General features: G+C 44.4%; 4 protein-coding genes across 7 annotated transcripts in view; 2 read left to right on the forward strand and 2 right to left on the reverse strand.

Moving 5' to 3' along the window:
* Positions 1 to 6503: 6503 nt before the first annotated feature.
* Positions 6504 to 21083, forward strand: fhl2a (four and a half LIM domains 2a). Of its 2 annotated transcripts, XM_063214230.1 has the most exons (7): positions 6504 to 6870; positions 7410 to 7596; positions 12868 to 13102; positions 13938 to 14112; positions 16511 to 16680; positions 19070 to 19256; positions 20196 to 21083. In XM_063214230.1, exons 3-7 carry the CDS (start codon positions 12947 to 12949, stop codon positions 20345 to 20347), a joined length of 840 nt encoding a protein of 279 aa, XP_063070300.1. In that variant the 5' UTR covers positions 6504 to 6870; positions 7410 to 7596; positions 12868 to 12946; the 3' UTR covers positions 20348 to 21083. The 2 variants fall into 2 exon arrangements, with proteins under 2 accessions (XP_063070300.1, XP_063070301.1); XM_063214231.1 differs by lacking the exons at positions 6504 to 6870; positions 7410 to 7596 and adding an exon at positions 11854 to 12176.
* A 3486-nt stretch (positions 21084 to 24569) lies between these two features.
* c13h2orf49 (chromosome 13 C2orf49 homolog) lies at positions 24570 to 27092 on the reverse strand. Its single transcript, XM_063214232.1, has 4 exons — positions 26913 to 27092; positions 26061 to 26215; positions 25348 to 25663; positions 24570 to 24869 (listed from the first exon to the last, which is right to left on the reverse strand). The coding sequence occupies exons 1-4, from the start codon at positions 27069 to 27071 to the stop codon at positions 24813 to 24815; spliced, it is 687 nt and encodes a 228-aa protein (XP_063070302.1). The 5' UTR covers positions 27072 to 27092; the 3' UTR covers positions 24570 to 24812.
* Positions 27093 to 27168: 76 nt separating this feature from the next.
* Positions 27169 to 37573, forward strand: mmadhcb (metabolism of cobalamin associated Db). Of its 2 annotated transcripts, none has more exons than XM_063214227.1 (8): positions 27169 to 27239; positions 28764 to 28802; positions 29041 to 29191; positions 31323 to 31546; positions 32126 to 32228; positions 33110 to 33240; positions 34869 to 34955; positions 36448 to 37573. In XM_063214227.1, the coding sequence occupies exons 1-8, from the start codon at positions 27228 to 27230 to the stop codon at positions 36646 to 36648; spliced, it is 948 nt and encodes a 315-aa protein (XP_063070297.1). In that variant the 5' UTR covers positions 27169 to 27227; the 3' UTR covers positions 36649 to 37573. The 2 variants fall into 2 exon arrangements, with proteins under 2 accessions (XP_063070297.1, XP_063070298.1); XM_063214228.1 differs by lacking the exon at positions 27169 to 27239 and adding an exon at positions 27792 to 27904.
* A 15956-nt stretch (positions 37574 to 53529) lies between these two features.
* Positions 53530 to 71555, reverse strand: part of lypd6 (LY6/PLAUR domain containing 6) — a 37919-nt gene continuing 19893 nt past the window's right edge. Inside the window, exons 2-6 of one of the 2 annotated variants that reach the window (XM_063214701.1) lie at positions 64290 to 64461; positions 58986 to 59084; positions 57437 to 57567; positions 54516 to 54713; positions 53530 to 54128 (exon numbers count right to left, since the gene is read on the reverse strand). In XM_063214701.1, the coding sequence (XP_063070771.1) occupies positions 54534 to 54713; positions 57437 to 57567; positions 58986 to 59084; positions 64290 to 64407 (528 nt within the window). In that variant the 5' untranslated portion in view covers positions 64408 to 64461 and the 3' untranslated portion in view covers positions 53530 to 54128; positions 54516 to 54533. Of the gene's footprint in view, positions 54714 to 57436; positions 57568 to 58985; positions 59085 to 64289; positions 64462 to 71555 lie in introns of both variants that reach the window. The other variant, XM_063214700.1, reaches the window with a different exon arrangement.

Consider the following 71555-nt stretch of genomic DNA (forward strand, 5'->3'; position numbering starts at 1 on the left):
ACACATTTTAATGCCCCAATATTAAGTAAAATAGCAATTATTTGACAACATCTATTTCTGTTGTCACTCATTCAGGACGTTGAGTACTGTAGTATGATGGTAACAATATGATAGCAATGAAAAGTAGCTGTTTATATAGGCTTTTTTGCCAAGGCATCATTCAGTGTAATAGTTGTGGTCATTCAGTGAAATGCACATTTTTATGTTAAAATAAAGTGAAATTCTTACGAAACTTATTTGTTTAGCACAACAAATGCGGGGGCATACAACAAATGAATAATTGTGCATTTTAAACTGATTTTCTCTTCAGTGGAAAAACTTCTTAAAGCCAAATGGGTGAAATGCACTCGGTGAAAGACTACAAACACTGCAAAAACTATTTGCAAATGCCTTTTACTAGAAATTTTAGGTTTGATGAAGACCTTAAATATAGGCCTTTACTATGGTATGTAGCTTATTTCAGTTTTTTAACGTCATCTATATGTTTTTTGCATTATCAACTGTTTAACACCGTATTACACTGAATGACATTTTATGGGTGAAAATGGGGTAAAATGCATGTTCCTTACTATTTTCTGAACAGAAAATAATAAACTTAATCACTCTACACTCCAATGTACCCAAAAAAGTTGAAGAACGGTGTCAGGGAACAGTTTTATTTTTTGGAGTCCTGAAAACCCTGTTTCGTCTTTGACCCTGTCCAACCTGGGACTGTCGGAATGTAGAGTATAGACTAGAGTAACTTTTATTAATCCAGAAGGATATTAATGTGTCCAGCAGCATACATCAAGTGCGCATATACACCAAATATAACATACATTGCTCGACATTAGACAGCCGTATACGTTCACCGATTAGGCAAATCTCTCTTTCTCTCCCACTCTCTCTCTTTCTCACACTGACACACACACACACACACACACACACAGAGACACACATACACAAACACACGTTGACCAGAAACACTTTCTCTTTGGCCCGGCTCCTTTTTGTTGTCACCTGTGCCCTGATTTTGTGTAACTAATGAATGTGATGTGAAACACCTCCAATTCAATGCATTTCAAGCAGGACAAGTACGTAACATCGGCTGCCATAGGCATAAACTGACATCCCACTGTTTTATGGAATCCAGTAGTCGATTTTCCTGCTTCCCTTCAAAACAGAACTTGTTTAACGTAATTGTGTAAAAGGCTGATGTTATATAAAATATGACACATCTGACAACATGCCGTTTGGTTATTGGCCCAGAGCCCACAGAGGATATTCACTTTCAGCCTATTTGTAATAAGGCATCGGACACCCTGGGTATATTTTATTGGCAGCAGCCAAGGCTCAATTGGTTAGAGCGCTGCCTTTACATCAAAGGGTTACAGGTTTAAATCCCACCCATAACCAGCACCTACGTCCATTGGCTGAAGTGCCCTTAAGCAAGGCACCTTATCCCTCACAGCTCCAGGGTCTGCAACCAATAACCGGTACCTGAATACCTATAAGTCATACTTGAGCATCAAGTAGTTTAGGTGGGAGGGGCGAACTCTGTTGATATTTGGAGCAATTGGGTCAGATTGTCCCCAATCTCTTACATTTGGTCGTAATGCACTTGCATAATGCACCACTGCCAAACTACAACTGACTTGACTACATAGAAGAGGAATTGGATTGAATTTGGAATTGAGGGATTGAATTTGGAGAGCAGAGGTGGATGGGAGTGGAGAAAACCCTACTGTAGCCACCATGTCGCTATACCGCTCTGCTGGGTGAAATTGGGGGAAATTTCATTAGTAGATAAACCAAATTTGCATTTGCAGATAAGCTCACCTTTGATACCAAACTTCATGGAAATTGAGCAGCTTGGCCTCAGGTGTCCCTTGCATCGCTGAATTCCTGTGAGTGTGTGTGTGTGTGTGTGTGTGAGAGAGAGAGAGAGAGAGAAAGAGAGAGAGAGAGAGAACACACAAACGAACAAACACATTCTCTGCTGAATCAAACAGCTTCACGCTGAGGTAACAAAGGAGGTGATAGTGGCTAAATGGCTGTGATTTGTGATAGCAGCATGAAAGCATCTGCATTATTGGGTTAGAGAGCCTCTTTCTAGCACATAGGCTACTGAGAAAACAGAAGGTGTAGCAAGTGATTGGATGAGGAATAAGCAGAACCATGAGCGAGTTTCAAGGCAAAAAAACAAACAGCAAATTAAAAAAAACACACACACACACACACACACACACACACACACACACACACACACACACACACACACACACACACACACACACACACACACACACACACACACACACACACACACACACACACACAAAAGAGTGAGAATCATCTGACTTCAATTTCAAGTGCAGTGCACTGCACTGCTGTTGGAGTGGCCTGGGCTATACAAGTCAACTCAGTTAATGCAGAGCAATGCGTCTCTCCTCTGATGACCTTCCCACTGCTAAACAGATTACTCAGCGCCGTGTCCCTGTATGTCCCCGTGTGTCCCCCATTGTGTGTGTGTGTGTGTGTGTGTGTGCGCGTGTTTTTGTGCGTGTGCGTGTGCATGCTTGTGTCATGCCACAGGCAGTGCGTGCGTGCGTGCGTGCGTGCGTGCGTGCGTGCGTGCGTATTCTTGTGTCATGCCACAGGCCATGTATGTGTGTGTGTGTGTGTGTCTGTGTCTGTATGCTTGTGTCGTACCACAGGCAGTGTGTGTGTATGTGTTTGTGTGTGTGTGTTTGTGTGTGTGTGCGTGCATGCATGCATGAGTGAGTGTATATGCATGCACACACGCACGTGTGTAATACAATCAGGTCAATGAGTGAAGGGTCTTTCCCTAGAAAAAGACCTTCAGAGCCAGCCGCTAATGACTCAAGAAACAGTATGATCCTTATTTCCATGTAGGCGGGTTTTGCTTTTTCCAAGAAATGTATCGCAGCAGCAGGGCCAAGCATGAAAACAAAATATGCCCCAAGATGCGATTGGAATATAACATTTTATGTAATGTGATTTTAGAAACTGGGGAAGACTCCTTTAATTGAATTAGTGAGTCCGTTTTACAATGAAAAGTTGGTCAGGAACTTATGGTGAGGAATTGGAAGAATTAAACGTGATGCAGCTACTGTATCGGAGTGCAAAGTGTGTTCTGGTAGGTGCTATGTTCCTTATGGAAGATCCTAAAGTGGGGTGTGTGTCTCGTGTGTGTGTGTGTGTGTGTGTGTGTGTGCGTGCGTGCGTGCGTGCGTGCGTGCGTGCGTGCGTGCGTGCGTGCGTGCGTGCGTGTGTGTGTGTCAGCTGAATTAATAAATTATTAGTGGTGAAAAGGGTATATTTCACAGTATTGCTTAAAAGAAAAAAAATGATTAGCCTACAAGTGGACGGGGTGAAGTCAGTTGAAATTTGGAAGGCACATTTTTTTTTTTACCTTATCGCTTACATTTCGTCATGACAGTGAAAAATGATTACTGGTCGAAGTGGAAGAATGAAATGCAGTGCCGCCTCCCACACCTCCTTGACTGACTGACTGACTTCACCTTTACAAACACTTTTTTTCACACACACACACACACACACACACACACACACACACACACACACACACACACACACACACACACACACACACACACACACACACACTCAACTCCACTGTCTTTTAAAAATAGCTCTACAATCATGTCCCTTTTTCTTTCATGAGTAAGAAATCATGAGTAGCACTTTACATACCAAAATAATACCCATAATCACCAGTGAGTAAAATAAATGCCATAAAAGTAATGCACAAAAGAAACATCGATATGAATTGCTTGGCATGCATACTGCTAGTACAGTATGTGCACTGGACACGATTTTTCCTACCTACGCGGAACTGACATGCAACCCTCACACAAAGCCTATTATCATCAAGGCTTCAGTGGTTATGTAACTCTATCAATCCTTCCATCCATCCATCCGCACAATTGCGCCTCACACCCCCTGACAGAGCCCCCTCCTCTCACTATATGTGCGAGGGGGGCAGGAGTCAGCACGTACCCAGGGCTCCCGTGTCAGCACTACGTCCCGTGTTACGCTGGAAACTGGCCAAGGAGCCCAGTCTGGGAGCCATGATGAGTGCAAAGGGCAGGGGAGTGGAGAGGAGAGGAGTGTAGTGGGGGGCAGAGGAAGAGAGGAGAGGAGAGGAGAGGCGTATAGTGGGGGCGAAGGAGTGTGTGTGTGTGAGAGAGAGAGAGAGAGAGAGAGAGAGAGAGAGAGAGAGAGAGAGAGAGAGAGAGAGAGAGAGAGAGAGTTTGTGTGTGCGTGCGTCTGTGTGTGTGTGTGTGTGTGTGTGTGTGTGTGTGTGTGTGTGTGTGTGTGTGTGTGTGTGTGTGTGTGTGTGTGTGTGTGTGTGTGTGTGTGTGTGTGTGTGCGTGGTTGTATGTTTGCGGAGGTAGGCCATGTGGAGTGGAGGGATCAGAAGGCATGGGGCAGGGTGAATGGAAGGGTCTGGGCGATGATTTGGTAGCAGTGGTGGTGGTGGTGTGTGTGTGTGTGTGTGTGTATGTGTGTGTGTGTGTGCATTTATATGTGTGTGTGTGTGTGTGTGTGTGGGAGAGAGAGAGAGAGGGGGGATTGGTTGGGTTGGGGCCCGAGTGGTTGGGCTGGGGAGGTGTGTGCAGAGAAGCCAAGGGCTTCCAGGAACCACTGCAGAGGCATCGTCACCATGCCTGTGTGGCTTCACTCACGCCATTCCACCGGGAACAGGCGGAGAGATAGGCTACACTACACAGACCACAGAGACTGGTGCCGGGCCAGGACAACGACGACCACCAAGACCAGGGCTGGATTAAAACGATATGGGGCCCCTACGCTATACTGCCCTACAATATCAGAACGCAGTATCTTGAAAATGGTCGAAAATGGGTTTAGACCGGAAATTGGCTTTAAAATACCTTCTTCTTCTTGTGTTAAAATTTTTCGGCCCAACTTGGTCCCGTTTCGGAAAAAAACGCAAAAAACTGATTATACTGCGCTTTGTGGTTTTAGTAGGTTACGTGGTAGGCTACTAGCCAAGAACGCAGTATAATGCGATACTGCACTTTTATACTGCACTTCTCCATTGACACCGTGGTTTTGGTGTAGACAGTAATACCACAACAGAGCGCAGTATAATGATTTTTCAGCTAAAAAGTAATGAGAATGTTGTTTTTTTTGCTTTTTTCTTGTGTGCATAAATTTTCACCCTAAAAAAGTATTATATGGAAGTGTCATCACCACTTTACCTCCAACACAGTCGCGTGGACAGAAAGGAAACTTTAAAGCCTTTTTTCTCAGTTTGGCATTTTGAATTATACTGCGTTCTGAAATTGTAGGGCAGTATAGGTGGCTGTAGCCCCCCCGCAGAAGACAAATTCCACAATGAAATTAGGTAGACAGCGTCATCATGCCAAGCTAGGAATGAGTGTGAACAATATTGAAAACACAAACTCAACAGCATCCTATCACAATTTTACAGATTATCGATTTGTTCTCTACCACTTTGTCCAATCGGGGGGCCCCCCCTGGCAGGTGGGAGCCCCTAGGCTGCAGCCATATCTAGCCTGTGTGTTAATCTGGCCCTGACCAAGACATCGCCGAAAGGTCACACTCTTTTGACATTTCACCTGAGCTATACGTAGTTTCCATTCCAGGCTCCATTTGAAACAGTCTCAAGAGACAAGACGCCACTATGCTTGCAACAGGTTGAGTGGTCTCGAGAGACAACAACAATGACAGTCAATGGCGATATCTAAAAAGGTATTCATCTCTCTTTCTTCTTTGACCTGCCGCTGTGCCAAAATACACACATGTGCGTGCACGCGCACACGCACACGCGCGCACACACACATGCACGCACACAGTTGCAACCACACACACACACACACACACACACACACACACACACACACACACACACACACACACACACACACACACACACACACACACACACACACACACACACACACACACACACTCCACTCCACTGTATTTTAAAAATAGCTTCACAATCATGTCCCATAAGATGTTATGCAACCTCACTGATGCTGCTGTTTTTTTTTTTCTTTCTTTCTTTTTTTGGCATGCAAAAAAGAGGAGGGGGGAATGGAACGTGATGGGGACCTGCTCACTCCAATCTTCGGGAACAGCTACTAAATCACCGTAGTGGTATATATATTTGTATTATTCGGGCAGCCTCCAAAATTGTATTTAGAGATAAATGATGCTGGAATGCTCTTTGCTTCGAGTGGGTCTATGAATCCGAGTGGGTCTATGAATCTGGATTCCGACCAATCCCGGATGTTTGTTTTGTCCTCCCTGTGAGTTTATGAGCCGTGAGAGTTAGGAGAGGAGTGTGTGTATGTGTGTGTGTGTGTGTGTGAGAGAGAGAGAGAGAGAGAGAGAGAGAGAGAGAGAGAGAGAGAGAGAGAGAGGCCACGCAGAGAGAAAGTGAAGATGAGAGCATAGCAGAGATGAATAGAGGATGAGAGTCTTTGAAAGAGAGAGAGATGAGAGGATGAGAGGACTGCAGGACGAGAAAAAGAGAAGAGCAGGAGGAGAGGAGATGAAGTGGAGTTTGATAGCGGAATGATGGTGAAGAGTCTGGCACTTCCAAAATATTTCCCAGAATTTCGTATTGGACACGCACGCCCCTGAGTGCCATGTGCGTCGTCAATTCGCCTTTGTTGCCCCATGGACTCCGTTTAGAGATGTGTAACTGTGTGCCCTCGCTCTCATGGACTCCGTTTAGAGATGTGTAACTGTGTGCCCTCTCTCTCATGGACTCCGTTTAGAGATGTGTAACTGTGTGCCCTCTCTCTGTGTACCTTACCCCGACAGCAGGGACACGCGGGACTGACTGGGGTGAGTTATAAGGACATGGTGCGATGCATGCGTACATGTGCCTGAGTGGATGCTCATGGAATTTCACCAGGTTCGTTTGTGACTCTCTTGTTGTTTGTCCTCTTAGATCTCCTACACAATGAGATCCCTTAAAAGGACAGCAGAGGGAGGGAGAGAGAGAGAGAGAGAGAGAGAGAGAGAGAGAGAGAGAGAGAGAGAGAGAGAGAGAGAGAGAGAGAGAGAGAGAGAGAGAGAGAGAGCATGTGCATGTGCGTCTGCGTGTGTGTGTGCGTGTGCGTGTGCGTGTGAGTGGTGGGGGGGGTTAAGTGTGTTTGTGTGTGTGCACATGCATATTCGTCCCTGTGTGTGGTGCCTGTGCATGTCTGTGTGTGTGTGTGTGTGTGTGTGTGTGTGTGTGTGTGTGTGTGTGTGTGTGTGTGTGTGTGTGTGTGTGTGTGTGTGTGTGTGTGTGTGTGTGTGTGTGTGTGTGTGTGTGTGTGTGTGCAGTCCTTTTATCTCTTGCGTCTGACAGTGGTGGCGCTGTGTGCTTGTATTTATAGCGCATCTAGATAAAGAGTGCTTGTCCTAAGCCCCACCACCTCTCAATTAGCGGCGTTCCATAGGTGGAGAAGGCCAATAAGAGTGGACGGCATCCCTGGGTCCTCCGCAGTCCAGTGCTCACTGCAGGGAAGGACAGAGACAGACACCCTCCCCCCCACAACCACCACTGCCACCAACAGCGCTGAGGTAAGCCTTCTAAAAGACTTCTATGGACACCGTTGTGCTTTGATGCAACTTTTTAATCTTGGCATCATTGAATGAATGAAAAGTTATTGGAAACATTCGTTTTCCTTTTCGCATGGTAGTAGGGAGTTTTGGTGGAATTGTGTTTTTATGTTGGAATTGTACATGCAAATATGGCATGCCAAAGTATTTGCACAGCAATTGATGTGAAACAGTGTGGTCACCTGCAACCAGAGATTTCAGTCTGTTGGATGATTGAGCAGTACAGAAAATTTGGTATGAGGAGAATCTCTGGTCATCGCTTTACTCTGTTTTAACATTCTCCAGCACTCACTCACCATGCAGTAAGAATGAAAATCTCTTCGTCTCTCTTGTGGTGGTGTTGGTGTGAATATATGGGGCATCCCATTTACGTTTCATTGCTCCTCGTTTATCAGCCTCTGCAATGGCTCTTCCGCAAGCATTATGGCAAACTCTCTGCGCGTGCCTCTGTAAACTGTGCAAAGTGATTACGGTCCTTTAGCGTATTAGACTGAGCATATTCCAGTGTTGAATCGCCTCACCACTCTCTCCATCTCTCTCTATCTCTATCTCTCTCTCTCTCTCTCTCTCTCTCTCTCTCTCTCTCCCCTCCTCTCAGCTTGTGCCTTGAGAAGGATCTCTGTGTATCTGGAAGAAATCTAATAAGGAATGGGCTAAACTGAGCAAACTGAATAAATATAATTACAGCCTGAAAGTACTTCGTAATTCTAAGAAAGTGTTTCTATGTCAACTCTTTTTTTTTGAAAGATGATACTCACTGAGGTATCTGTGTGGCGGTATTGGAGTCACAGGTGTGGCTTGATTCTGTATCATGCGCAGTGTCTGATATGCTATAGCGGGCGTAAAAATGAGTCGCGTGCACCTGTCCAGCTGTGCGTGTGTGTTGTGTATGTGTGTGTGTGTGTGTGTGTGTGTGTGTGTGTGTGTGGTCCCGTTCCCCAGGGATGGTCAGGAGGCTTTGAAGAGTGTGAAATGTAGCACAGGACACAGGCATTTCACTGTAAGAAGAGACCTATGGTGTGGCCTGGACGTGCTGTGCTTGTGTATGTATACAGTATGTGTGTGCTATACATACAGTACACGAGGCAACGGGAAGAAGCTCCACTTAGTTCCTCTAAAAGCATTCCTGCTCACAGTCAGACGGGACCTCCGTTGCTCCTCCGTCCGTGGCGCTCTCTCTCTCTCTCTCTCTCTCTCTCTCTCTCTCTCTCTCTCTCTCTCTCTCTCTCTCTCTCTCTCTCTCTCTCTCTCCACATGCAGCCAGGCGGCAGCTCATTATGACCTAAATGGAAATTAGAGAGTGACGGATGACGGGGTGCAGGACTTACACGCGGTACCCTTGAGGAACCAGCAGAGCTGTATTACGTGCCTGGCTAAAGAGGGGTGGGTGGGGGGTCTTCCTCGAGGTCCTCTCCGGTTCTAATAGAGACCTTGAGTGGATCAGATAGGTCCCACATGGGGACAGGGAGGGATGGACACCCAGGGCAATAAAAATAGGCCTTAAACTACACTGTCTCTGGGCGCTCTCTCAATTCACTAATTGCGCGTAGCCTCCTGGACTTGACTTGCTTGCTGACGTGAATGGAGAGGCAGCCACCTGGCTGAAGTGTTTTAAGCTCCATAATAAAAACAAAACAAGATGCATAACTAAAGATATGCTAAGTATTAGCTGCTGGTTTGCGTTTAATATGAAAAGTAGATGCTAAACCTTTCGAAAATTTGTTCTAAGAGCTTTCCATTACTATCTTGTGGGAAAATCAGAGGAGTTAACATGGTTAGGCCTAAAACTGTGTCTAATTTGTGAGCTTGTTATTAGACACGTGAAGAAAACATGAGCCCGACATCAGGGCATTAGCGGATGAGCTTAGGTTCCAGTCTCAATTCATACTAATCAAATGTTTCGCCAATGAACTGCAGTTGCCGTTTTACAGCCATCTGATTACAACGTCCTGATAAGTTGGTTGTTTACTTTTGTGTGCTGTGAACAATTTTCTTTTTTTGCTTTGAAAGCAAGTCAAGCTCCAGTTTTTGGATAATTTGATGTGTGGGCACATACTGTTGGTGGGGTACGGTGTTAAAATCAAAATTTTCGAAGTCAGACTTTCAAAGCCAAACTCAAATCAAGTCAAAGAAAGCATGTCTAATCTGGGTCAATGCCCATTTTGGACCATGTTTTCTTCTGTAGTCTAATAATCCGATAAGCAGATAAGATACTGATATCGGGGCCAAAATTAGTCTCGGTCATGAGATGCCTGGAATCAGCTGTCAAGAGGATCTTGTGACCATTTTTGTCACAGACACAATGCCTTTAGTTTCCACAACTGTTTCTTCACCCTCAAGTGGTGGACGGAATGGAGATATGCTTGCTCAATAAATAACAAGAGGCATGAGGGGTAGACTTCTTATAGGGCTGTTCTGATTGGGCCTTGTGCGCGGTGAACACACAATGACCACCACTCACAGAGATTAATCGCAGCTGCTGGGTGTATACGTCTTCATCCCCATCCCCCTCCCCATCCCCTCCATCCTCATTCCCCATTCGTAGAAGATAGCTGGCCTGTCCATGTCCCAGAATATTCTGTCCGCATAGGGCCAGTGGGCCATCGGAGAGCCCCCCTGTACCCCAGGCTGCTGAGAGAGAGGCTTTAGTGGGGCTAAAGGCGGAGAATGAGGGGCTAATCTTCTCCACCCCTGAAAATGCTTCGGCTCTGACGAACTCTGCTGCAGTAGTAGATGGGCGAGGGTGGGGGTGGGGTGAGGTGTGGTGATAGGGTTGATGGGGGGAGCGAGTTCAAAGGCCCTCGGCCACACAGATTCACTCTCCTCCTCAGAGCTGCTCACAGCTTCGACCAGGCCCAGGAGGACAAAGTAATCTGAAAGGCCCCCCTCCCAATTCTCTGAGCATCCAATTCTGCCCACACCCCCTCCTCCCTGGGCCCGGAACAACTGATCAAGTTGCCCCCCGCCCCCCCGTCAGAGTTCCTTCTTCTGCTCCATCCTGGTAACAGCTGCCTCCCTGCCTCCCTCCCCAACTGCTGCTACTTCAAAATAGTTTGCAGTTGCACTGGTGGTGGTGGTCGGGTGGGTGTTGCCACTCAATATTTTGGGAGCACAGTGAATCCGCTTTTAATCTGTTGGCGCATGAGAGACATAGCAGGGGGGGGTTAGGAAGAAAGGGGGGTGTGAGGAGGATGAGAGGAAGATGAGCAGGGGTGGGGTTGTGGTTGGGGTTGGGGTTGGGGTTGGTAAAATGGCAGAGGACAGTGGATTGCATGCATGCGTGTCATCTTAAACACTCGACACACTTCATTTTATGGTTGTTCACAAAATGCACTCGATACCTGGCTGCCATCACTTCTGCCCATAACTCAGTCGCTAGTTATGAACAGTTGAAAGTCATGCAGTGGTCATTCCGACCTGATTTATAGAGGACACTAGAATAGAAAGTGATGCACAGGAAAACACAAGGGTAGGGATGGGAAAGATAAAGACTCACTGACAATGGCAATGAATATGATGACAGGAGATGACACTTTTAGAGGTTCATGTGGCACAGCAGAGAAGAGGTTTAGGCTATGAAAATGGAGAGTGACCACAGAGGTGCCTTTGTGAGAGCAAGAGGGTAATATAAGATAGTAAAAGTCTATGCAAAGTCTGACTCTCACACAGAGTCGAACCATGAGGGAGGAAGACAGGGAGAGAGAGAGGGGGGAAAGGGAGAGAAGGGGGAGGGAGGTGAGTGTGTGTACGTATGTGTGACGAAAAGGTATGAGGTATGAGGAGAGACAAAGAGACACAAATATGAGGCGAAGGGAAGTCCGAGAAATTCCAATGTGCGTAGTAGTATGCTTTCTCTCACTTTTCAGCCATTTCATTCCTTATATGGTCAAACTCTGGAAGGGAGATTCTTACGGTGGTGGTGGTGGTGGTAGTTTGGCGGCTGCTGCTGCCGCTGCTGCCTTCAGCTTGGCAGGGAGCAAAGCAGTGGGAGACGGCAAAGGAAACAGGAGCGAGTGAGTGAGTGTCAGCGCGCGCCAGAGAGATAGAGAGATGTAGAGACGGAGGTAAAGAGGAGGGGGGGGGAAGGAGAGAGAGGAAGAGAGAGAGGGATAGAGAGACAGAGGTAGAGTAGGAGTAGAAGAGAAGGGTAAGAGGGAGAGACTGATACAGGGAGGAGGGAGAGAGGAACAGAAACAGAGAGACAGAGGGAGGGAGGGAGAAAGGGAGCAAGCAAAGAGAGAGCAAGAGAGTGAGAGGGATACAGGCAGGAAGCCACAGAGAGGAGAGGAGAGGAGAGGAGAGGAGAGGAGAGGAGCAGCAGGCAGGCCGTGTGCGAGGGGACACAAGGGATCCCGGCGGGAGCACGTCAGCCACAGCGTCGGCCACACAGTCCGAGTCAGAGCTTTAGCCTCAGGGACAGCTGGGCAAGCAGGGGTACAGCACAGCACGGCACGGCGCGCCAGAGGAGAGCCAGAGAGGCTCATGGGAAGGCTTGACGCGCGGGAGATTAGCGGGGCCCAGACTTTAAACAGCTGCCAAGAGTGAGTGTCCTCTATTATTACTCTACATGTCACCACTGCGTGGCACACAGCTGACCACCAGACTGACACACACACACTCACACACACATGGAGACACACAGCTGACCACCAGACTGACACACACAGTCACACACACACACACTCACACACACACATGGAGACACACACACACACGGAGTGACACACACACACACACACAGAGAGTGACACACACACACACAGAGTCACATACACACACAAACACACACAGACACACAGACACACTCACATGAACGTACAGGTGGACATAGAGAGAGAGAGAGAGAGAGAGAGAGAGAGAGAGAGAGAGAGAGAGAGAGAGAGAGAGAGAGAGAGAGAGAGAGAGAGAGAGAGAGAGAGAGAGCTATAACAAGGAGTGTATGATGTTGATGGATGCATAGCTCTGTAATTTGCTCGGCTGTAAGGCTGGCATTCAACTGCAAAAGTGCCATATTGAATTACAGGGTAGAATTGAATTTCACTGAACAGTGGCAATTGGGGTATGATTTGCACAGTCCCTTAACAAAGTTTTCTTTGATTGTGACTGATAAATTAAGCAAGTGTTCTCTAAAGGAGAGCTTAACTCTCACAAATAAACACAAAACGTGTTTTTCTTCTTTCTTTCTTTCTTTCTTTCTTTCTCCTTTATTTTTTTACTCTTGCGGTGTCCTAGTTGCCCTCCCCTGCAAATTCTTCTGCCTATCTGCTGAGCGAGCGGTGACACGAGTGACGGAGAAGCCTTTGCCGCCAGAATGACTGAACGCTACGACTGCCACTATTGCAAGGAGTCCCTGTTTGGGAAGAAGTATGTGCTGCGGGAGGACAACCCGTACTGCGTCAAGTGCTACGAGAGCCTCTACTCCAACACCTGCGAGGACTGCAAGAAGTCCATTGGCTGCAGCAGCAGGGTAGGAGTGATGCACGCATGCACGCACGACCGCACACGCACACGCACACACATAATTGACAGTAGACTTTTTAAGTGAAAGCCCCATTGGGAAACTCCAACTCCCATTGTCATTGTGACACAGCACTCCACAGCACACAAGTGAACACTGCACACAACAAAATTGCATTTATGCCTCACCCGTGCAAGGCGTCACAAGGCGCCCCAAGGGAGCAGTGTGGCGGGACGATACCATGCTCAGGGTATCTCAGTCATGGAGGAGGATGGGGGGAGAGCACTGGTTAATTACTCCCCCCACCAACCTAGCTGGTCGGGATTCAAACCGGCAACCTTTGGGCTACAAGTCTGACGCCCTAACCACTTACCCATGACTGCCTTTTGACTCGAGGGTGTCAAGTTCTAATCGAGAGGAGAAGCTCTATTGAGGCATAACAAATTGAAGTTTGAATGACAGGCCTGCTTCTGTTGTAAAGTGGAGCCCATGGCATGCAACCGCGCACACATAGGCACGCATGCACACACACACACACACACACACGCGCACACTTGCAGACAGGGCCGCTGACAGCTTTGGCTGGGCCCAGGACAAAACATCTGAAAGGGCCCCAAACCCAATCAATACAATGTAATGAGGACCCAATTCTGGCCCCCCTCTTTCCCTGGACCCGCGACAAGTGACCCCTTTGTCCCCCCTGCCAGCTTCCCTGCTTGCAGACACACAAGTCACTGGGGATTGTTGTGCATGGAACATTTAGTGCGACTAGATACAGTAAACATGCATGATTGCCTGGTTTCACCTTACAGTGTTTTTGACCCTCTGGGCTTCCCGTCCACAGGACCTGTCCTACAAGGACCGCCACTGGCACGAGGACTGCTTCCACTGCTTCATGTGCAAGCGTTCCCTGGTGGACAAGCCCTTCTCCACCAAGGATGACCAGCTGCTGTGCACCGAGTGCTACTCCAATGAGTACTCCTCCAAGTGCCATGAGTGCAAGAAGACCATCATGCCTGGTAAGCAGGGACGGATCGTGACTCCATGGGCCCCTGGCCTCCTCTCATTACCAAGCCGCAGAGGGGTTACTTTACACACAGGATTTCCCATTTGCTTTGGAGTTACAGGAACATTGCCAAAGCAAATTAGTACTAGTAAAACTCCTCCTGGTATGGCTACATTGCCTATCCTGTCTGGACAGTCAGGGGCAAGCGGTTAAAGATTAGGAATTATTATATTGAATTGAATTGAATAATTAATCATTTAATTGAACCCAGGGTGAACCTATCACAGTCAGGCATTATGACTTAACTTGATTAGGATGCAGTGGTTGAATTTCCTGCACAGGATGCTACAGGAGGCAGGTCCACCTCTAATTCATGTCATCCTTTCCTTCTGGCGTCGAACAGAAAAAAAAATGTTTATTATTCCATAACTGAATAGTCACACCAAGTAGTCCAAGTTAGACTCTGTAGTTTTTAAGTAGCTAATGTCTGTTCGATGCAGTAACATGTGTTATCAGCTACAAAATCAAGTAAACAATAATATGCAAAAAAGCAGAGTAGCTCATTCCAGAAGGTGGTTTCATTTGGGCTATCCAAACTTCCTGTTTACAGATTACAGATTTTTTTTTGAGAAAGTGCGATCAACTCCCAACTGTTTCTTGCAAGGTCTTCGGGTGCGAGCAAACAGCAAAGTTCATGTTTAGTAAAAAAAAAGCCGCACTCTCGGATGTAATTCTTGCAGTTTTAATCTACTGGGTTAGCATGACAGACAGATGTTTCGGCCCTAAGCCTTCTTCAGCATCAAAGACGGTGCAGTACTGCAGGTGACATTAGGTGACATCTATGGTGCACTGCAGCAGCTCTCCAGCCTTGCTGGAGAAAACTGAATGACTGCTGCTAATAAGATAATGAACTCTTCAAGGTGACCAGACATCACATGGAAAATAGCGGGCCCTTTCCCTGTATTTACCTTGAGTAAGGGGCCAGGGGACATTGCTATTTTTGCACCTAATATCATTAAGTTAGCGTAAGACTTGCACCGTAAGTCATGCTTTACCATGGAAATTTGGGGAAAGAGTGGACTCCCTTGTATTTTACTGAGGACAGATCACCAAGACTGAAGGGACTGTCCCTGTAAACTGGGGACGTCTGGTCAACATGTCTGTGATGATTACCATTCATCCTGGTCATATCAAAAGAGTTCAGTGGTGAACAGCTGGGCTACTGTACATGTTTGGTGCTTGAAAGGCGCTTCATTCCTCAATTAAGGTGCTTCATCAGTACTGGGTGTCTGGGTTGATGACGTTAAGGGCAGACTGAATTATCTGCTCTGGTCTGGTTAACCTAGAATGCTGGGAAGAGCCAAACTTCAGACCAGCGTTATGTAATGGTGGCCTGGGAAATCCCATGCTGCTTTGTACAGTGGTTCCGATCTGAAAAACAGCATGGAAGCTCATCCCAAAATGCTAGCCTGAATGTAGCCAATCTGAGAACGGGAAAGGGTGGACAGATGATGACACGTATTACTCTACAAACGGAAGCTGACACAATTGGCTATGGGCTACGTATAGGGCCAATAAACAGCCATTGGCAATATCAAGTCACACCTCCCCTACTGAAAATGGTCTGGTGATGGTCTGGTGTGAACCAGGCAAATGTAAGTGTGGTAAAAGGAGAAGAGATCACGTGAAATGGCTGTGTCGGTCACCTATTTTTGGGCGCAGAGAGAATGCTCACATGACCTGGCCTCATGATCAGTACCATTTTCACTAGTTGCAACCCTAAACTTGAACTTTTATATTGACTTAAGGTCCGGATCACATGCAGATCCTTAACTAAAAAACAAGCCAGCTCTTTGTTGCTCACCTCCTCTCAAATGGTCTTTGGCCAAGTGTCATGCAAGGAGTTTTTTGGGGGGAGATTTCCCAGCTGGCCAGGCATCCGAGAAGTTTAGGAACATTTTGTGCCTGTTTGGGTCTAATAGCACATGTCCCGTGCCAAACAGTTCAAATAGATTCAACAAATCAAGTCAAGTGCACTTCCCCATTACAATCCCTTCAGCTGGTTAGCGTACACTGGGACACATTAGTGTACACATTAACCATTGTTTTACTGCTGCCAAAATGTATGAATTTTTGAGCATGAAAATTCACAGTGCAATATAGGGAAGCAGTCTTTTTGTGACAATGTCACCACACAACAAAACTGTCTTTTGTTAAGCTCCACCTTGCAAGAAAGAAAAATTGTTAAATCCTATATCAAATCTAAAAAAAACATTACTGTGCAGCACTAATCATTCATTAATTCATGAATTAATTCATTAATTCATTCTTTCTTCCTTTCTTCCTTTCTTTCTTTCTTTCTTTCTTTCTTTCTTTCTTTCTTTCTTTCTTTCTTTCTTTCTTTCCCAAAGGCACCAGGAAGATGGAGCACAAGGGGAACAGCTGGCATGAGACCTGCTTCACCTGCCAGCGCTGCCAGCAGCCCATTGGCACCAAGAGCTTCATCCCCAAGGACAACTTCAACTACTGTGTGCCCTGCTACGAGAAGCAGTTCGCCATGCAGTGTATCCACTGCAAGAAGGTTGGTGTTTGGCCTTAGTTTGATAAACTACATAAACCCACCTAGCTGCAAAAAAACAACAACAACAACATTTTGACGGGTGTATTGGTCTAGTGTAGGGTTTCTCAGCGGGGGGCTCTAGAGCCTCACAGGCAGGGGGTTGAGAAGGACACAACTGAGAAGGGGGGGTATAAGTTGCCATTGGAGGCATTAGTCAATTTTATTTTTTTAGTCCTAAGGGGGTGTTGGCAGGCTTTTGATGAGGTCAAGGGGTCGTTGGGAGGCTTATGATGAGGTCCAGTGGGTGTTTATCCAAGAAAGGTTGAGAACCCTAGACTCACACTAGGGGAAAGTAGTAGCTGGGCCCTGACTATTACAACACTCCTGCTATCTATTTAGTGTTTTTTTTTTTATCTGAGTAATGAGTAGTTGGAACGGGCTTAGTACGGTGATGACATGCACTATTTGTTATTTATTATTCTATGCATGTTACCATTGATTGACACAGGATCCAGTACAACCTGCTCTCAGTATAAAAGTTGCTACTGCAATGATATGAAGCAGTTTGTCATTCAATCTCTATGCACTGCAAGAAGGCTGGGATGCAAGAGTACGACATCTTCTACTCTAAATCCAAAAGTAGGCCTCTACCAGCATGGTAATGACTATGTGTATGCATAGTTTAGGACCAAGCACAGAGCAGAATGCAGATTTATGGCTTTTCAAAACAACCACATTTTAATTCATTTGACTTTGACCTTCTCTTGCAAATGTCTTCTTCTTAACTGGCCAAATGATGGGGGACTGCATGTTCAAAAAAGTACTCCAGTTGAGTACAGCACTGATTTGGGCAAAATAACAAACTGCAGTGACAGAATTAAAATGGAATGTCAATCCCGAATTCAACATGTAGAAAATTCTTTAATCTGCTTTGGCATTTTATTGCCCTGATTTTTTGATGTACCAGTCTGATGACTTTTGTGCTAATTATGGTCAGCTGGTTTGGAAGATAATTGTACCTGTAACCAAGCAGGGTCTATGCTTTCTTTAGCCAGTTTGGACAGCACTGTGAAAACATAGATTTCAAGCGATCAACAAAGACTCCTGTTTCACTTTAAGTCAATTATAAGTCCAATCTTACCACATTTGATATGCTGACCTTTTAAGACCTTTACACACACATGAATGGCGCCTCTTTCCTTAGGTCACGCACAAAGATAACGGTCAGTTCCGAGAGCGAGAGAGAGCGAGAGAGAGAGAGAGAGAGAGAGAGAGAGAGAGAGAGAGAGAGAGAGAGAGAGAGAGAGAGAGAGAGAGAGAGAGAGAGAGAGAGAGAGAGAGAGAGAGAAGATAGAGACACAGGCACCCAAGTCTCATGAGTACAACATGCCATCTCAGGATGGTGTTAGAGCAAATTATGCATGAGGGGTGTCCTCCACTCAGCACAGAGCTATAAATGGAGAGAGAGACACTGGCACATATGCGAACGTCGGGAGAACGCCATGTGTAAATAAAAAGAAAACATTCCGATCCTCAAAGAGGATGGTTCATGGTATTAGTCATGTCTCTGTGCCTCATGTACGTACACAGTGGCGGAACAATTGCAGACATGGCCCCAAGGCACGACAATGATAGGGCCCCCCCATATGGTCTCCGAGGTCACAATAGGGCCCCCACCACCAATGCAGGAGGGCCCTGGGCCCCAGGGCAAATGCCCTGCTCGACCCCCTATAGCACCGCCCCTGCTGTACATACATTCCGTGGCTCTTTTCGAAAAACAAATGATGGTGCCACTAAAGAATACTATTGCACATCCAGCACAAAACTCTTCCACTTTAGCAGCAGATACACAGATACAGCAGATACAAAGGGGTGCCTGTTCCCTGGCCCAGGGAGATAAGAGAGGGGGCCCATAATCCTCATTACATTGTATGTATTGGGTTTGGGGCCCTCGCAGATGCCTTTGTTCCGGGCCCAGCCAAAGCTGTCAGTGGCCCTGGGCCTATGACCTGTGGGCCCCTATATAGAGTATGTCGGTGTTTATCCTAATATCACAATTTAATTACTTCATGAAGATAGATTTGGTAAAAGTGGGCCCCTTTGTAGCCCTGTTCCCAAGGTGATTCCTCCCCACCCAGCCACCCCTGCTCCCTCTGCTGATGTATCATGCAAATGGGCCCAGTGGGCGCCATGTTTGGTATACCCGAGCTGCCACACCGCTCACCAAACAGACTTCTCCATGTCACTCACAATCCAAGACACTCGTCACTCACTTCTCCATGTCAGTCACAATCCCAAACACTCGTCGCTCACCTCTCCAAGCCACCGACACCTCATTACGACTTGTTGCCCTATCTCTTGCCTCACCCCCTGCCGCCTGTCTCCACCCCCCCTCTCTCTCTCCTCTCAGCCCATCACCACCGGCGGGGTGACATACCGTGACCAGCCCTGGCACAAAGACTGCTTCCTGTGCACCAGCTGCAAGCAGCCGCTCTCTGGCCAGCGCTTCACTTCCCGCGATGACTTTGCCTACTGCCTCAACTGCTTCTGCAACCTCTATGCCAAGAAGTGCGCCTCCTGCACCACCCCCATCAGTGGTATGGCACACACACCACACCTTCACCCACCCTACTGTATAGACACACACACACACACTGAACTTTATTGATGGAGAAAGCATTTTTGGAAATAAGCTTATTTTACACCTCTCCTTCAGTTAAATGATTTTTACCTTTCTCCTATAGGCCTACTTGGCTACTTACAGTTGTTCTCTCAGTCTCACAGGACTCAATGTTAACTGCTAGCTTGGAGGTAAAATTTGCACTGCCGTGCTCAGAGAACAGTTGACAGTACAGGAGAAAGACAAAACTCAATCATTTAACTCAAGGAGAGGTGTAATTTCCAAAAATGGCGGTGGTGTAGTCTACGTAGAACGCGGGTATACGGAGTATACCCACTTCTAAATTTCAGGGATTTCAGTATACCCACTTAAAATTGATTGATCCATTGTTTTGAAGAGCACAAATATATACAGTATACCCACTTCAAAAAAATGCTAAAATATACAGTATACCCACCATAAAAAAGTAGACTACACCACTGAAAAATGGTATAGTATCACTTTAAAGTGTAGACTATACATTGCTGTCATTTTTTCATAATACGATCTATGCCCACCCATTCACATTCAACATCTGCCGTTTTTGGATGTTGGACATAATAGAGTAAATACATTATTTCACCTTTACTTTGTTGGGCACAAGGTGCTATCAATGGTTTGATTTTTGATGAAGCCATGCATCTAAGCAGAGCAGAGAACACGGTTGTGTGAAGTGTATGGACTGTGTATTAACCAGCACCACTAAGCATCTCTAAGTTTGGAAAAAAGAGGATGACCCTAAAAATGTATTAAAATGCTGACATAAGGTTATTTTTCCCCATATCTGTAGGCCTACACATGATTTGTTAAAGGATGGCTTTGAGTCTTTATTCCTGAATTGCTGGTTGTGTTCTAACCATGTGTGGCACCTACTCAGGTCTTGGAGGCAGCAAGTACATCTCCTTCGAGGAGCGCCAGTGGCATAACGACTGCTTCAACTGCAAGAAGTGCTCCGTGTCCCTGGTCGGCCGTGGCTTCCTGACCGAGCGTGACGACATCCTGTGCCCCGAGTGTGGCAAGGACATCTGAAGGGCAGAAGGAGAGAGATAGATGGAGAGAGATACAGTAGAGGAGGGCCCATAGGAGCAACATGTTGGGAGAATTCTAAAGCAACCAGACACACAAACAAAAATGGCCGCTGAAACAAGAATGCCGTATGAAAGTGATATGAGAAAGAGAGAGAATGGGATTGTATATTTAGGCATATGCAGACTGATTCAACTATAGCTAACTGACGAGTACTAATCAGTTAACATCTTTTTTTTCTTTTTTTCCTCTTTGGCTTTTGCTCAGAGGCTTTTCATGTGCACTGATATGACACTTTCAGCAACCAAACACAAGAAAAATACCAAATACAGAGATAGACGACAGCATAGGCTATATTTATATATATATTTAAAAACTATATACATATATATTTTAAAGCACAAATCGGTATAAATCTATTCAGACAGCCTCATGTCCTCTGTCTACCACCTTTGAGAACGTTTTAAGCAAGTCTTCAAAACTGTTAGTCATGAATTTTGTAGTCCTCTGAAGACTTAAAGCAAAGTAGAACAAACTAATACTTTTTTGAATTATCTGGCTTTGCTAATGCAGAATAAACACATCAGTCTTCCTATGTGAATTACTTACACTGTGAAAGAAATACATCCCAACTACCAAGAGTGCCTTGTTCATGACAACCAAATTTTAAATGTACCTTGTATTTGAAGACTTTAATAAACTATTAAAAAAACAGCAAAATGTGTCTTGCTCTTGGATGATGTTTGATCATTAAAACAAAAATGAAAATAAAAATGTAAAAAGAGAGGATTCGAGCAAGCAATTCACTGCAACTACTTTTTTTTTAAAAGACTCCCAACACCATTTTCATTTCTCCACTTTATTGCACTAAAAATGCTTTCCAATTTTACTATATAAAAGTTCTTTTTACACTTCATCACACTGTTTCCGGATGTCTATGCCCAAGTCCATCCATGCTGTGCCCTGTGTTGCGTGTGCAGCTGTTACTGTATTTGTGCATATGCACTCCCCTTGTCAGGGGATATGTGGATCCACAGCATTCCCCAACCCACCAAACAAGTCATCATAGCGTTAGACAAGTCTCTCTTTATGATTCATTTGCAACCAAATTGCATTAGACAGCAATGAAAAAATACGACCTCCTCCGTGTTAGGGAGCGCCGTCTCTCCTCGAACTCAAGTCTGAGGTGAAAGTCAAACTACTTCCTCCCCTCTTTTCCTTGGGCCTATGACCTTGTGACGGTGGGGCTCAGCGTCACTGATGATCAAAACGCTTTTATTTTCCATTCTCTCATTTGCAATTGGGATATTGAATGGGGAAAAGCCTCCCACAAGTTGCTCTGTGCTGATTGACAATGGGGAAACTCGTATAATTTTCTCTGCAGAGGCTTAGCAGCACTAAGGCATTAAGCCACAGGCAAGGTTGGGAAAAAGTCATTTGACTTGCATCCGTAGTGTGTGAGGGTATCAGGGAGATACAAGTCTTACAAAGAGTTCAGCTGAAAGCAGAGGTCTGGTGGATCCAGTTCAGAAGTCAAATCCCTGCCACACTTTCAATCCAACAAGGGTGACTTCAGACAAAGGCTCTTTCTCAATGTCCAGTGTTCTGGCCTTGCTAGGACGTGAAACGACCAGTGATTGGATACTCCGCCGAGTTCACCAAAGAGAATCCAATCATAACTGGGTGTTTCACGTCCTAGCAAGGCAAGAACACTGGGCATTGAGAAAGATTCCAAAGAGTTGACAGGTCTACCCGTCTTTAGCACTCATTACAAGCGGCAGATTCAGAGCTGCTTGGATCAAATTCGTGGCACGATTATTGCTTCGGAATCAGATTTTTCAAAACATCAGTCTGTAAGCTATTAAGATGTAAACTTATTCCCACTGACAGCCTGGCCTGGCAGAGGTGTTAATTCCAGGTACACCATATCAAAACCCACATCTTCCTTCAAACACAGAAAAAAGAGTAGCTTGCCCTGCCCTGGCCTAACAGTAGGGTACTGGGTTACTGCGCCGGCAACCCGTGTTCGATTCAGTCCTGGGTCATTCTTCCTAGTCTTCCCACTCATTTCCTGTCTCTCCTCCAGTGTCCTGTCAAAAATAAAGGCAAAAAAGCCCTAAAAATATATTAAAAAGAAAGAGTAGCTGATATTGCCAACTTGAGTTTGCCTTACCATAGATATGGAATACTAGATGCTGTGTTTAGACCTTTGCCATGGCCAGCCTCGGGCGCAGCCATCATGGGCCACAAATACTGTGTTTGACACTGACTTCTTAGCAAAAGCAACCACTCCGTGCCCTGATCAGTAGCTTCTATGTAGAAAGCCAGTCTCTGGTAAGCACAAATCGGATGTACATCACCGTCATTTACACAACTTGGGGACGCCCTTGATGGCACTAATGACCAATGAACATGCACTTGCCCAACTCCCACGGACTTGGGATCATAACCAAAGAAAGTGGATCTAACAAGAAGCGTCATTTTGTTTCTTTTCCGGTATCCACTTTATGTCAGGTGAACGCCCCCTTAGGAGACCTTCGGTTAGGAGACCTCCGGAGTCCTGAGGTTGAGAATCAATGAAGTCCCCTTAGTGCTGTAGATGGCGTTATCAAAGAAAGTGGATGTAACCAAGAAGCGTCATTTTGTTTCTTTTCCGGTATCCACTTTATGTCGGGTGAACGCCCCTTTAGGAGACCTTCGGTTAGGAGACCTTCGGAGTCCTGACGTTTAGAATCAATGAAGTCCCCTTAGCGCTGTAGATGGCGGTAGCGCACGTCTTGCGCAAACACCTCAAAAAGAGAAGAAGAAGTAGGGGACAACGCCCCCTTAGGAGACCCAACTTGAGCACACGCTTTTGCATTGAGTGGGCGTGGTTTGCGATATCTTTGTTTGATTCAGTATTTTTGGCGTTATTATACGGCACTCTAGAATGGTGCACGTCTTGCGCAAACACTTCAAAAAGAGAAGAAGTAGGGGACAACGCCCCCTTAGGACACCCAACTTGAGCACACGCTTTTGCATTGAGTGGGCGTGTTTTGCAATATCTTACTCTCATTCAGTATTTTATGTCATAACCATTGTTTGCCTACTGCAAAAATGGCCGGATATAGAAATTCTTCCGGGTACTGTTTGCCTCCTGGTTGAAAGCTTACTATGGCATTCGAATTTACCACATACGCATTTCCTTTATTTTTGCCTTCTACAGAGGGAGGCAGCGGGGACTTTCGAACGTACCTATGGTCTTATGTTTCCCATACTTCTGGCAAAGGTGATGTTTTACCACCACCTAGAGGAGGTAACCAACTGATGGCAGCACTACCCCAGACAAACACGGCAATGTACAGACAGAGCCATTCCTTCCAATAACAAGGGGTGGTCGACACTAGCCAGGTAAAGAGCAATGCAAGTACTTTCTGAGCTCCTGAAAAATCGGGGAATCCTCCCATGCCGTTTCGGAGATGTCAACTGTTATGCTCTTGGTCAGACCAAGTCTCGAAGAGATTTGAAAGTAGATGATAATCAGGCTAGAACAACGGAGCATCTAGTGTTTGATATTTATGGTGCCTTGCGCCCATTTGAATCAGATGGTGGTTGGATTAAATGTATGGTATGTTTTTTGTTTTTTTTTACTTTCTGAACTCAGCAGCACTGACATCTTTAATTAAAAGTTCATACCACCTGTTAGAGAAGCTTACATGAGTGAAGACAGCGCAGACAACTTGTAACCTACCCATGATACCCAACATCTAAAAGCTGCCATCATTTGACACATCAGAGATATAATAACTCAATAAACATCACTTCATTCAAAATGCACACCGAAGTCCAAATCATGTGATCACACACACACACACACACACACACACACACACACACACACACACACACACACAATTCCATACAGACTGGAAGAGTCACTGTGGTAAGTGGTTTGTGATATATAACTGCTGACATAAATACTGTCTGCACAAGTGGCTCCAGCCTCGACGCCATCAAGTAGTCCCTAGCAGGCAGCAGCAGCACAACAGATTTATCCGGTTGCGAAACATCAGCCTTACTCACTAACATGTTCTGTAAGAGGGCATCACTTTATGAATTTGAAGCTGGATGGATAGCACAGTCGATGTGAAGCGTGGGGCTTGCTTGTGCCAGGTACATTGGACATGTTGGCAAGGCATTTGGAGTGAGTGTGCGTGTGTGTGTGTGTGTGTGTGTGTGTGCGTGTGCATGCGTGTGTGTGCGTGTGTGTGTGTGTGTTGTAGTGTGGAACCTTTAGAGAGGAGAAAGTCTGACATGACAACATGCATCTGATCTGACAGACAGGGGCGTGACATTGTCAATCAATCAATCAGTCAGTCAAATCAGATGGTCCTTGACTGAGTGGCTTCAGAGTCTGCTGGACTGGATAACGCCTATTCCAAAAGTGACCGCCCACACTCCATTCTTCCAGTGGTGGAGGAGGCCAGGGTCAGGGCCACGTGACGTGATGAATCTTCTTCTTCACGTCAGGGGATCGCAGCTCCCCCTGCAGGACAAAGAGAAATATTACATAATGATTTAGAGGAGAAGGGTCATTCACAAGTGACTTCATCCTCAACTGACCTCCATTTCACTTTTTTTTTCAGATTTAATATTGCAATATCACCAAATGCATGCCTACATACAAACAAACACCATGTGTACACAAACACATACACAAACACACACTTCTCAATTCCCCCAGGATTAATACGATTTCTCTTCACACACACACACACACACACACACACACACACACCCCTTATTATGTCAATTTACATTGGCATGCTACTGACGAGGTTCACAAAGTACAGAGAGACAGAGAGAGAGAGAGAGAGAGAGAGAGAGAGAGAGAGAGAGAGAGAGAGAGAGAGAGAGAGAGAGAGAGAGAGAGAGAGATAAGGCACCTCTCTAGCAAGCCACATATTTGGCTCGATTAGCCATCAGAATTCTGAATTTAAAAAAAAACATGGGCATCAACTCACACTGGCGTCACTATCCCCTGGCCTCTTTAATGTGGCTGTGTTTGAATGTTCCGATGACGTGTGCCCACTGGGACTCCTGACTGTCGATGAGGAGGATGAAGATGATGACGAAGACGACGATGACGAATTGGGCGAGGAGGTGCTTGTTGAAAGCTTGCGGATGGGGTTGGCCAGGTTGACTTGGCCAGGAGGAGGCTTCAGGCGGTCGGTGGCGCCGGGCGTGTGGTAGGAGTCATGCTTCTTCACTTTGACACTTCCCGTGGAGCTCCCATCAAACACGATGAGTGGCCTCTTCCTGCCTGGGTCACTGCTCGAGCTACAGTAAACACAGACACACAGAGAAGAACATACAATAAACATACACAGAATTGTGGAAAGGTATTCTTTGATAGAGCTCGATTTGGTAATCAAAGCTAATTGAGCTACAGTTGACTATTGCAAAGGACAACAGCATACAGGAGAAATCAGAGATGGACACCTGGCCACCTTGCCATTGCTAGATACATGTGGGGTGTGTGTGTAGTCTGCGCGCGCGCAGAGGAATCAGAGATGGACACCTGGCCACCTTGCCATATGTGGTGTGCGTGTGTGTGTGTGTGTGTGTGTGTGTGTGTGTGTGTGGTCTGCGCGCGCACACACACCAGGGGCCAGGTAATAAGGTGAACATACAATAGGCATAAACAGGCTCCTGTATAAGCCAATCATATACACACGTGTGACTGTGAGATGAAGTTGGTCCTCTGGTTTTCTGCATCTTCCTTCCCCAGCGGCTGTTTGGTAATTCTCGCTGAGGCAGGGGTATGACGTGCCGCATGTACAGATCCGTAAGGTGGTCTTCACTTCCATCACCATCTACCTGAATATTCCTCTGAGGGTAACACAATGCAACAAGCAAACAGCCGTTAGCGATGGGAAGCCATTCAAATTGTAGGTCTGTGGTTAACAGTGATGGAATGCATCACTGGGTATGCATCAGTGACAATTCAGTGCCACATATTGGTTGGCTCACCTGTCCAGTGCAGCCAGGTGATTGGCTGGTTGAATGATCACCTGGTTGAATTGGACAGGTAATGCAATCATTTGGAGTATGTGGCACTAGATGGTAACTAATGAATCCATTTTGTCCCCACCATAACTGATGAATGGGTAAAAAAGACTCAACTTGTGCTAGAAGCGTAGATGAGGTTGAATATCAAGCCTTCCCAACATTATTGGCATAACGATGACAGTTTTAGCTTTTAAAACCATCCCAGCTGTCGACAACAGTGGCATTACCTTACTTGCTACCAAAAGAAAAACAGTGCAAGAACAGGCCTGTTGACAACGATTGAGTGGACACCTCACCGCTAAAAATGAGGGGAAATGTTGATGACGACCAAAGTGAATTTGCATAGAGAGAAATTTTGAACAGCAAATGATGCAGGATATGTGACAAAACAGGGCTCGGAAGCTAACTATCTGCTCATCATCTAGTTAACAGCCTCCATGTTGCTAACTCAGCATGCTAATGCCCTCGTAAAGCAGTAAGAGGGGCTCGAGTGAAAGAATCTCGCAAAATCGCCCACCTCATGCAGAACCAATTTGATGAAGTCCTCAGACAGAAGCTCTGGGTGGAGTAGCATGTCTGTAACGGACGATCCTTCATCTGCATTCTTGTCTTTTCCATCACGTCCATGCAGCCGGTGGTTTGCCATTTTCTGCATCCACTCCAGGCAGGCGCACATCCGATCTGTTTCCAACGTGCACTGCTGTCATCTTTGTTTTGGCAGCTAGGTTCTAGAGTTACAGCGCCATCTGCCTGTGTCGGAGGCCAACTAGAATGCCACCAGATCATCCCACCAGATAATGCAATCACAGCTCTTAATGTCAATGCCCTCGGCATGAGCCACGAGGTGAGTAAAATGAGTTGTGTGCGTACTAGTAGTGAAGTAACAATGTCTGTTCACAAGTTAGAAAGGTGGCAGCGTGATCATCAATGTCCTGTTTCGGAAGCTTACTCGGTGGACATCATTCTGCACAGTCCAATGTTTTCTCGCAGTGTTAAAAGCGCAGCGCACAACAGCAGCACGCGCGTCTACTTCTGCACCTTGCATACAGACATGATCAGCCCTGATCTGACCCTTAAACGTCAGATTTACCCGTCAAACCCATTTTGTATTACTTAACCCCGTTTACTGCTGCTGCCTAGCGTGACCAGCACGTGTATTGGAGTTTGTTTTGACTGTTCTAAAACGTGCATTTTTATTTCAGTGTTCGGGGTAAATTAGTGGATAGTGAAACGAGCTTTCATTACCTTTTGGGAGGCATTGGTGTAGGCCTAGTAGTGCAACAAGAAGCTAAAAGTAGACTAATAAAATTGAGAAGAAAATAAAGAGTTTTGGCAAATTTGTTAGAGCCCTGTATTGACATCTCAGACCACCAGGTGGCGGAACAGCGTCAACATTTCATGCTGCAAGTTGCAGCTTCAGTCGAGGAAGAAATTCAGGTGAATTAAGGTTACACGAGTAAAGCCCTGGCGAAATTAACCGAAGTGTTTGACGCCTGAAAGCGAGATACGGTAAGGGTTTATCAGGATATCATAACTGATGGTAGCGTAAATCTTAATGCCTATGCACAAATATGTAAAAGGTGTTCAGGACACTTTGGCTGTTAGAGATGCCAACATTATGCTAGAGTATTGGCTAACGACATTGTGTTGCTAACAGAGCTGCCCTAACCTGTTTGGGTTTTGCTAAAAGTTATGCTCTGTCAAATCGACTAGTTCCATTTTGTGTTATACACCATTGACTTAATGGAAAATCTGTTTCACGCCTCCTTTCTCTGTATGAACGTCGTCCGACAATATTAATAAGACAAATTGTTGTGGGATTGGACAGCTTTAGCTGATAGCTTGCGTAATAAGTAGCCTACCCTTGTGAGGTGGTCCAATGAAGTGTTGGTTCTGCCTCACGCCCATGTGTTTTTCTCACAGTCATGCACATGCAATGCCTTATTTTCATAAAGGCCATACCTACTTCTGGAGGTTAAGAGAAGATTAACATATCTGGTCAGGTTGTTCTGTAGGCAACTTTTCATTTCAAAAATATCGTAATTGTAGCCTACCGTGGAGTTGGTCATAATTGTGTTGACGAAGTGATGCTAACACAAAAAGTGATACTGTACCTTAGAGCCACTGTATTTCATCTTCCAGAGAGCCAAGGTCTAAACATTCAGCGAATATTTTCTTTTCTTTATAGCCTATGACATTTCTGTGAAATCACACTTTGCTTTGACATGTCAATACAGGGCTCTAATATTAAACTTCCCTCTAGTTGCTTTGGTTTTAAAAAAGCGTCTTCCAAATGTAATGTAATGGTTCTTCCTCTGCCAGTAATGTAACGCCATACCCTGCTTTACCACCTGCTTGTTTCATTTAGACTGGTAGGAGAACGAAGAGGCCCTCCAAGATGGCTAGTGTAAGTAACTATATTTGTTTGACTGCATGCACTTAGTTTAGTTACTTATTTTTCTTTTTAAAAGTAAATGTGGCCTGTATGTCCAAAGTCATTACTATATTGACAAATCCGTACTACTGGCATATGTCTGCATGTCAGGAATCGTATACTCCCATTTAGCTTTGCATGAGTTGGCAAGTTATGTTAGAATAATCCCATACTCTGTGTGCTGATGTGGATGTGCGTGTCCGTTTCCCAGGTGATTTGTAGAGGGGCGAGGACGGTGACCTACTCCCCAGGTATCCATGTTCTGGTGCGACGCGTGGTGGGGGCCAGGGCCTTCTCTGGAGCTGCTGGGTCCTCCGGGTCTGATGAGCCCCACTACCGGGTCGTAACACCACCCGAACTAGGTACAAATTCACAGTTCCTGCCTCTGCTTCACGTTGGGTGTGTATTTTGTGCTCTCTGCTTAACCCATTTTAGCCTAAGCCCTTTTTGGGAAAAGTTGTCTTCTCCCTACTAAAACCTAAATATCTCAGCTTCCGAAGCACATAAAAACATCAAATAAGTTGCAATTAAAATCTAGAACCTTCATTTTGCACTAGAATGTTCGCAGTAGAATGCTCTAACTTACCCACATCTTTAATAAAACAGTTCTCAAGATCCTGAATGCAGCGTACTAATATGTCGCTCCAGGATACAATTTCTAAAAGACGCAATGCGAGTAGAGTTACTTTATTGATACCGGGGGATAAAAGTGTCAAGTAGCATACACAATAATGCCCAAAAGAAAATTTAAAGATGCGCATATATACACACACACAACAGTTGCATGATTGTACTGTATGGCATGGTTGTGTAACGGGTTGAACTGCCTGTGCGCAGTGCAAGGTGTGTCCCCATGGTTTTACCATAGTCCAATGACGTCATGACACCCTGCCAGCCGGCAGGGTGTCATGACGTCATTGGACTATGGTAAAACCATGGGGACACACCTTGCACTGCGCACAGGCAGTTCAACCCGTTACAGTTGTAAATAACACCTGATATAGGTGCACACAATCTCACAGCACCTATGTGTAGGGGTGGGTATTGGCAAAGGGTTCACGATTCGATGCGCATCACGATACACATGCCACGATGCGATTCTATCACGATGCATTGCGATTCATGTACTACTGTGATGCATTGCGATATTTACTTCAGTAAATGTGTAAAATACAGCTTATTTGTCAGTTGCTGTGTAGCTTTCTTAAGTCAGTTCATTCTATTTAAGCATTCTATCTTCTGGGAGAGAGCTTACATCACAACAGAAATATTACCTATTCTCTACTGAACAAAATAACCCGTGGCAAATCGAATTTTATTGTTATCAAATAATCAATTGTCATGAATCCATGCAGTATATTGAGAAAATAAGTATCACGATACCTTGTCATGAATCGATGCATTGTATCGTGAGAGTAAGTATCGCGATGCATCGATATGACGATTATTTTGCACACCCCTACCTATGTGTGCTTTGTGGTAGATGTGTCTTAAAGGGGTATGCCACTATTTTGGGGCTTAATACAGTTAAAATCGTTGGCTGGTGTTCATAAAGGTGGTAAAGTGTCTTATTTTTCACGTTAAGCGTTGTCTTGCTTTAAGACAAGTTAAAAGAGGGAATATGTCGCTAAGCTAGTGAAAGTCAATGGATCCGTGTAGCATTGTAGCATGCTACATGGATCCATTGACTTTCACTAGCTTAGCGACATGCTCCCTCTTTTAACTTGTCTTAAAGCAAGACAATGGCTTACATGAAAAATAAGACACTTTACCACCTTTATAAACACCAGCCAACAATTTAACTGTATTAAGCCCCAAAATAGTGGCATACCCCTTTAAGTTGTGCTCTATGGCAAAGTCACCCATTATGAAATGTAACTTACGGTTGTATGTTGGGCGATATGCAAGCGTGCCATAATGCTGACTACTGAAGTTTTGCCTTCTCGTTAGCACTTGTGTGTGAATGTGTGTGTGTCTCTCTCTCTTTTGATGTTTTTACTGTTACTTGGCCTTTATGTCAGTTCGTGGTAATTGTCTGTTTACTGAAGCTTTTGCTGGTCATCATAATCCATTGGTGTATATCAGTCGGTGTACTGAAGCTTTTTGTCATGAGCCATTTGTGTGTATATTACATAAATTGAGGACATGCATGGAACCCTGATTGTGTGCGTGGTTGTTTCATGTTTTCAGGATCCACATGTATACAGAATGTTGGTTTCTGTGTGTATTTACAGAAGTATATTTGTGATTTTGTTTCGGTGTTCAAGGACCCAGGGCTGCGTTTCTCTGCAACATCTTACTAAGTTGGTTGCAATGCAATTTACCTTTGGGAACCTTGTAAGTTGCTAACTGTATAGCAACAATGCCTTTGAGAAATGGGGTCCAGGACAGTGTGCATGCTTCTAGTATTTGCCTGTCTATGATAACTGTCTGTCTTGTTGAGCTTTCCCATTCCATTACATTCAGTGTATACATTTTGTGTCTGTGTTCCAGGCCCCAGAACGGTGTGGCCAGACGAGAGCATGGGTCCTTTTGGGCCCCAGGACCAACGCTTCCAGCTGCCTGGCAACGTGGGTTTCGACAACCACCTGAAAGGCACCGCGGAGCAGCAGCGGCACACGCAGACACTCCTCAAGGGCATCCCCGACGTCCTCACCGCCCCCTCCAGCACCGACCGCCACCAGCTCATACTCGCACAGATGCTCACTGAGTATGCGGTGAGATGAAGCACGATGGGCATCTTGGCCATAACGGTTTATGCTGGTTTGGTATTTATTACAGGTGCTCACCCAGTACGGGGTGGGTTGAACCATAGCGGTTTAAGTTGGGCAATGTTGGTGTTGATGTGTTCAATGGGAAGAGGATCTGCCTGTACACCAACAACAACTCTGTCTGGACACTGGTATCAGCGCATACTTGCACAGAGGGTTGCAGAATTCGGGGTGGGTTGAACTGTAATGAGGATGTTGGAAATGGAAAAAAAACATCTGTGTGGCCTTCAGCGCTGACCAGTACCAGCTTGTACTCTCACAGATGCTCACCAAGTACAGAGTGGTCTGAAATGTAAAGGGAGTGAAAATTGGGATGGGAATGAAAATGCTAGTGGTGTAATTTTGTAATGCATGAAACTCAAAAGGTCCAAGGACCTAAGGTATCAAAAAAATTAAAAAGCCTTTACTAAATGTGGCTAGTCATAATTAAAATTCCATCATGTTTTGACCGCAGATGTGATCTTCATCAGGGCTAAACAATTATGAAGTGAGACTGACGTGTGACTGAACTTCTTTCTCTCGCAGACACTAGAGTCCAGTACAGAGCCAGTGGGCAAAGTGGAACAGTACTTTGAGCACTCCAATGTAGAGTGCGCCATACAGTCTTGCCCAGAGCTGCTGAAGAAAGGTAAGCTAAGCATAGCTTCATTTTTTCAGACTTTTCTTTGAGTAACACTTACTATGCAGTCAGGCCCCTAAATTAGCACCTGCAAACAAGCCAAACGCTGATGAGAAGCATGGCTGACTGAAAAGACTTACTAACCACACAGATGGTAGTGAGTGAGTTGTACTGTACGTTTTCTCTAGTTTAACATATACTTGGCATATTGGCTGATGAAGAAAAAAAGTTACTTTAGAGTCATGTTGTCTCACACATGCTGTGTGTGAATGTGTGTTATTGCCACAAGGTGGCAGCCAAATGCTGCTTTGCGTTTACTTTGCGCTGTAGTTTTTGCTTGTTTTTCTGAATGATTACATGGGGCATGCCATCACATTTTTGTCAATGTGTAGGATGACCACCACACGGCAGTCTAATATTGAAAAGCTCAAAAGTGAGAGATGAGCAAGCATTGGCAAAGGGGGGATTCCATGTTTCAAGTGTGAATGGCTCTGGTGTCCCTTTAGTTACCGGTACTTTATTAGGCCAGTAGGTGGTCACAGGCGTGTACTCTTTTGACCTCATCATTTTGATAGTAATGGAAAATGATTTGCACAAGTATAGGATTGAAAAGTATAGTAGTATAGCATGCTCCGTGTAATGATGTCAGCTTCTGCACCTATTGTACCTCTCGAGGTGTGAGTTAGTTGTCACTTGTCTTAGCATTTTAGTCTGCAATGACAATAACTTGAAAAATGTTAACTGAACCTGACTTGATGGTCCACTAATGTACCGGTATGAATAATTGGTCCCATTGGTTATTGTGATGGCACAGCATACAATGCCTTAACTGATTTCTAACTTTTGTCATGACTCATGTAGACATCACACATCTCTTCCCATAACTGCAGATTTCCAGTCCATGTTTCCTGAGGCCCCCTCGAATGGCATGATGGTGGTGACGGTGACTCAGCGGACAGAGAACGACATGACCAGCTGGAGCCAAGAGGTGAACCTGGAGCGGGAACAGCTGCTGGACAAGGTGAGACCAGCACCACCCCACTTCAGGACAACATATTGGTAACACTATATAATAAGGGGTGCATAAAAAACTTCTAAAAACGTAATAAATGATTAACTAATGATGAACAAAACATTCACACATCCCCAACTTGATTCACATAATTCGGCATTAATCAAAATTATGTTTTTGACTAAATATGTTCACTGTTCAGATGTTTGACATGACATGCTGGAAATGTGCTTCAAGTGAGTGTCCTGATAAGTGTTCCATCTCAGCTTTTTGTTCTCGTCTCTCTGATTTTTTCCCCTTAAATAAGACTGTAGCAGCACATGAAAGCAGCAGTGTTTAGGTTGGGCATTCCCCACCGTAGATTTATATGTTTAGTCCCACATGGGCCCAACAGATATTTCTTTTCTTTTGTGTACACAATGCTGTCACTTCTTAACCACCTTGCCACACTGATTTACATCCCTGACAGCATCCAGGCGCCTGGGTCAGTGCATTTGAAACTTTGTCTGTTTTTGGCATGGGTGTTATGTGTTCAGACAGCTAGGATTTAACTTTGGAAAGGCCCAGGAGATTTGGGATGAACTTGGAAGCTTTATGTTGATAGCGCATTGTGGAAGTCATAGAGCATTTTTTTCACAATCAAGATGCTTGTCACTTGTCAGGGAAAAGTGTTGCGGCTAGTCTTGTTTGGTGGTCGATGTTGTAGACTGGAGTGTGGGGATATCTTTGGTCTGCTTGAACGTAGGGGTGGGCGATATGACTGTATTAAGTCGTGAAATCAAGTGCAAGATCGTCTTGCAGTGAGGATGTTTACTATCAGTATCAGAGTGATGTCTACTTGTTGTCTTGACTTTTATTCTTGACATTATCGGTAGTTCAGTTGTGCACTGTTTGAGTGTCATCAGTGTGTTCACATTTAATTAATTTCATTGGTAATTACAAATTTCAAGTATATGAAATGCCTGCATTTTTGTTGTTGGTGGTGTTTTTATATTTTCGATGGAAGATCGTGATAAAAAATCGTGATATGACATTTTTGCTATATTGTCCACCCCTACTTGAACACAGTACAATGTATCACACTTCTATTTGAGGATGGGCATCACTCTTGTAATGATCTCTGTTGTCTCTATTGATGTCTCTGATGTGTCTATTGTTTTATGTGGTTGGGTTAGACACAATGTGTCTTGTTTCAGAGAAGAATGCCTAGTTGATGTTGGTGTGAAGTCTTGTAAGTCTTGTGTGAATGAGAACATGCCCTTTTTTGTGAGTATGCTGATATTGTATGTGTGTTATGGAGTCTAGTGTGTGTGTGTGAACATGCCCCTTTTGATTATTATGTGTGTGTGTGTGTGTGTGTGTTTGCATGTGTATGTATGCGCGTGTGTGTCTGCCTGTCTGTCTGCACGAGAATTACTCACAGTCTGTTTAGCAGCACCCACTGTGGCTGCTGGGCTCTTGGTTCTCTTCAGCAAGCTGCTCATTTCCCCTCCCCGCTCACATGATTATGGAGACGGTGTTTGTTTAAGCAAACGTCTGAAAGGATGTGAGTTAGGTGGACTGGACGCTGATGTTTAAGATGACTGGGCTATGCAGGCAGGCCTTTGTTTAATTTCACGTAGTGTTTATGTTTTCAGTTCATCGCGGGGGCCAAGGAGATTTGTTACGCACTGCAGAAGGAAGGCTTCTGGGCAGACTTCATAGACCCTTCATCGGGGCTTGCTGTGAGTCTACACACCATAATCTAAGCAGTTATGTACAGTCAATCCGGAAAGTATTCACAGCACTTCACTTTTTTAACATTTTATTATCTCATAGCCTTATTCCAAATGCTACAAATGAATCTCTAAAATCCTACACAAATTATTCAGTTATGACCATGTGAAAAACAAGTTGTCTTGACAGTTTTGAAAATTAAAAACAAATAATTCACATTTACAAAAGTATTCACAGCCCTTGCTTAATACTTTGTAGAACCACCTTTGGCAGCAACTACATTCATTTTTACATTTCGAAATGATAAGGGATTAAAAGGGAAGTCATCGGTGTGTGTTTCAATCTTTCAATACATTGAAATTGTACATTTTGAGTCTACACCTGGCTAAAATAAATGGGTGTGAGTTTTGAATGAAATCCTATATGGAGAGTATCATGATCTGCACCTGTTGTCTTGTCACAGTGCATGTTGACATGCATGCTTCTTTAGGTGTAATTCAGATTTCCAATGTTGACGGCCTTCATACATCCCAAACGATGTCAGTCCCACTACCATGCTTGACTAGCCAGATGATGCAGTTTTTGGTAAAATTCACTGGTTTACCTCCACACATGCTTAACACCATCTAAAGCAAATTTGTTTGCATTGTTATTAGCATGTGTGGTGGTAAACAAGTGAATTTTACACAAAAAGGGCATCATCTGACTAGTCAAGCATGGTAGTGGGACTGACATCGTTTGGGAATGTATGAATGTCGTCAACATTGGAAATCTGAATTACCCCTAAAGAAGCATGCATGTCAACATGCACTGTGACTACAGGTGCAGATCATGACACTCTCCATAGGATTTCATTCAAAACTCACACGCCCATCTATTTTAGCTAGGTGCAGACTCACAGACACACCGGTGACCTCCTTTTTAATCCCTTTTCATTTCGAAATGAAAAAATGAATGTATTTGCTGCCAAAGGTTGTTCCACAAAGTAGCCTATTAAGCAAAGGCTGTGAATACTTTTCTAAATATGAATTATTTGTTTTTTATTTTTATAAATTTTAAAAACTGTCAAGACAACTTGATTTTCACATGGTCATAATGGAATAATTTGTGTAGGATTTTGACAACAGAGATTCATTTGTAGCATTTGGAATAAGGCTGTAAGATAATAAAATGTGAAAAAAGTGAACCGCTGTGAATACTTTCCGGATTGACTGTATCCCCGTCCTCCCTGCTTTAAGTGTTGAAGGTCCACTGTGTTAAGTTTTAAACACTATATTTCGAAGATTTATGCTGCCCATTCACAAATTTGATCTTTTTCATGAACGTTCACTACTAAATACTAAATACTAAATATTCTGTGCTTGAGAATATATACTTCATACATGAAAAGGTGGAATATGCTTCATGTAAATTTAGACATTATTGACATTAACAATTTTGACCTGTCTTACACGTTTACCTTTTTGTGATTTTGTTTTGTTTTGACTGTCCTCATCATAGTTCTTTGGTACTTACACCAACAACACGCTGTTTGAGACGGATGAGCGGTATCGGCACCTTGGGTTCCAGATCGAAGACCTGGGCTGCTGCAAGGTCATCAAGCACGCCCTGTGGGGTACTCAGGCCTTTGTGGGGACGGTTTTTACCAACGCACCGGCCAACAGCGCCGTTATGAGGAAGCTGCAGGGCAGCCAGGAGTGAAGACCAATGACTGCACCTCTATGTACAATTCAGTTCAACGGATTTGAAAAATATTTAATGGTTGATTCATGCAATAGAAGATCTGATGTTCTGGTTAAAGTTGTCCATCAGAAATGCCCATTTGATATCAGGGACATGATGTGGAGATGGCATTTCAGAAGGGCAATTCTAGTCTGAAAATCTGGCATTCAGTTGCGAAATCGACAGTTGAATTTTTTTTAAATCCATTTAACGTTCTAGAATGGAACCTTGATGTCCATTCTAATATGCAGTCATTGGTGAAGACATTAAGCCACTACTTTCCCAACACTCAACTCAATACAACACAGAGTGACGTGGGCCTTCAGAGACTTAATTGCCTTTATGCAATACTGAACATGCCTTCAAATCTGATGGAAATCAGGTGCTTTGAATCTGATGATGTGTATGATATATTGAAAGCATTGTACAAGAATACAATATATTTATTTTTTAATAGTAGGTAATATATGAGATGTATGATGCGTGATTTAAGTCTGTGTCGGATGGGGGCGAAGGTGAACTCATGATATTCCAGTGTTGTCCGACCTGATTCACTCGTGATCTGCTTTTTTGTGTGTCTTTCTTTACATTGACCTCACTTGCCCTAGCTCTGGCTCTGCTGGGACTGGTCCACAAAAGCTTTAGGCTTTAAAAAGTAAAACTTTCAGTCACATTGGCTTTTGCCTTTTTTTAGTTTCCTTTGAGATCTCAGGCGTGAGTGCTTTCACGTGTGCCTGTGAAAAGCTCTTGTAAGTTCAGTGAGTTCCGTAGTTGAAATATCACTGATGTTGGACACTTAATGCTGTTGAGGGGTAGTGTTAGTTGACTTTTTTTGTTAAAATGTTATGGCAGCTTCTGCTCGTGACCCAGGTGTTATGTAATAAACAACACTATTTTGACTGTTTTTTTGCCTGAAATTCTTTCATAGAAACATAAACAGGATGTTTTTTTAGTTTCAATTTCTGAGCTATTTCAAGTGCTTATTTCTGTGGGTGTGTAGAAATGTGCTTATACAATGCAGGTGCTCACACTGAAAACTGATGTAAGGTAAAAGTTCTAATCTGTCAATGCTAACAGGAGAATAGGTGAGAAAATATTGTTTATTTTTAGTTTTTAACCAGGCTTATAATCTAATCGGCAAAGTACACTTCATTCTCAATTGACCTCTGACTTGCATACAGAACAGCTTTGATATTACGCAGTTCCAGACCCGTCCAAGCCTAGCCTGTGGTCTTTTCCAATATGCGGACTCCCATCCTTGACCTTGCGTTTCACTGACGCCCAGCCTCTGTGGAGAAAACAATAGTTTCCTGGCTGTCAGCCTAGCCAAAAAAACTTTAGGGGGACAATTCTTCATTCACCATCCCGATTAAAAATGAGAAATGGACATTAGAATTGAGCTTTTGCTAAATATTGGAATACACACTTCTGTCGTCGTCGGTGATGTCATAACGGGCCACAAGCAGGCACGGGAGGTTGAGAGTTAGGACATTAGAATGAATGAACCCCTGGAGTAGCGGGCACTGAGACTGAGGCCATCAGAGAACGTATTAGGCCTCTTTGGACCAAGTGCCCTAACTGCATGTACCCCTTTCGTGCCAAGTCATACCACCTCGTAGACAGGTCCAGAGGGCTGTCCCAGCCTGGTCAGATTAGACCAAAGCCAAGGGCTAGCCTGTGGCTGGGCTGCTGATGTCTGGATTCAGGGGTTGGAGCTGCCGGTGAGGGGCAGGTGGCACCAGCTGCCCTTTCGTGCCAGGTCACGCACCTTCAAAGACTGATCCAGAGAGCTGTCCCTGCCCAGTCAGATTAGTCCCGTAGACTGGGTTGCTGATGTCTGGACTCGTGTGGTTACAGTTGGTGCTGCCTATTGTGGGAAGGGTGGCAGCAGCTGGCCCTTCGTGCCAAGTCATGGGTCCAGAGCACACGGCCCCAGCCGGGTCAGATTAGGCCTGGGCTGGGCCTGGCTGGGATGCTGATGTCTGGACTCTGGGGGTCGGGACGGGGGGTAGGGGGTGCTGCCTATGGTGGGGAGGGTGGCACCAGCTGCCATGGGTGAGTGTCTCTGGGGCCATATTAGCATTCATTAAAGCTCCAAAGTAACGCATGCAGCCATTAGGCAGCAGATGGGGGATCTAATCAGCCTCACCCCTGGGCACGGCACAACACCCTCGACACGGCACGGCACATCACAGCAAGACAGCCAGACAGCCGTTTTCAGGCAAAACACAGACCATTGAAGTGGTATTAGGTTTCTATGTTTTGGTTGAAGTTGTGACCCTATAACATGGGCGTGACCCACACTGTACGGCGTCGCAGAGCACAGCAACCCAGCCAGACAGCCGCAGACAGTTCCAAATAACTGTTCTCACTGAAGAGAGCACTGCTCAAATCACTCTTGCCACCAAAATATTAAGCTAGTTTTATTACAATTTCCCACACAACTTAGACAATAACAATCAATCACTCAATAATAATCTCTTCAAAGCAGAAATTAATGAAACATATTGTGTGAGACTGCATCAGACAGTGCTGCTTGCAGGGGCGTAAAGTATTCCCCCGCAGCCTCCGCAAGGCAGGGGGGCCTATAAAATAAGAGACGGGGGCACCCGCATGGGCCCTTGACTTGAAGAAACAGGCCATCTCTACATGATATTAGGCCCTCTTTTTTGTTTGAGGGCCCATTCTTGGTAGCTTGCAGGGGGGACTGAGGTACTTGTGTTACGCCAGTGGCTGCTTGCATGCAACTGGCCTCGTTGTCTGGGGTTATTGCCAGTCAGTTACACCAGATGAACTCCTCAGACATGTTGCCACATCAAAAAGACATGCGTGTGACCTGTTGCAATGAAGCAGACAATGGTCAATTTAAACCACCCGCCTGGGATTTGGGCTCGTTTGCGTGCAACCAGCAGCTTTTTTTTTAAGTCCATGACCACTGAGGTCACATCAGAGCATCTTGTGATTGACAGTCTTTTCTATTGCTTTTAATTGTCTGTTTAGAGGCTTAATTTAACTCCAGCCTTTGTTAAAGCAAGTCATACCAAAGCTCTTAGTGTCGCGAGATGTCTGATACAGCCCCATGGCACCTGCTGCACAGCATCTGAAGTCTGTGAGGATTTGCTTTCATCCAGATTCTGTTGGTCAGAATGGAGATCTAGTACTGAGAATATTGTTGCGCTCTAGATGTTTAGAAAAATAGGCAAGTGAGTGGACCCAAAAAGAACAGTTCAGGCTGAGAGCAGGTTCGTACACTGAATAAGGCACTAAAGTCAAGCACAAGGAGTTTTTTTATTTTTCTGGTCAAGCACAATGAGTTTTTATTTTTCTCAGAGCAGAGTCAGAACAATTAAAAACTCCTTATAGTGCCTTATTCAGTGTGCGAACCTGCTCTCACCCAGAATAGAGATCTAAGCAAGTACTTTTTGTAACTTTAAGAAGTTGGAACCTGAAGCTCCAAGAGATTTAAAATGCAAATATCACTGAAAATATATATATATATTTGTAAAGTTTTGAACAGGTCTTTTGAAACAATCTACCAATCTACCAATTTTATCTACCAATAAACCAAAGAACTTTGTTCCAATTGGACATGGTGTTCCTGTCTGATGTGAGTCTGACAAGGCCTCACAGCTCTTGCATGAGAAGAGCAGTGGAGTGGAGATGTAACTCGCTGAACTCCAGCCAAGCAGCTCGCGTGCTGACAGATCAAGCCGCCAGCTAATATAATTGGCCCCCGCCAAAAGAGAAGACATAGATACACACACAGCCGAAACTCCAAACAAACAAGTAGATCAGGTCGGTCAATCCTGAACCTGAAACCAGCTGGCAAGAATATGCTGAGAAGAGTGTCATCCCAACATTTAACTGCCTGCCGATGTTTCCGTTCATATTTTGTTCCAGAACTACTGAGAAACTGCATTTAAGCAATTGTCACCCAGAAAGTGTTTTTGGTCTGAGTATAAACAAATATCTCAAAGTGTTACATCATACTCCTGGTAGACAGGTCTTGCAAATGAATGGGCGTCATTTGAAGATAGGTTGGCCTGCTCACAAAAATAAATTTAACTAAGACAGTGGTGGGAAACCTTTTTAATTTGAGGGGCCATTTCAAATTAATCCAAGGACCGTAAAAGTCCTCCCAGGGCCATACTATGAACACAAACCAGGATTTTCCCCTGCACTTTAGGCCTATATTGAAGATGACCACCTTTAAAACAGACCCCACCTTCTCTAGGTCCCCTGAATATAGCTTAATTGTATTGCAAATGTTTTTTCTAAGATTCCATTACAAAATATGTCATATTTCATGTGAAGCTGCATAACATTAAAATAACATCGGGGGCCACATAAAATGCCTTCAAGGGCCGCAAACGGCTCTCGAGACATAGGTTCCCCACCCCGTGCTAAGATATTATGCTGTCTATTGGTTTTGTTTTATGAGTGTAATATGAGTGACTGGTTGAATGCATGCAGGGGTGGCACTAGGATCCTTTGGTCCCATGTAAGGTAACAGATTTAGTGTTATTTAATACCATAACAGTAATGTGAATATACCTCAAAGTGTCCTGACTATTCTCCCCTGGCATCCAGTGTAGACCTACGTATGTGCATAGTGGGTGGAACGGTTGCCTTGCTGGCCACGGTAGAGACTCCCATCATTAAGGCCTGTGTGCTTGTTTCCTGCCAGGAGAATAAAGGTGACGGAGGTCACAGCTTAGCAGAGGTGTGAACTTTTCACTGGTGGTCTTGAGGCAGACACCGTGTCTGAGATGCTATCTGCAGGAAATTCTTTCCTATAACATACTAATTAAGCGATGATCTTGCAGAGGGGGAACCATTATTTTTGGAGACTCGAGTCCAGAGGTGATTTTTTTCAGGCTTGGGTAAGGAGAGCACGTATCGGCACTTTAAGCATAATGTATGTACATCCACTGAATTATTTAATTGAAATCACATAGGTATATGTACATTTAATAGGGGTCAGATGCTGAGGTTAGACCTGGTGAACGTCCATATGCGAAGATATCTATAATTTATTTCCTCGCCTTCAAATATTCCTATTTTGCTTTTTAAAAAAAATATTTTTTTAGAAGAACATGGCAATCTCTCACAGCTACGTTTTTGGCATACCTTTTGTTATTCTCTTTTACGGACAGTCTACAGTTTGGGAAATAAAACATTTTCATGTGTATAAACCATATGTGTGCAATGTGGGCAATTGCTGTCTGTGTGCGAGATTTATCCCCACAGACATGTCCAGTGCAAAAGACAAATCGTCCCTACAATAACAATAAAGATTTAAATGATTACACAGTAGTTTCACAATAAACTGAGGTATGAGAGGTTATACGCCATATGCAACATCGGATTTTGTAGTTTACAGAGGATGTAAACTATAATATGTAGCCTGCATACAGTACAGCCCATGGTTTGGGATTAGCCAGTTTTATTGCTTTTATGTTTTGATTTAAAATTCCAAATGCTAGGAATTCTCCTGGAGGCCATCTTGAATGTGACCCTCGGACTCCTCACATCTGCTCACAGTTGTTCTGATTCTCCATGCGTGCCTCCACAGTTGGCTACGATCAAACACCAGAGCTCAGTCAGCTCAGATCCGCAGCAGATGTTGGACGGTTTTGTCTGGGGCGGTTTACAGCATGGCTGCGTCATGGTGCAGAGGTGCCATTCACTCCATAAAACGCATGAAAGCACATGGTGACACCATGCCAAATGTAAACCAGCAGTAGCGCATTATCACTCTGGTGTGTATGACAGCCTGTCATATTTACGACGCAGTTCGGATCTGATGTGTAAAGCACCAACACTTCGTTCACAGTTTTTCTCCGTTGACTGTACAGTTCCCAGATCAGATCAGAATTGACAATCCCAACTACTACTTGCGTAAATGTCACATCATTGTGTCTCTTATATTATGCACATCCAATCATCATCCCCATCATTTCGTTGATGTTAAAAAATTGAAATCATAGCCATTTACTGTGCAGGCAAAAAAGTTTATCAGACTTCATCATCATTTTGAACAGGTTACCAATAGAGTCTAGAATGCATCCCCATTACATAGACCTACCAATGATATATAACGTCTAGCACAATAAATCAACCAAATGCCAGTTTAATCTTATCCAACAGCCTGATAATGCAAATAGGGAAATGTGATATATTGAAGCCCTGGCAAAAAAGCGTTTATGATGGTCTTTAGCACAAAACCCTGATATGGAACCTTTTCTAAATGCCTTCTCTTTCACATCCTCTTAGTAATTTGCACAAGCACACGCATGTACGCACGCACGCTCGCACGCACGCTCACACGCAAGCAAGCACGCACGCACGCACACACACACACAGACACACACACAGTACAGTTGATGAACAGGCTCGGTGTCACAGGTCTGTCCAGAACAATGGAAGATTCCCATAACTCATCGCTCAGCACTTTCCTGTTTTTAGAAGCGGGGCTCATTTTCAGAGAGAGAGAGAGATAGAGAGAGAGAGAGACAGGGAGAGAGAGAGAGAGAGAGAGAGAGAGAGAGAGAGAGAGAGAGAGAGAGAGAGAGAGAGAGAGAGCACTTTGCCAGCCAGTGCCAGCTATAACGATCAACGTTATTCTTGGACAGTGCCAAGCAAGGACACACACACACACACACACGCACACACACACACACACACACACACACACACACACACACACACACACACACACACACACACACACACACACACACACACACACACACACACACACACACACACACACTAACCTTTGCATGGCCATTTCACCATGGCAACCCGTTCTATGACGGTCCCCTGCGTAGGACTATATCGGCCGGGGGAGCTGGGGGTTTTAGTGTATGGCCTTGTCCGGTCAAACAAATAGTAGCAAAGGTAATCCCGGTGTTGGTTGCTTTTCAGGCCGTAATTTAATCACGAGTAATCCTGTTAGGCGCTCGATTCAGAATTTTCACTCAATTAATGTAAAGGACGACAGGGGGGAAGGGTGGGATGGGCTCGGAGTGGGGATTTGCAATGCCTGCAGACCTTGGTCTTGGACAAACACAAATGAGACTTTATAGGTGTATCACAGTGCAGACAATATGCAGAGAACGTCAGCTCAGATAGACCAGGGCTGGACTGGCCATCTGGCATAGTGGGCATTTCCCGATGGGCCCCGCACCCTTGGGGGGGGGCCTATTTTCAGAACTGTAAAAAAAGTTCTGCCCCACTAACTATGAGGGGCCCCTATAGCCTGAGAGAGACATATGACATCAGTGAAAAGACTATTTGTGAGACAGACACAACGGCACTGAGAAAAAATAGACGGACAGACAGAAAAAAGGGATAGAGAACAAATTTGACATCCACAGAGTCCTCGAGAGGAAAATCATGGAAACATCCTGTGCTATCCAGGTCCAAAGACAGCATGTGTCACTTCCCACAGGCCAGCACAGCTCTCTTCCTTACTGTCAGCAGCTTCCCTCCTCTGCCATTCTCTGACACCTATGTCATCTGCTGGGTGGGTGTGTCTCCACCCGGCACTTATGATGGACTTTTTGCTGAACTTGTGAAAAACTGCCACTGCTACATGTACTACGTATTTGTCCTCCAGGTTACCCTACACTCAATAAAATGTCAGATATTAACGACTTTATTGATGACAGGACAGTTTGAGAGGTGGACAGGAAGCGAATGGGGAGAGAGATGGGGAGAGGTCTGCAAAGGACCCGGGCCGGGAATCGAACCCGGGTCGGCCGCATGGCAGACGAGTACCCTACCGGTTGGCCACGGCAGGGCCGACCATTAGTTGATGTGAATGATGTGAATGATGTGAGGAATGGCAATGTTGGTGTTGAAAAGAACTAAGAAGAGAGACAAGCAAGCAAAGACAGATGGGCGGACTGACACACAGACAGATTTTTTAATCAAAGCATAAAAACAAAAAATCATAATGAGGTCAGTACATTGCTCACTGCACCAAACACAAAAAGTAAGAGTGAGTTTTGCATGCTCTTTCTCGCTCTCTTTCTATCTTTCTTTCTTTCTCTATCTTTCTTTCTCTCTCTCTCTCTCTCTCTCTCTCTCTCAAACTCTGTGTGTTCCCATCTGCAATGAGGCTTAGTAAGGGATGTATGGTAGACACCCCTTTGCAAAAACCCACACGGCTCAGTGCTCTCACCTGGCCTGCGGCCCTGATCTCATTCTAATCCTCCCCGCCCGGCATTCCGCTCGGATTCGGGCCTACAGCTGTGTGCACCACAGTGACTCCCCACCCCCTATCCCCCGTCCCTTCCTCCATGCCTCTCCTCTCTCCACCACCCCCTGAGGAATTCCCTTGGATCATCACCTGCCACTCATTTAGCGCTGCTGTGGGTTGGTGGTACTAAAATGGCACTCGGCACTCCGGATGTGGTGACAAACAATGGCGCATACTTACACCCATTCTCAATGTAGAAGTAACTGGGTGCAAAAAAATAAATGCTCCATGCACCTCACACCTTAGAACATAGAAGCCTCAAACGACTCCCTTGGATAATCACCTGCCAGTCGTCATGTGGGTTGGTGGCACTAAAATGGCACTCGGCACTCCGGATGTAATAGTGACGCATACCCATTCTCAATGTAGCCTACTAGAAGCAACTGTGTGGCACTAAAATAAATGCCCCATGCGCATACATACTGTACAGAGCTCACCATGGTACCAATATATACCTTCTTCTCTGCCGGTCATAGCGCCTGCTGTGGGTTGGTGGAACTAAAATGGTACTCTGCATGTAGTGGCAGTGACTGTGACACATACTTTTACATACAGTACAAATGACACTTAAGCGTTGTTTATACATGGCCGGGTATGCCGGGTAAAACGTTTTTTCTCTACCTTCACCAAAATATCTTCGTTCACACCATCAGCAAATCTGCATAAATATGCTGCTGAGAGCTGTCATACATATGAGCACGGTAAGGAGAATGCCGTTCAAGTTTTTAGGAATATTCGTTTTTAGAGTAAAAACTTCCTTTTGTGTGTAAAAGAAAGACACACGCGAAGGGAGAGGTCTTTGTTTTTGAAAACACCCTGTTATGTACAGTATAAAATAATCCCTTCTTGCACATGCCTTTCATATTGCTGTTATGCCTACTGTCCTTCCTCTCTTCATGATCTTCCTCTTATTGCAGTTGTCATCACCTGCCAATCATAGCACTACTGGGGTTTGGTGACACTAGAATGGCACTCTGCACTCCGGATGCAGTGACACCTTGACTTTTACCCAAGTGGCATCTGCACTCTGGCTGTAGTGGCAGTGAAAGGGACTCTAAAATAAGTGCCTCATGCCTGTGCCTTATTCCTTGTGAATATTTACTACACCGTGGTGCTTTGGTGGCACTAAAATGGCACTCCGGATGTTGTGACACATGCCATGACTCACTTTGGCTGTGACCCAAGTGGCACTAAAATAGGTGCCCTGTGCACATACCATTCACCTTGTTAGTAAGGCCTACTTCCTCTGTGCCCAGTCATCGGCTGCCAGTGACAGCATTGCGGTTTTGGTGGCACACCCTACTCTACAGATGTAGTGACACGCCTATATTCACTCTGACTGTAGGGACAACCTGGATGGTACTAAAATAACCGAACATTGAGCACAGACAGGAACGAGGTGCTGCTAAAGCAACTGCCCCTTTGCCGTAGAGAACAACAATGCCCGTTTTGAAAGTTCTTCTTTGAAAGTTTCTTCTCACATTGTACTGTGGTCCACATTTTGACATGATAGTCTAAAAATGCTTCACGATCAAAAGCATGTCACAATGATGGCCAGATTCTTCACAGATGTCCTCTGTCAGTTTCTTCCCCCCACTAAAATAGTCATTAACTACCAGACAATTATTGTTGATTGTGATATAGATAATTTCTTTTGTCTCATATAATTGCACTATACAATTTGTGATTATAATATGGTCACACTATCTATGCAGCATGCATTTGCTGATATCGACCTATACTGTACAGTACTCAGTACACAGTACACCGTACACAGTACACAGTATTACAATTTAAATATAAGCATAAAAGCAGAACTTCAAGCATATCTCATCCATCCACATCAGTGAGTGACTAAGCTTTTCCTGAGTTGTTCCCCCATATCGTGAGAAAGGACCTGCCATCAAAGCTTAACTGTCAGGTAGGTGGTGGTGGGGTAGACTGGTCATGGGGGTTGGTCCGCTGACACCATTGGCTGGGTCTGGGACAAAAATCATGTAATAGCTCCCCCCACCTCAATGATGTTCTAAAGGGGACACAATTCTGCACCACCACCCCTTCCTGGGCCCGGCACAACTGACCCTTTTGCACCTCCCCTTGTCGGCTTCCCTGGTAAGGGGGGTTGGTCTGTCGTCTGCGACTCTACCGTAGAAGTAATTAAAATCTCAGCGGCAGGCATTGCTGGGGCCGTGCAGACATGCGGATATGCTCTCCGACAATGGAGGTCATTCTTCTTGACTGACTGGACCCTAAAGCCAGGGGCATCTGCCTTGCTGAAAGCAACCAGCCTGGTTGGGGTGAACTCTGCAAATAAGTCTCTCGTCCCGAGTCATTAAAAGCATGTTACCCTTCTGCTCATCTGGAAACCGGACTGCTGTGAGGAAATTTGAGTTTTATTGCCGCTGGCCGTCTCTCTCCCCACGGGCGGGCACTCTTGCAAGAAATGGATTAGCTTTGGTGGTGGGCGTGGAGGAGCAAATCTTCGAAGATGTATTTCTGAAGATGCTGTTTCTGTTTTTCTTCCATCCTTCTCTCTCTTTCTCTCTCTCTCTCTCTCTCTCTCTCTCTCTCTCTCTCTCTCTCTCTCTCTCTCTCTCTCTCTCTCTCTCTCTCTCTCTCTTTCTTTCTCCTCCCCCTCTCTCTTTCTCTGCCACATTCTCATTCTGTATCTTTCTTTCCCTCTCCACCTCTCTTGCTGTGTATCTCTCTCTGTCTCTCATCCTCTCTATCTGTCCGTCCGTCTCCCTCCCACAATGGTAATCAAAATGTTGGAATGCTCGGCAACAGATTAGGGAAGTTGTTTTCCCTGCCTCACTGCCCAGATCCTGGACACACAACTTTCATAAGGAGGCTTAGGACTTTAGCCTGTCTTTAGCTTTGGCTAACGCTGGGAGGTTGCTGTGGGCCCAGCGCCGCTGACAGCTTTGGCTGGGCCCAGGACAAAGTCATCTGAATGGGCCCCCCACCCAATACATACAATGTAATGAGATCCCAATTCCCCCCACCCCCTCTGGGCCCGGGACAAATGACCCCTTTGGCTTCCCTGTGTGGGTCCACTATCCCAGCCTGCAGTGCCTCATATAAAACTGGAGAATTTGGGAAGCCAGACACTGCAAACAGGCCACTCAAACATAATACGTCCTGAAAGCGTGGCGCTTTAGGGGGAAGTCCATCAACAGGGCTTACCTCTGAGACGGAGGATAGCTGGGGTTTACCTTAAATGAGAGCACCCCCCTCTCCTGCCCACCTCCACACACACACACACACACACACACACACACACACACACACACACACACACACACACACACACACACACACACACACACACACACACACACACACACACACACTCTCTCTCTCCTCTCTCTCTCTCTCTCTCTCTCTCTCTCTCTCTCTCCCTCTCTCTCTCTCTCTCTCTCTCTCTCTCTCTCCACACACACACCTCAACTTGATCCACTGAAAGGTAATCGTCTCATAAGGACGTCTGGCAGGAAGTCAAGGCAGCAAAGTCATTGGGGATTACTGTCTAGAAAAATAGTGAATATTTCATGGTCCTCCATTCCATAGGCTTTTCCTCTCAAGGGCCATTTTCAGATTGTTGACAACCAGAGATGACGCTGACGATAATGGATATATCCCTACATAGCCTATACAAGGTGCTCTGTCGAGATGGGCTGCTATGTGGAGATGAGATGCAGCTGAAGCCCAATCCAAACCCTCACCTTAGCCTCTACAGTTGCTACCATTGACGTACTGTATATATTGCTACTGCGGTGCATTGTGGCCAGGGCCGGATTAAGATACCCGGGGCCCCAAGGCTACAGGTTGCGGTGGGGGCCTCTTTGGAAGGAAAATTTCAGTGTCATAATTATGAGCTAGGCATTAAGGATAATGTGTCTAGCAACTGTAGAGAGGAGTATGGTTCAAAAGATAACATGGTTCAAAACTGTACTCAACACCTCAAATGAATTCTACAATATTTCATCTGGTCACAATTCTGCAATGTATGTTTTACTTTTGGACAATCAGGCCCCCCAGGCAACTGGGGACCCCTAGGCTGCAGCCATATCTAGCCTGTGTGTTAATCAAGCCCTGATTGTAACTTTGTTGCACAGCTCGACAGGTTGCTCATTAGCACGATGCCGGTTTGAAATGTATGGACTTATGCTGTTTTGGCACAATGGTGCTTTCATATTGTGTCCTCCGAAGTCCATCTGTGACATGGGCTGGACAAAGGCACCATGGGGTTAACCTTTGGCCCCTATGCCTGTGAGGAGAGGTCAATCTATTGAACCCCCATATATCATATGAACATCAACAGACCCAAATATTGTCAAGACAAAGTGTGTCATTCAGATGTGTACTCCTTTTGTAGGTTGATCCATGTGGGCACGTGGTATTCATATTGATTCCAATTAAAAGCAGGTGGCATATTGAGCAGTGACACTGCCAGCTCGGTAGCCTTTTGTGCTCTAAAAGGCTATTTCACTGCTGCAGGGTAAAGACATTGGCCCAAACTTAACTGCAAGTTCTTTTTCCAACATTGGACATAAAGATTCTGTGAAACCCAAATGTGCAGGAAAATATGTCACTTTAAAATATACTATAATATAATACCGTAATTAGAAATCAGATATGCGCTGATTACAAGTCAACCATTGTCACAGGATGTCAGCCAGTATGACTTCTTGCTACGTATTTATATATGGCCCATTTAGCCCATTTCGCACTGCTAATTCAGTCATTCCCCCAGTCTTGAATTATAGATACAGTGTATTACAGCGACTGGAAGATTTTAACTAATGGCATACTAACAGCACACTGGGGCTTAATGCCTGGCCATTTATTGTATGACTCATAATCATTTCTATATTCAGGATTATCAGACTTGCCAAGCCCTAGGCAGTGGTCGTATGTAATCTTTTTTTTCTTTTCCAAATGACATTTAATATGGTGGGGGGGGGGGTCTATTTGAAGGCACATGCATTTGCTCATTCAGTCCCCACTGTAATAAAGACAGCCCTGATAGCTCATCTAGAAATTGTGAATTAGCTGATGATTAGCAAATAGCTATAGTTTTTAGTATTCTCTGAAAGAGAGGGAAGCAACTGTTGGAAGAGCGTGGTATTTATTGTGCATTAGTCGTGGACCGGTGAGAGAGGGGAAAAAAATCCTGATCTGTGGAAAAGTGGGCACTGAACGATCGGAAAAGAAAGCAGTGGGGCAGCACAGCCCACACACACACACACACACACACACACACACACACACACACACACACACACACACACACACACACACACACACACACACACACACACACACACACACACACACACACACACACAGTGGGCTACACAGTTTCACGTGACACAGTAATAAAACTAAACTTGGGACTGTGGAGTTTGGTTGGTTTGAAACGTGAACAACGCAGATCAAAGCCACCCAAAGGAGACATGATATTCCACCGCCCACTAAATCACTGTCAAGTGCATCCACGGTTGGCCAGTCCTGTCTCCAATTTCCTTTTGTTTCAGAGAGCGGGTAGGTTGGATACTCTTGGCAGCAACATGGCAGTCATGTGCCTCGCTTTTACATTTCTATTTGTGATAGTGAGTGCTTTTGTAGGACAGATGTCATAGAAACAGGATAGCAACATTTCATAAACTACTTGAGCCATTTATTCACCCTATATAGTAGGTGGCATTGTGCATTGGACATAGCTTGTAATATTCTAAAATCAAACTATGGCATGTGTATTTGCAGGGGAGACTATTTAAAACATGTATTGTTTTTTAAAAAATATATTTTTAGGGGCTTTTTTGCCTTTATTTGACAGGACAGTTGAAGATGGTGACAGGAAGTGAATGGGACAGAGAGACAGGGGAGGATTGGGAAATGACCCCAGCCGGACTCGAACCGGGGTCCCTGTGGGTGGGCATGCAAGTCCAAATGTGGGGGGCTTAGCGCGCTGCGCCACAGCACCCCTTAAAACATGTATTGTTGACCTTTTTTACATGTTGTTTTAAACCAGAGTAGGGATTACCTTTTTATTGATATTTGCTCTATGGGTACAAACACACAGCGACTCCCATGTTAAGTTAAAATGTCATGTCTTCATCTTTAATATGAAGTTAGAAAAATGCTTCCAAAATATTTATATATATTTACACATACTGTTGATATTTACACAGGTACTACAAGTGAACAAAATCAGTAACGATATGTACATGCTCTCTAACATTTGGCACACACTGTCATGCAACACACATCTATCCATTTACAACACAAACACAATATCATGCACTTCAGATTTGTCAGCAACATGGCAGAGTTTTGATAAAAGGCCATCCGAGTTTCTTTGCTCTCACAGTAACAAAATGCACACTTTGTATTACTATAGTAGTAGAAAAGAATCCGTTATTGCCTGAGTTCATTAAAAAAAGATATGGCAATGACAGGATAGCCCTTCAGTTAACACAAAGCTTACTAAACCAAATACAATGCAGCTTGAGCAAGAAATGCTTGCAGAAAAGCACTGATGTGGTTCCAGTTGACTTTTGCCATTTGGTCTCTAGACTAAACAATTAGCGACAGGAAAGGCGAAGAGAGGCGTAAAAGGAAACAACGGCGGCTCAAAGTCGTCAAAGGCACGCGGCCTAAACAAATCAGGGAGCCGGGGCAAACCATAACACTGTATCTGCACACTCAGCAAGTTGTCACACACAGCACACACACTCTTCAAACAGACAGAGTTACGACTTCAGGAACAAGTCATATCGGAGAGAGAGAACACAATGCTGGAGTGTGATTCCAGACTGCAAGTTAGTTGCTAGTCAGATAGCAGCTTATTTGGTTTCCAATGGGTAATTGCATTGCAACCAACTAAGTCAGCTAATGCAGTCAGTGACAAGGTCATTGACATTTTCTAAGAAGCAGATGTCAGGGTGGTGTAACCACAGCTAAATGCCACCATGGTTTGGATTTGTTGTTGTGGTTGTTGTTGTTTTTACTTGATTACCGGTATCTAAGAAGCATATTCATTGCTTGTACATTCATTACCAATTGTTAATTCATTCATGGGCATTAGCTGTGGTTGAACCACCTGACGTAACCTCTGCAACCAAAAAAAACGTCAATGGCCCAACTATGGTTTTGGGAAACACTCTCCCGAGCAGGAAATGCTGGCAAGATAAGTAAAGTACACAGTAAAAAGAAAAGGTTCCTCGAAAGAACCCTCTGTTGGCTCATGGGGGACCCTAAAAAAGTTCCTCTCAGGAAACATAAAAGATAGAGGAAGAACTTAAAAGTTCTGAGAAGATACCCAAGGTCCCTTGGAGAAGCTTTAGAGGTTTCTTCCACAGTGGCAACCCAAGCTTCCTCAAAGAACCTTTCGGTTACTGGGTTGTCTCAGGAACCATGAGGTTCTTTCAAGAACAATTTGTCACATACAGTATACGTATTCACTCTAAGATCTTTTGGATAGCACAGAGAACTTTTAGGGTTTCCTCGACAGTGACAAAATGAAGGTTCTTTGGGGAACCTTTAATGTTTTCAGTGTAGGTGAGAGACAAGGCCTCAGTGGGTTACGCTGAATTGGCTTCCATCCCATTTGGACACTGGGACATCAAGATGACATCACTGCCATCAACACTGCTGATCAATGACACGTTCACAACAAATGACTTCAATATTCAAATATTCAAATATACTAGATATCCTTCATGTTCTGGTCCTCTGATTAAAGGACCATTTTTTCCACAGCGTAACTGCTGGTTGTTGAGTAACAGAATGTTATAAAGTTAAATGCCACAACTTATGAAAGTCTTAAAGCTATATTAACAAAACGCACAAAAAACATTAAAGCCACTTTTTGTATTGTGGCTGCCCTTTTGGTCACTTTTTAAATGCTTAATTAGATAAAAGGAAACTAAGTGCTTGTTCTTGCTCCGTTAGTATATGTATACGTGTGGTATGAATAGGCAGGCAGTTCATTTAGACAATCCTACTCCACAGGTAAGAATACACTATCCTCTCCCGAGTGCTACAACTGCAATTTGACTTCTGTGATAGTGCATTGAATGCAGTGTTTTGGACATGGAAACACTGCAAACTGCAAACATCTGCACAAACACGGCATTTTAATGCAGTATGCAGTGTGTTGGGCATGAGAACACTCCAATCCTACAAAAAAAACTGCAGTTAAATAAAACTGCTGGTAAAAATGAACTATCCTCTGTGAATAGCAATACAATAGGAAGGAGAGGATGTTATCAGCTCAACCTGGAAAATAAGAGCTGCACTCCACACTGTGACCTCAGGGCGTAACATTTTATATCAACACGTAATACAAAAATAAATACTATGAATATATATATTATATGTACACACAGTTGATATCGACCGTACGACAAACAGACAGACAAAAAGGACTTAAACACAATACTTAAACATTTTCACCGTAATAAACATCACTAGGGTGACCTCCCATTCCTTGTTAAATTCTCACAACTGTAAAAAAAAAAAAAAAAAGAAAGAAAGAAAGAAAGAAAAAGCACTGTGACACCCCCCCTCCCATCCCACCCCTTACAGGTTAATACATGCTGGGGGAAAATATGAAAGGTAGGACTTCAACCCTCATTGTGAGACCAAGAAACACAAACAGACAGAAGGAGCTATATGCACATCTGAGATATAGTGTTGATAGGGTTGAAAAAGAGCTATCAGACTGTGCGGTTAATAGGTTGAAAAGTGAGGGTGAAAAAGTGGTAAATAATTGTGTTAACACTTCATTGGTAAGAGGTAAGAATAAAGCAAAGGTAGTAACAACAATAACAGCAACTCACATTACCATTTCATTATTTTCTGTTTCTGTTTTTATAGTAAGTGCTTTTTTAATGTCATACCCTCTAGGGGCACTTTGCCCTTTTTATTTTTAGAAAAAAGAAGTCTGTTGTCTCTCTCCAGTACACTGCCTGTAGAGTCTTAGTTAAGAAGAACACATGGTGGCAAAGATTCCTAACTTCACTGTCCTCATGCAGTCTTCTTGCCATGCATCGCTCAAGCATGGCTGAGGAGAGACAGGCCAGTTGATGATGAGGGGAAGAGTAGTGGTGATGAGCAAGAAGTTCACGGTGGAACGCACGTCGCATGTCATCGCTGTCCAGCAGAAACCTCATATCTCCACCTTTAAAATACTAATTATTATCATCATTTTTTTTTTCAAATATACCAGTTGAGTTCAGTACAATATTGGTGGGTTTCCAGGAGTATATGACTTTTATAAATGATTTAAAACCCACTTATTTTATTTAGAAAATAGTTGTTTGAAACAAATAATTAGATCAAAAGATTAAATAAGATTATAATAATTCTAAGATAGAGTGGAGATACAAGGTTTCTGCCAGTCAATGACGATATCACATGTCAAGCATATCTCAATAGTTGAGGGCGAGAATGACTGTGATAACGTTGAGCAAGAAGCTTGCAGTAAAACACGGATCCCTCAAGCACAGCTGAGTGGATACCAGTTGAGGGTGAGGATGAAGGAAGTGATGAATATCAAGAAGCTCACAGTAGGACATGGCGCCACTCAAGCATGGCTGAAGAGAAGAAAGTTGACTGTGAGGATGACTGTGGTGACGAGTAGCGAGAGGCTCGGAGCTTGACTCGAAGACCCGCTGAGAGGAGACGTTGTGGCGAAGAGGGCGTCTGACTCATTCCGAGGAACCGCCATGTTGCAGATGTTCCCTTCGCAGCATGCTGTGCACACCTGTTGGTTCAGAGGATGAGAAATTACACAAACAGATTAGAGAGAAGTGAGTGAGTTTCATCATTTGTTATAAGCCGTTAAGACATGGCCCCTTTAATAATAAACTGGCTGTTACAAGAATGGCAAGGACCAAGATGTAATGCATTACTAAAGGCACTGTATAATGATTCCAGGAATATAGAATGTGGAATTATGACCACTAGCAAGACCATTATCAGAGTGGTATAGTACTATGGTATGCCATATTTTCAGTGTAGGCCTATATTACGCTGGTGGAACGGTGTTCATTATGGGGCTACCACAGTCTACACTGTACTATGCTCATAACACATACATCTATGGACAGTGTGAGGAGACTAAGGTTGTTCCTAGGAAATCTGTGATCAAACCTGTCTTAGGTTGCTCTTAGCGACAGTTAAAGGTTGTTCCTAAAACATGTTTGTTCAAACCTGTGACTGTGATGACTTAGATGCCATAGATCATGATCAAGATTTGAAGGACACACTGGCCATACACTCCCCTCACCCACCTGTCACTGTAGGGTCACAGGTATTGGAATTGGAAAACCATTAGCCTGTGGTTGTCCCAAGATTTCACAAACACACAGCACCATTCTTTTTCCATCTTGAAATCATATCATCATGATATAAATGTCTGTAATCTTTTTTAAGCAGCGTTTGTCTATGTATACATGCACTGTTGACACTTGCTCATGAAAAAAGTCAGAGATGTTAACTCCTCGTCTGCCCTTAGGACTTCCACTCACTATGACCTCAGGGCGTAACATTTTGCATGGCTCACCTAACATCAACACGTAACACAAAAAAGTCCCAAATGTTAATTCCTCGTCTGCTCTCAAGACGTCCAATTATTTCCATTTCCTAACACCAATTGCTGTTAGCCCAGGCCCTGCCAACACAGGTGCTGGTCGCCCCAGGTTAGCGGCCCGTCAACGAATCCACCCCCTTCAGCCATTACTTCTCACCTCTGCTTCCTGAACCAATTTACTTGTCTGTCTCTGTGTGTATCTTCAGCACTCATGGCATGGCGTGCCTCTTTATCTTTTCACCTCACCTTTGTTTTCAATCACTGTGTGTGAACCCAGTGAAGCCGACAGGGGGGGAAAAACAGGTCACTTGTCCCGGGCCCGTGGAGAGAGGGGACCCAGAATTGGGTCATCATTACATTATAAGTATTGGGAGGTGGGCCCTTTGCAACGACTTTGTCCTGGGCCCAGCCACATCTGTCAACGGCCCTGTGTGCACCCATCACCATGCTCCTCCCCGCCCTATCGTCTGAGTGACAAGCTTAACCTGCGCTGTTTGGCCTGAGCGGTGGCGACACGCACACCTTTCAACACAGATTAGCCTGACGGCTTGCTGAGAAAGAGCAGCCCCATCCCATCCCATCCCATCTCAGCCGTCATCTGTCTGCCTCTGCTCTGTCTATCTGCACTAGAGAGAGATCACTCAGGACGGAAGCATCTTCAGCTTAGCATAGAAAAGTGCACTAAAGTGGTGTTGACTGAGATGAATCGTCTTAGTTGAAATTGGAGGCATATACAGATACACACACACACACACACACACACACACACACACACGGTGTGTGCTGACTGAGATGAATCGTCTTAGTTGAACTTGGAGACACACAGACACACAAACACAGACACGCACGCACACGCACGCGCACACACGCGCGCACACACACACACACACACACACACACACACACACACACACACACACACACACACACACACGCACACACGGTGTGTGCTGACTGAGATGAATCGTCTTAGTTGAACTTGGAGACACACAGACACACAAACACAGACACGCACGCACGTACACACGCACGCACACGCACACACACACACACACACGCACACACGTCACGCACATAGATACAGTATACACTTGTCCTCCCACTACACAGTATGTACTTGGAGGCTTTCCTCAAGTGGGCTTCTTTGTGTTGTTGGAGAGCAGGATTGAAGATGAAGATAGGACTGATTAATAGCTGTGTACTCAGAGGGAACTGGAATAAAGAAGCTCCCACTGTCTATACAACCTCAAACATGCCAGAGATAAGGTCTAATGCTGAAGGAAAACTCTGCTCAGCTGGTATTTATTTCCATGTGTACTGTAAGTCTGTCTCTCGGTGCAGATCATAGTTGAAAGAGAGAGTATTACTTCTCAACTTTGTTCTGAGGTCGTGAGACAAGTCTTTGACCTGCGGAGCTTACCGGTCCAGGTGATTTTGAGTTTCTATCTCTCTGAACCTGGTCCTCTTTAGGGCTTTAAGGCAATGAAAGTTGTTGGAGTTCATCTTATCACAATCATGCCTTCAAATCTAAATAAACAGATACATATACAAAGTATTTCTGCATTCAAGTCAGGTCAAATATTTCTGTATATATATATATACCCAGAATATATATATATATATATATATATATATATATATATATATATATATATATATATATATATATATATGTGTGTATAAGTGTTTTTATGTCCCAACAAAACAACAAAAGTCATATCTGCATTTGGGTCCATTGACTGTGAAGTCTTTCTGGGTCCCAAACATATTTGTTGAGGAGTTTTTATGGCTTGGAAGCTCCTCAAGCTAGCCGGTGCTCTCTATGTTTGGATATCCTAGCCTCAGATGGTTATCTGATGGGAGGTACAGACATTATTGTAGTGTGTGGTCCTTACCCTGAATCCCTCCTGGTCTATGTCAGAGCAGCCTGTGGAGAGACAGTCGTTGAGAGCCACGCAGCGCTTCGTCACAGACACAGAGGTGCCGTCCAGGTTTATCGTGTGCCGGGTGAAGCAATACCTTGCATCTGTAACGTAAAGTTGAAGTTGTAAAACAGAACATTAGCCAGGCCTCTAAAATAGCTTCTTTAAACTATGGTGTCGTGCAAAGGCGAAAGGCCATCATTTTCAACTGTGGCAGACAAGCGTTATCATGTGACCAGATCAAATATCTCAGGCAGTATTTTTCTTTTTGAGAAAACAAAATAATACATTGCCACAATGCTGAAAGTGGGAGATTTTCAAAGAAATCTTTAATTCCCATTTAAAACCTGTTTTATTCTGGAGAGCGTCCAGAATATCCAGTATCAATACAATGCAAGAATACCCACATGTAGGTACATTCTTGCTGTGGCCACCACCAGTAACTGCAAAGCCGGGTTACCAACAGGCAGAGTAGGCAATTGCCTAGGGCCCCAGCAAAACTTCCCACTGAAGGGGCCCTCAACAATCAGCCCCGCCATTGTAAATGACGTCAAGCCAAAAACCAGATTCAGTGGTATGCACTGTATATTACAGTTTACTTATAAAAACCAGCAATGAGTGTACAAAAGCATACATAGCTTACAAGCTGGACACCAGTAGTATTCTGCTAGCCTGTGAAATCCCATGCTGCTTTGCACAATCGCTCCGTTCTGAAAGACAGCATGGAGTCTACCCTCAGTGCAGGGTACCAGATCGTGGTCCCTGTCTCTATCCAATCAGAGAGCAGGGAGGAGTGGAAAGGCGACTTCTGTTTGTTTGAATAGATGCAACCGACACGATTGGCTATGGCTACATATGTCAAATGATACACATTCGTAGTGCCCAATAAAGAACCGTCGTCAATCGTAATCCACACACCCCCTACGGGCTTTACAGAAGGCAGGTCTCCAGACCTTATCTCACTTGTGTCTGGTGATAACCTGGCAAGTATCCCACAGCTGTAAAACAAAATGGGTGCCATCACTGCAAGGTTATGGGAAGAGCCATACCGTTTATTGATACCTGCCAAGTACTTAGAGGAACCTCTTAGTGCATACCATTCAGCTTGTGGAATGCTTTGGTGTTTTTTTTAACTACAGCATTACTACAACATTTCTACAGTATTAGTACTTTGTTTAGTAAAACATTACTGTAAAGTTTACAGTGTATACCCTTATTTTAGGGTTTACACATTAGCTAGCCACTAATACATGGTCAACTGGTGAACTGACTTCGAATACATGTTAAAACAAAATTGTAGACGTGTATTCATAAATGTGTTGTTAATTTCCAGTAAATCCTTTATAATTGATATTATCACAATAAGGACCTTGTAGGCCCTTGATTTTAATACTTGTCTTAAGTCACTTATACAGACAGTCATTAGACATGTGTTAGTGACATGTGCAATATGTGAACTCTATTCAGAAGTGTGTTACCCACACTCATTCATATTTCAGATAAGAAGCTAAGATGTTTGTACCTTTAGGGCAGTAGAGGTCCGGGGCCCAGCGGTTGCACTCGTAGTTGTCCGTCGCCTCTTCACATGTGAAGCACTTGAATCCGCCCGGGTATGGAGTGGCTGAAGAGGAAGTAGAGAGGAAGATGGCAGCACCTTAGTATTTTATCGCATTGTTTTCCCACTTCAGATACATTTGTGAGATGCATAACATCCGCTCTCGTCTTCTAACATCTAATAAATCTCATGACAAAATGGCTACAGCGGCTTTATTCTGAGGTTTAGAGTGAAATGTCTCGTGATGTATTGGGCACAAATTTAAAATGATGTCAAATGTAAAAGTAAATAGGAATCAAAGAGCAATTTGTGTGAACAGTGAAGCAGTTTAAGCAGCACATTTATTTTGCAGGGTAAAAGTGGACTGTTTTCTTGGCAGAGAGCAGGCCTTGCGTAGGCTATAATTTATTGATCTTTGCTTTTAGCTAGGCTTGCTTGCTAAACTCCCGGAACATTCTTTGCGTGATTTACAGCCTAAATCTCACAATCGCCACAATTGTATAATAGCCTAAATAAAAGTCTCTCACAGGAAACTTTTCACTTTTTTCCCCCAAAACCTCTTTTGACCACATCCAAACAATTAACTTAATCAACTTAAGCTGTGAACTTGGATGCCCCTGTGATGCAGCTTACAGTGATTGCAGGCCTAGCACAGTAAATGTGTCAGTGTTAATTCAACTCTTACAGAGTCAATTTGAACGCTTGTGCAGTTGATCCTACTCTGTTAGGTGTTGAATTAACCCTGTACTCTGTACAAATGTACTCTGTTCAACCCAAATTTCAAGCACATTCCCTTTGCGCAAGTGTCCCAGTGGTATAAAAAAACCCACATCTATTCCCACCATCTGTTGTGATCCACCAAATGCACCGTTCACTTCCCAACACATTTCATATCATCGCATCACAACACAACACATCTCGCTGGAGGTCTTAAGGGAGGGGCTCATCTGTTTCTTCACCCCTTTTTAACGACAGCTGAAAGGGTTTTGTAAGCGCCGTCACACAACTTGTGTTAGGGGGGTCTTAAAGCAGCGCTTGTCAGTCACGTTCATCCCATGCAATTCATCATGTGCGCCACATCCAAGCCCTCCACACCCCCACGTCACAGGCCTTCACATAGTCGCCGACCCACAGAGTCGATTTTACCAACAGGCAAACTAGGCAATTGCCTAGGGCCCCACCAAATCTGCTATCTGTTCTGCCATACAAGGGCAACGTGCAGTAACTACTGTATGCCAACTTTGAAACTGAGAAAAATGCCTTCGAAGCCTTGGTATTATGGATATTGTAGCTACTGCTAATTTGACATAGTGATAGCTCTGAAATGGGACACATTTGGACCATAAGGCTTTGTCACAAGATAAAGGAGGTGTAATGAAGACCATTTTCAGACTAAACTCAATTTTGGCAAATATGTAGTTACTGCACTTTACCCTTGTAGGGCAGTGTAAGGGGGCCTCTACTGTTAGCCCCTCCATGGTAAACACACTCCAAAGGGCCACATGTCTACATTTCGCCTAGGGCGGTCAAATGAGTAGAACCGCTGTTGCTGGCCCACTACCCACAGACCCCACAAATCCCCAAGAGGAGCTGTGAGGGTGCCCCCACCCCTCAAACCCCAACACCATGGATAGCTCCCCTCTTGACCAAAAAAGAAAAAGCTAAGGAGCGCTCAAACCCTGTTCCTGGGAGGTCTGGTGCGACAGGATGCAATGATGAAAGATTCTCAAAGATCTAACAAGATTTTTTTCTTCTTCCCTCTTTGGCTGATACTTGATGAGGGGCTGCTGTGGCTGCTGTGTGTATGTGTGTGTGTGTATGTGTGTATGCGTGCGCATGTGTGTGCGTGTGCATGGGGGCACATATGCGCACATGTGTCTGTGTGTGAGCTTGAAGGTTCTGACCTCTTAACACGCTGTCTGGCCTCCTCCTAGTGTGAGCCACTAATCTACTATTGGGGTTTACCATCGGCTGTAACCCTTTCATGTCACCCATTCATCATCACCCCCTCAAAACACGGAGCGAAGCTAAACTGTGAGTCTGGCCCTGCTGAGCATCGCTCACACTGTAATTCAACCAAATTTCAAATCCAAAAACCACATTAGTCTATTTTTTTTAACTTATTGATGTATACAAGTGAAGCGTGGAGCTGTGAAACTGGGTTTTGTGGTGGGGATCAAATATGTGATTGTGTTGATTTATGCCTAACATGTTTTAGTTTGATGTGATTAGGAAGGATGGAATAGTCAAATGGTGGATTTTATGTGTTTAGGGTGCTCAAATTATTATTTTATCTGTTTAGTATAGGGATGGACGATATCACTTTTTTTGAAAACCGATGAGTATGAGTACATTAATGTCTGTAATTGCCAATACTGAGTACCGATAAGCCACTGATACTTTTATCCCCAACATACAATGAAAATAAATGCACAGACTTGTTTTTTCCACCTGTGATATTTGTTTTACTGTCCATTTCCATGTAGATTTAAATGTTAGCAAATGTATGAGGCGACACTTTATTCCCATGCTGTTTTCAAGTCAATTGAACGTGATGAGCTGTTGCGCTGTTTCGTGTAATATCAGTATATCGGTGCCTGGTATCGGCAAGTGTTTGACGAGTACGAGTTTACTGAGCAAGTATCGGGGCTGAGTTTAGTTAGCCTGGCGACGCCATCCTATGTACTCCACCCAAAGATTTTGGCTCCGCACATCGTCTGGCAAAAGTCTCAGTTAGCCAATCAGCAAACAGTTGAGAGTGGTGACGCAGAACTCACCCGCGAAGTCAGTTACTGATTGGTTAAGGTAACTATATTCACACTTTTGTTTTGTTATTTGTATGCTTTTGCTATGCTATATCGTAACAGTCATGCTAATAAAGCATAATATGGGTTTTAATTTGAATTCGGAACTCCAATGAATGTAAATGCCAGAGTAAGATCAGACCATCTCCCACCATCCACGGAGACGAATTACTCTTGGCTTTTGCCAGACTGATTGACGGGGTCAACAGTCGGCTTTTCTCCCAGGCTAGAGTTTAGTACCAATTACTCAAAAAGCACTCGATATGGCAAAACAAGTGGGTGGGTTCCCTCACAAGGGGACTCAAGCTAATATGGCCCTTATTGAGTTTGGACCGCCTGACTTTTTGTGAAAATACCCTAAGGCACTGTACTCAAACCTGAGATCTGGACCCAGGTTCAATTCTGGCCCGAGGTAATTTCCCAACCCTAACCCATTACTCTCTCACAACTACTTCCTGTCATCATATCACTGCCACTATGAAACAAACGCATTAAAATCCCCCAAAATATAAGGTCCACAGACCATACAAACCATCCAACAAGCACAGTAGTACAGTTGCTGCACACGTCTAGAAAGAAACCGTGAAAGATGCTGCCTATTTTTTGTTCTGACATTGATGGAGAAGGAAAACTAGTCAAATTGAGACAATCTTATTGTCAAGTAACTGTATTTATGTAGTCCCGGGAGTGGTATTTACCATATCACATAACAACTTAACCATATGGGTCTTCGTTTGGCAAAGAATCACGTCTCACACTCTAGTCAGTCTGGTGTAATTTCGTGAAGTTTTTCCCCTCATGTGTCAAATTCCTAGATGGCTAAATAAAGAAGTGAGCTTTTCCATCACAGTCATATGACCACAATTTGGGTGAATGAGAAGCTTCTGAGAGCCTCTGTCTTGCAATCGGTGTCAGCAAAGACGCGAACAAGCCAGAGAGTGACTACATTGCAGAGACATGCTGGGCAACTCGACAGCAATTTTGGTGTCAAAGAGAGTTAGCACAGCTCTTATGCCATCTCATCTTTGACCACAAAAATATAACCATGAGCCAGTAGCGTACCAAATCAGACTGACCACCAGTGACACTACTGTGCGGAACATCTCTCTTCCTTTAACCACAAGCGTAGATCCTTGTGCTTTCTGTCACTTTTATGTGTTAAAATACCAATTTGTCCTACTTTTTTCCTACTGTCTGCCTGCGTGCATGTAGTGCCTGCATACAGTAAAACACAGTGCTCCTACAGGAGACCAGATACTGTATAGAACAATTCATTGCCTTATTGAAGCATTCACTGAAGCAGGAATATCGACTCCAAACGTGGATGCGTTTCAGGGGGGTTATAAAAGATGATTTGTTTGATTCCCCTTTCCCCATGTATGAAGAGACCTGACACTATCAGTGCTATAGAGCTTGTGCAGAAGGACAAAACCAAAGAAGATTAGAAAACACAACATAGGCTACAGTGTGTAAATGTGTTTTACTGGCAGAGTTGCTGGCTCTCTTCTGTCCTTCTATTTGTCTCCATTTATGTGTTAACTTATTTCATGTAAGGCGGTCGTATTGTGGACACATGATTGTGTCACGTAAAGCGGTGAATGACTCTCTGGTCTCTGTGTGCAGTGCTGTACATCGGCCTATAACTTTACCACAGTGCAGGGCTGCTGATAGCTTTAACTGGACCCAGTGCAAAGTCATCTGAGAGACCCCCCCTTCCACCCACCCAATACATACCTTCTAACCTTCCCAATGGGCTTTCACTTTCACTTTAATGAGAACCAAATTCTGTGCCCGCTCTCTCCCTGGGCCCGGGACCACTGACCCCACCCACCCCCACCTCTGCCCCCTGTTGGTTTCCCTCACACAGTGATCCTGCAACAGAGCCCTGCCGTCCATCTCCCCTGCAGCCCTCAACAGGACCCCAATAATAACACCCCTCTGGCATAATCACAGGTTACCGCGGGAGACACGCCGCCACAGGGTCTAATACAGGATTCACACCAGCCAGCCAGACAACCAGCCCAGGATTACCATGGGATATTATGGGATAGATAGCCCTGTGCTGATGGAGCTGGGCCCTAGCACTAACAGGCATGCAGGGATTATCAGCATGGATGACAAACTGAGGTGAGGTGAGGAGTGGTATCTAAACTAATAACTAATATCAGTGACGGAGTGTAAAAAATAGCAGCCTCACAACACTGACGCTGCATGAATAGAAAGAGGTGAAGCCCTTATGATGTCAGATGCACAACAATGTAAGCGTGTCCTTGGTGAAACATTCACCAAAGTTAACTTAGCCATCATACCGTCCATCTAAAAGGACAAATTAATTGATTCGTAATATATTTCACAACATATCACACAGTATGTGTAAGGTTTACAAAGACCTATGAGTGTATGTGGAATGTAAACTGCTTGCTTAGATGTAATGTGAAGAACAGTAATGCCTTGTTTACACACATACTTGAGGGGTGAAGGAATATGATGTCATTCTCGGTGAAGTCCCTCGCACACGCAGAGTCCATCCAGTCAGCGAAGACCATCAGAACCATCACCCAGGCCACCACAGGCCAGGGTTCCATTGCAGAACATCGATTCACACATGCAGCTTTCTGAGCTTTGTCTCAGAAGTCAACCTGTTGGAGGAAGAGAAAGGAGGAGGAGGATAAGAAGAAGAAGAAGAAGAAGGAGAAGAAGAAGAAGAAGAAGAAGAAGAAGAAGAAGAAGAAGAAGAAGAAGAAGAAGAAGAAGAAGAAGAAGATTTAAGCACTTGTTATGAAGCCTATCCTTCAACAAACAAATCTTATAAATGTCTGACATTTAAAAAACCCAGACCAGACTTTAACTGAAATTTAATCAATTAAATTGAATGTCAGATCTGAAAGGTACTGGATGGATTTTGGAAATACTGAAAGCTTAGAAATTCTACGCTCATATCCATCTCATTATAGAAAACTGTGAAAATGTTCTTAACCGGCCCCTGTTTCTTATTACAATGCGCTTCTACAGACTATACAAGACTTTGTTTTTCTTATTTCTCCAGACTTCCAAGTCCAATTAGCTGAATCTAGTTTGACTGCACAGTCAGGTCATCAAAAAACCAGCAGAGTTCACAAAATAAACACAGTTCATCTGGAAAATTAAATTTCATTTAGCCGAGAAAACCTCTTGAAGCTGAAAAGCTTGTTCTCATTGTCTTTGGACCAGATGATTATTTTGACTTCTCCCAGACCTGCGCTGCGTTTCTCGAAAGTGCAGTTGTTAGCCAGTTAGCAACTTGGGTAGTTGTCAATGAAGAATTGCATTGCAAACAGCAAAGTAGCTAACATACTTAGCAACTACAGTTTCGAGAAATGCACCCCTGGTCAGGTATTCACAGATTTCCCAGGAGCATGCTTCCATTTGTGCTGCCTTACACTTACACCACAATCATGATCTTTCACACACATTCATGTCTCCATACCGTACAAGACACTTAATATGGAATCCCTATCATGTTTATAACCCCTGGCTTAGCACCTGTGCAATATGAAATAGACTTTTCTGAAATCTTGTCAAATTATTGCGTAAAGAGTTTACCAAATTAGAGAGAAAAGCAGAGAACTATTAAATATGAAAATGAGTAACAGCCAACCTTTTGTCTGCTTATCTAATTGTAGTAAATAAAGAGAATGCTGCAAAGATAGCGCAGAGTGAAGAATTCTCAAACAGTCACATCGCACTCAGTCATCTCCACTGTGTCCTGCTGTGAAATGCAAAAACTCTTACAACTATGCATGCCAGCCAAACCTTAATAAACAAAGCAAGGTTTTTTAATATAAATCCCACCCAAAGTGTACATACCATGGCACATTATACAATAAACCTTTTGAAATCTGTTTATTTTATGCTTAAAAAAAAACAATAAACAGATTTTGCTGCAAAATTAGAGTGGAGAGTGAGAAGGTCTGAAAGTCACATCGTACTCACAGTCATCTACAAGACTGGCCAATCCAGTGTGTCCTTTTGTGAGATGCATGATCTCTTACATGTATATAGCCATTCATGACCAAACAAAGTAAGGAATGTGATATAAAACCCACCCAATGTGTACATACATTCCATGGCACCTTTGGAATATAAAATAAAACTTGTAAAATTGGTTTGTCATATTATGGTTAAAAGAGGAGGGGGAACTAGAGTGGAGAGCCAGGAATCTCAGTCACGGTGTGCTCACAGTCATCCACAAGACTGCTCAGTCCAGTATGTCCTGCTGTGAGACACATGATCTCTCTCTATAACCATTCATGTCCAAACCTTACTGCGACATAAACAAAGCAAAGTTGAATGTGTACATCCCATGACACCTTTACGATATAAAATTAAGGTTTTTGACATCGTAAAATGTTAGAAATGTTAGAAATAAGCTGCAAATTCAGAGTGGGAAGCGGGGAAGTCTTTAACAGTCACACCGTGTTTACAGTCATCTCCAAGACTGGCCAGTCCGGTGTGTAGTGTGGTGTCTTGCTAGAGATGCATGATCTTGCCTTTGGCCTCTTTGTGCATGGCATGAAAAAGCCCACGCTGTCCGTGAGACCCAGAGAGAATACAGAAGCAACTGGCCGAGGCACAGGCGAAAAGGGGGACCCGCGGTTTTGCATTCGCAAGAGGGAAAAAATTGGAGCACATCACACATTTATCACACAGGCTTGACTCCGGCCCCTTTTGTCTACGCTGCTGCAGACACCGTGGACGAGGGGGCAGATGGTAGCGGAGCAAGAAATGTGATTGTTCCTTCCCAGCCAGCCTCTGCTGATGCACTTGGCCGCTCAGCGCATCCACATTTAAATTCACAAATTTAATAAGCAGGGTAGGCTATATAGTGTAGCTTCTGTCCTTTGGTTCTGTGTTTGAGACGAATTCCACACCCCTTGGTATCAGCAGCTCTGGGTAGGGGAGTTTCAATTCACAAATTCAATCAGCGATTACTTCGATTTATTTGTTCTGGGTTTATTTGGTTCTGAATTTCAGACCCCTCGGTACCTCATAGCACCTCTGTGCTGGGATTTTGATGTCACAAATTTAATCAGTGTAGCTTAGGTTTATTTGGTTTTGTGTTTGAGAAAACTCTTCACCAACTTTTTTTTCTACTGAGTTCAACAGTTCAGCTGCCAGAGGCGCAGCCAAAGACCCAATACTTATTGCAGCGAGGGGCTTTACTTCCAGAAGTTAACTGTGCAATTTGCAGATTAGGCCCCCACAACAAATGCCTCCCGAATCAAAGGGAAGGGGGAGTGACTTTGTCACCTCATCCGTCCGCTGGAAGCAAACTCAAACAGCACTCCATAATGTCTTTCCTAAGATGTCTAATTCGTCCTCTGAGCCTCCTTTTGTACGCCTCATTGCATCCTCAGTCTCTCGCTGATGTCAGTGGTCACTGCTGCACGAGGCCTCGGTATCCCTGGGCAACGGGCAGACCGTGCTCTGGATGTGTAAAAATGTTCAAAACATTCAAACACACGCATGGGTATACACGCCCTGCACACGCACATACACACGTACACGTTCATGCACATATGTGTACACAAACAAAGTGCACACACGCACGCACGCACTCACACACACACACACACACACACACACACACACACACACAAAGTTACTAGTAGGTCGAGGCAACAATGGGGTTTCCCTACGGAAAAAAAATCACCAAACCATACTATGGAATCTTTCCTGAATATATTTCAAACAAAACCCCCTAGCAACATTTCTGGTTGAATACTATGTAAGCAGGAGCTTGAGAAATAGTTAAAACTTGGATCGAATGTTGCATCGTCCTCGCATGGGGAGAGATGCAAAAAGTTGAAAAAGAGATTTCATGCTTGGCGTTCCATGACCAAAAAAATATGCTTCATTTTCAAAGCTTTCACACGGTCGGTTTGTTCTAGACGGAGCACGATGGTGCTGACACGATGTGAGATTTATAGTATGATGGAGGTAGGATCACGCAGGGCTATTATGGTGGAGTGATTTATGATCAGCAGACTGTGTAATATATGCAGTGATGTGATGTGATGCCCAGGAGCCAAGAAAGACATTAAATGAAAAGCCAAGATGATCCACATTAGGACTCCATTGTTCTATAATCAATTAATCATTTTAAACGATTTTGAATTTAAAGTGTAAAACGACAAAAAACAGACATAATAAAAGACAGTATTAAATATTTCTGTGGCATAACTTCAAAGGAAGTGATTTGTTTGCCAAGTATCAATACAAAATTGTTCTTTGTACATTCGGTGAAAAAAATTCTTGATCTAGTCAGTCTTTGATGTGGTGAAATCCATACAATGCCATAAATCTGTCAGAGAGAAAACTTTCTATTATACAATTTTTGACATTAAGTAAGTTTACATTAGAAAGTATAGTATTGCAAAAAAATTAAAATCAAAACTGCTGCAACTTAAACATCAATCATTTGGGCCCATTTTACACTCAATATTATGGCAGAAAAACATTTCTTTCATTTCTTTTACATATTAAGTTGCTTATTTAGAATATGAATAATGCTGAGGCTGTAGTTGTCCTGCATGAAACAGAATGATATACAGGAAACACTGTACTCCACATGCACAAGTCAGTAGAACAATACAGCACCTCCACTTTGCTTCCAGTAGCATGCGTGCCCTGGGTATCCTTTGCATATTGCCCTGTATTGTGGGCTTGTATACACAAACACAATCATCCTTGAAACACACTAAGGGGAAAAGGAACACACACACACACACACACACACACACACACACACACACACACACACACACACACACACACACACACACACACACACACACACACACACACACACACACACACACAGTCTAGTGTTTGTGTATGTGTATGTGTATGTGTATGTGTATGTGTATGTGTATGTGAGTGAGTCTGTATGCATGTACGTGAGTGTATGTGTTTTCTTATTGTACAGTAGCTCACATGCTGGGCCAGCAAGCCAGGGAAGCCAATAGGGGGACGCAAAGGGGTCGATGTCCTGGGCCCAGGGAGAGAGGGGGCCCAAAGTTAGGTCCTCATTACATTGTATGTATTGTGTGAGGGGGGCCTTTCGCATGACTTTGCCCCGGCCCCGGCCCCGGCTGTCAGCGCCCCTGCACCAAGCAAGCAGGCACTCCACCCAACCATGGCGTCTTGTTGCGCTGTATACCTTCTGACCTGGCCGAACAAAGCCATGGAGCACACCAAAGCCATGTTGCACTGCATTGAGTTTCCTCTCAGGCGATCCTTATCTCCTGACTGGAGGGCCGAGAGTGCATTGAGCGCGGTGGGGGTTGGGGATACCAAAACAAGAGGTGTGTATATCAGTGTTTGTGTGTGTGTGTGAGTGAGTGAGTGAAGACCCTGACCCACTTCCTATGTACTGTATAGCTCCCAGTCTCTCACTGGATGTGTGGATGTGTGCCGTGGATGTAGATCATGGAGGGGACCATTTCTGAAAAGATGTGAATTACCACCCCCCCCCCCCCCCCCCCCCCCCCCCCCTCCCCCCCCCCCCAAATAAATTAAACATCCAAATGTTTTTGAAATTGAAGAAATGTATGGTAGACAATATAATGTAGCAAAAAACACACACCTGCTTATACTGCCCTACAAAGGCAAAGCACAGTAACTACATTACTACGCCAACATTGAGACTGAGAAAAATGTCTTCAAAGTGTTGGTATTAGGTTGGATACTGTAGTTACTGCAAATTTGACATAGTAGTATTTCTACAACAGGATATTGGACCATAGGGCTTTGTCTCAAGATATAGGAGTTGTTATGCAGACCATTTTCAGTAAACTCAATTTTGACTGCACTTTGCCTTTGTACAGCGGAATACCCAAGGATGAAGAACTAGTGTCTCCATCACTGCCTTATGACACCTCCACACACTCCCTACTTTGTGGAAAATATTACTTATCCTCCCCAATGCAAACACAAATACATTAATTGAAAATTCAAATCGCTTCTGTATCTCGGCAAATCCTGGCATTGTATCACCTTTGCTGTGCACGTTGGCTGCCCAGTGGTTGCAAGCCTATGAGGCCTCAAAGCAGTCTCCTCCACACACCATTGGTCAGATTAGATAAACAGCACACCCAATGAAAGGAGGGAAAACCAGCCTCCATTACTATCTTATGGCAATAGTCAGAACCACTGACTTTGGCCAGGCACAGGACAAAGTCATCTGAAAACACCCCCCACCACCCCCAACACACACACACACACACACACACACACACACACACCCCACACATACTGTACAATGCAATAAGGACCCAAGTTTGTGGTCCCTCTGTCCCTGCCCAGGTCATCTGACCCCTCTGTCCCCTCCCCTGTCGGCTTCCCTGGCGATATCAGTAGCATCCCAATGTGGGGAGGTAAACACTATGGCAGATAGCTGCCAAGGCATGCCGATAAGAGGACATTGGGTGGTGGGGGTATTTGTGTATTTTTTCACTGATTGCAAACACATGTTTCAGTGGATTGCTGAAAACAGCTCAAAATGCAATGTTCTCTCAGCTCACCCAAGTGGACTATAAAGGGGAAAACAAAACATGTACGTAATGGTTTGGGCAAATAGTCTCAAGCACGCAAAGAAATTTCAACTCTGTATTAAGTTGATATCATACGCGTGCACAAAGTCCCTCAATGTTCCGCTTGAGCACATAAACCTCACCAGATTCTATCGATTAAAGCAAGTTACATGCACACCAATTTCACAATTCCAATTCAGTGTTACAGCAGATTTCACAATTGAGCCCAAATCATGCACAAGCCTTTCATCACCACACAAGAACCCGTTGGAATTTGAGTCTGTTAAATATTCTTTCCGACAAACCCTTACACTTCCCAACAAGTCATTAACTCCCCTCCTCTTCTCTTCCCGATGTAAAGACTAGTTGTCAGGTGGTTTCGTGAGCCCCCAAGTGTATCTATCTGAAAAGAGAGCCACAAAAGCCTTGACTTTCCCCCAAGACCCCAGCAGGTAGATAGATGTCTGATAAGGGCTCCAAGATAGCGATGAGGCCAAGCCCACCTCCTTCCACCCCCCACAGGTGTCCCATTGGTGGGGGGCTGGGGTATAGACATCCCTTACAGACATGGAGGTACGCGATGGAAGAGAGTCATGGGGGGCCAACACATACACATCCCATTGACATGGACACAAGGCTCTGGTTTCAGTGCTTCAGGTGTGCACACACAGGACCAGGGACAGCTGCAGAACCATTATCTCTCGCCGAAGAGTGTTACTTTACAGAGCAGACTCTTCAAATGCCATCGCCTTGGCCCCTTGTGTTTGTGGAAAACCATTGTCGCTGAATCAGCAGGTGGCTGTGCTTAGAGAGGTAGCGAGGGAGAGGAGAGGAGAGGAGAGGAGAGGAGAGGAGAGGAGAGGAAAAATCCCCCTGGCAGTGAAAAGCATGTACCGGAGAGATGTGGGTCACTGGCAACTGGGCTGGGATACCCACGGCTCTGGGCATGTGTGGGGTTTTTTGTGTGCTAAGGACTACTTTACATAATAATGATAATGACAGAGGCTGGATTCAGAAAAGGGCGATACATTCCTGAATGAACAAGCTGAGAAGCCTAATTTCATTAACCATGAAATTAAGATATGCAAATACCATGCAGCGAGTCGAAATCGATACGCTTACAAAAAAACACGGACAAGGGGTCAGCAGGTATTATATTG

Source organism: Engraulis encrasicolus, chromosome 13 (genome assembly GCF_034702125.1).
Source record: "Engraulis encrasicolus isolate BLACKSEA-1 chromosome 13, IST_EnEncr_1.0, whole genome shotgun sequence".
NCBI lineage: Eukaryota > Metazoa > Chordata > Actinopteri > Clupeiformes > Engraulidae > Engraulis > Engraulis encrasicolus.

What these genes read in the sequence shown, in the direction of transcription:
- fhl2a (XM_063214230.1), top strand. Translation starts at nt 12,947, where the DNA reads ATGACTGAACGCTACGACTGCCACTATTGCAAGGAGTCCCTGTTTGGG. An exon ending in CCATTGGCTGCAGCAGCAGG is followed by an intron (nt 13,103 to 13,937) that starts GTAGGAGTGATG and finishes TCCCGTCCACAG; the next exon opens with GACCTGTCCTACAAGGACCG. An exon ending in CAAGAAGACCATCATGCCTG is followed by an intron (nt 14,113 to 16,510) that starts GTAAGCAGGGAC and finishes TCTTTCCCAAAG; the next exon opens with GCACCAGGAAGATGGAGCAC.
- mmadhcb (XM_063214227.1), top strand. An exon ending in AGATGCTCACTGAGTATGCG is followed by an intron (nt 31,547 to 32,125) that starts GTGAGATGAAGC and finishes TTTCTCTCGCAG; the next exon opens with ACACTAGAGTCCAGTACAGA. An exon ending in CCCAGAGCTGCTGAAGAAAG is followed by an intron (nt 32,229 to 33,109) that starts GTAAGCTAAGCA and finishes CCATAACTGCAG; the next exon opens with ATTTCCAGTCCATGTTTCCT.
- c13h2orf49 (XM_063214232.1), bottom strand. Translation starts at nt 27,071, where the DNA reads ATGTGCGCCTGCCTGGAGTGGATGCAGAAAATGGCAAACCACCGGCTG. An exon ending in TCAAATTGGTTCTGCATGAG is followed by an intron (nt 26,216 to 26,912) that starts GTGGGCGATTTT and finishes TGTTACCCTCAG; the next exon opens with AGGAATATTCAGGTAGATGG. An exon ending in CAGGGGATAGTGACGCCAGT is followed by an intron (nt 24,870 to 25,347) that starts GTGAGTTGATGC and finishes TTTGTCCTGCAG; the next exon opens with GGGGAGCTGCGATCCCCTGA.